Source organism: Danio rerio, chromosome 9, assembly GCF_049306965.1.
Source record: "Danio rerio strain Tuebingen ecotype United States chromosome 9, GRCz12tu, whole genome shotgun sequence".
Classification (NCBI taxonomy): Eukaryota; Metazoa; Chordata; class Actinopteri; order Cypriniformes; family Danionidae; genus Danio; species Danio rerio.
In genome coordinates, this window is record NC_133184.1 from 26,821,613 (window position 1) to 26,893,701 (window position 72,089).

General features: G+C 35.7%; 1 protein-coding gene across 2 annotated transcripts; it reads right to left on the minus strand.

Moving 5' to 3' along the window:
- Nucleotides 1-1,101: 1,101 nt before the first annotated feature.
- htr2aa (5-hydroxytryptamine (serotonin) receptor 2A, genome duplicate a) lies at nt 1,102-59,573 on the minus strand. Of its 2 annotated transcripts, none has more exons than XM_684208.11 (3): nt 58,711-59,573; nt 13,989-14,189; nt 1,102-2,471 (listed from the first exon to the last, which is right to left on the minus strand). In XM_684208.11, exons 1-3 carry the CDS (start codon nt 59,177-59,179, stop codon nt 1,666-1,668), a joined length of 1,476 nt encoding a protein of 491 aa, XP_689300.7. In that variant the 5' UTR covers nt 59,180-59,573; the 3' UTR covers nt 1,102-1,665. The 2 variants fall into 2 exon arrangements, with proteins under 2 accessions (XP_689300.7, XP_068079731.1); XM_068223630.2 differs by lacking the exon at nt 58,711-59,573 and adding an exon at nt 51,895-52,183.
- Between the last annotated feature and the right edge of the window lie 12,516 nt (nt 59,574-72,089).

A 72,089-nucleotide genomic window follows, 5' to 3' on the forward strand; every position in this document is an offset into this window, starting at 1 on the left:
TTCTTAAAAGCATGTTTTCAAAGAATTTGAAACCTGACAAAGTTAAGTGTTGGGTTTGAATCCTGCCACTATCTGAACAGAATGTGCAGCTCCAAAGTGTTTTTGATGGGTTCAAATGACAGTGCACAAGAGTGTACCGAGTTCCCTTTTTTAAAGAACAGATTTGACTTCATGCTGGTTTAGGCTGGTTTGTGCTGGTTGACTTGTCATGCTGTTCTGTTTTCACCTCAGAGCAAAATAAGTTAGATTTGGTCATAATTGAAAAGTTCAGATGCAAAAACCTCTAAATGCCATCTGAAATTTTCTTCCAAAATTGCCATTTTTTGCAAACTCCTGTGTGTATGTCTACTTTTATGGCAAAAGTAGGTTCTTTGCATTGTGTTTAAAATGAAATTAAATTCACGGAAATACTGTAGGCTGAGAAAAATGCTAATTTTAAAAGAAAATTTCAGACGACACGTAGAGGTTTTTGCATCTGAACTCTTCAATTGTGGATTCATGTTACTGCTTTACATAAAAATTGATTTATAGTTTTGTTAAACAGGGATGCATTAAATTGATCAAAGCTGAGAGTAGAATTTACTATTAATAATGCTAAATATTTATATATAAAATAAATGTTGCTTTTTTGAACTTGAAACTCTCAGATTTATCAAAGAAAATTTTCCACAAAAATATTAAGCTGCAGCTGTACTGACACCAAAGACTGGAGTAACGACTGCTGGAAATTTAACTTTTCCATCACAGAAATAAATTATATTTTATTTTTAACATATATTACAAAATAATTTGAACTGTTAAAAAAAATTTCACAATATTATTTTGTATTGTATTTTTGACCAAATAAATGCAGCCATGGTATAAGGAAGCTTTTCACATTAGTGCACACACCTGGATTAGTTTAGATAAAATATTACTATAAATAATAAATATATAAAAATAAAAATTTATAGTTGAGATGAAATATAAATAATTAATATTTTCATAAATTTAGTCAATTTTATAATGAAAATCATATCAATGAATCAAATGATATGCACAAAACTGTTGTGCTCAATACTTTCAATACTCAAAGTGAAAGTGCAGGTCCAAAAATGAAAAGGTAGTTTAACTTTTAATATATCTAGCATTTTCATAATTAGCTTCTGACCTTCAGGAGATGTTTTTGTGTCTGGATTCAGTGAATACAAACGACAAATAATAAACCAGCAGCACAGACATCAGCTTACATGAATGAGGCTACAGCATCTCAATTGCTTGACGCAATACAAAACACTAGTCACAGCACAACTGTTATCCAAAAACCAGACATTGTAAACAGAACGGTTGATCTCCCATGACTTTAGACTTCACTTTCTGCAATATAAAGTGCTACATAAAAAATCAAAACAAGAAGTCTTGACATCAAACCGAAACTTTAACACTTATATACATTTTTTATAGTCATTTTATCACATTGATTCATCGATACTGACGTTAAGGGCAGATCCCGGTCAGTCTTTTGATGTATCAGTACCCTGTGGACATTGATGCAGTTCATTCACAGATACGATTGAGCTTTGAATACTAATACTTTAGACCATTCAGAACCAATCTCTGTAGAGGTAAGAAGGATTTAATGCCAAACAAGAACCCAGAAGAAAATCCTACTTTCGTAGAGTGAATTCACAAGCAGCTGACACTCTCATTTTTGCCGCTTTTGGACAGATGGTGGTTTTTATTAGGAAGGGGTAGAGAGAAATCCCCATTGCCTATTGATCCAGTGAGTGGCAGGTGTGTGGACTGATAGGCCATCGGTGGGATTGTGTTGACCAGAATTAACTGTAACGGTTTCTTTTCTTCATGAAACTGGCATCGGATGTATCTCGCGAAGGCTGAGCGATAAGTCTTGTTGAAGAGTGTGTAAACCAATGGGTTAACGGCGGAGGACAGGTAACCAACCCATACAAAAACATTCAACAGTCTGTTCATTATATTAGCATTGCACGCATTCGGTTCACAAACCACTGCCAAAACATTGGTTATAAAAAAGGGGCACCACATGACCACAAAGAGAAAGAAAACTACCCCCAGAACTTTAGAGGCCTTCTGTTCATTGCTGATAGACTGCATGTTATGCCGTCCAAAAGGAGGTGTGACAACTCCTGAATCTGCTCCTGGCTCCCGGCTCAATGAACGCCTCAGGAAGAGTTTTTTCTCTGACGGCGAAAACGAGGGTCCTGGTAGAAAGTTAAGAGTTAAACCTGTGCTCCATTTGGGCCTGGGCACCAGTTGGTCAAGGCAGAGCGTGGCTTCACTCTGCAGAGCGCTGATAGTCAAAAAGTAGGTCACCACCATAATAGTCAATGGCACAAAGAATGCCACAAAGGACCCAATCAATACAAAAGAGTTGTCAGTCAATAGGCAGCTGCCGTCCTTGAAAACTTTGGTGTGATCACGCAAACCCAGCACTGGGATTGGCATAGAGATGCCTGCAGACAGACAGAGGGAAGAAAGTGTGTTAATAGTATAGGTCTGCAGAATTTAAGACAGGCTAAAAAAAAGGTGGCTGAGAAACCAAACGGAACAAAATAAATGATGACAGTCGGTTATTTCATGCAAAACACAAAGGCGAGGTTGTGTGACCTGCAGTTTGTCAGTGACATACTGTATGCTGCTGTTCTGCTAGTGTTCTTTTCACAGTCCATTTGTACAAGCTGACACGGATGAATAATAGTACATAGAAATAAATATAATAACAGTGCTTTCATACATAACACAACATGTTGATATTATTCTTTTTGGTAATACCTTTTGACTGTAAGACTCACAGTTGTTAGAGTATTTGTAGACGGTCTGCTGTCTGTTATCTTAAAGATTCTGTGTTATTGTCAACTTATTACTAATCATGATTTTGCAGTTGACAAATACTTCATTACAACCCTAATGCTTGCTAGACAGTGTTGGGGAAAGTTACTTTTGAAAATACATTGCAATATTGAGGTACTCCCCCAAAAAGTAAATAGTTGCGTTACTTGGTTATTTTTATGGAAAGTAATGTGTTTTATTACTTTTGAGTTTCATTTCCTTTCCTGGCTGAGGTTTAATCTCTTTCAGAACTTGCAGGTATTTGTTCACCTTTTTTATATTAAATCTGCATTTAATAGCCACCTATTTGACAACTTTCTGAGCCCAGAGCTAGTATACAAATTAATGAAAGCATGTGTTTGCTATTTTTGTATGTTTTGTGTTATTAGTTAAGTAAATTCACTGCCCATTGAGATAAAGACTGCAATAAAGTATCAACATGAAATAATTTATATTAAGGCAAAAACAGATTTGAAACCTAAAATGGTTAATGTTTAATAACAAAATGAACAGTAAGAGGATCCCCAAAACAAAATAAATCTTTGAGCTTTACACATTGAATAAATTGCTTCACGTAGTCCTAGTAAATGTGTAGATCGTTTCCTAAAAGAGGGTGCAGGTGTAGTGCTTTTTTTTTTCGATGTTGTGTTTCTTGCAGTTGTCAAGACTTATACATAATCTACACTTAATGACAATCCACCTCTTTTATTTGATGAGTTAAAAATAACAAAAATCCTGACTGTCTGTATGATGGGCAATTCGAGAATGAATTGTTTGTTTTAACCAGATCTTCTAAGTGAACCAGTCAAACGAGTCCATTAAAGAGTTGTCGTGAAATTTTTTCTGTCCTCAGTACAAACATACCTCTTTGACTCGAGGTAAACCAATATCTTGAGTTATTCAGTTACTAGAACAGTACACTTAAGAAGCATTGCACAATTCTGCCCCGGCTTATGTCAGTGAACTTATTAGGCCTTATACTGCTTGTAGGCCATTAAGATGCCATGATCAGTTTCTTTTGTCTATCTCTCAAACTCTGCAAATCAAAAGGTGATTGAGCTTTCTGTGTTGCGGCCCCAAGGCTCTGGAACAGTCTCCCTTTGAACATCAGGATTTATCCTTCATTGGATGCTTTTAAATTTAACTTAAAGACTTATTTTTACTTTCTTGCCTTTGAGTGACGCATGCATGTTATTTTTTATTTGTTTTTTAGTATTACTTTTATATATTTATATTTCCTCAAATTTTTAATACCAGTTTTTATTTTTATTTTCTAGTTTATTTTATTGTAAAGCACTTTGGATCAACTACAGTTGTGTAAAATTTTGCTCTATAAATAAAGTTTGCCTTGCCTTGCCTTACACTGACTTATTTGCTGTGAAAAAGGAGACCTGATGATGATAATGACTGTGAACCGACTGTTTCTGTTCCCTCACAGCCCGCTCTCTTGTTGAGTAATTCAACCTGACTAAGGTCATTTTTATTTCACAAAATATTTTGTAAAAGCTAATTAAGCAAGGTAAAAAGTAACTCAAATAATATTACTTTATTAAAGTAATGCATTACCTGACTTATTACTTAGGAAAAGTAATATTATTATGTAACACATTACCAGCCTGAGGAAACATAAGTATTTTATGTTTTGTCAGTTCAGTGGCTAATTCCTACGAATTCGTATGAGTCTAGTCGTACAAAAATGTAAGATTTTAAAAAAGAGGCGTGGCACCCAACCCCACCCCTAACCTCAACCGCCATTGGGTGATGAGCAAATCGTACTAAATTGTACAAATTAGATTGTACGAATTCATACGAATTAGCCACTAAATCAAAAAGTCACGAATTGCAATGAGATTATGTGGCATTACTTGTAACATGTTATCCCCAACACTGCTGCTGATGTCAGAGTGGTACAAAGTAACTTATGATCATCAGAATATATAACGAGGATGATCAAAATTATTAAATACTGCAAGATTTTTTTTCTGTTTTAGGATTTTTGTATGTATTAACAACAGTACTATTAAATAATAGGAATTATTCTTACATTTGGTAACATAGCATAAATATATAATGCCTTTTTATGTGTGTGAATGTTTGTGATAAGCATTTAGCAACATTATAATTAATTTCTGTGCATGATTTTTTTTAAAATAAAAGAACCCCTAAACATAATAATAAATAAACTTAAACATAAATAAATAAACAAATAAATAAATAAATAAACAATAAACATAATTTTAACTACATATGCTAATTTATTTATTAGCCTTTTTATAAGCCTTTTTGGCTTAGTCCCTTTATTAATCAGGGGTCGCCAGAGCAGAATAAACCACTAACTGATCTAGCATATGTTTTAAGCAGCGGATGCCTTTTAAATTCACCTATCACGCACGTCTTTGAGCATGCAAACTCCACACAGAAATGCAAGCTGACCCAGCCAAGGCTTGAACCAGCGACCGTCTTGCTGTGCGTCAACAGCGCTTCCCACAGCCCCCCTGCGTCACCCACATATGCTAATATAGTCAAATTTTCCTAGAAATAATAGCGCTGTTATAGATACACAAACATCAGTTAAACAGCATACACTCAGTCTGTTATTTTGCCATATCATCTTGTTTCAATATAGATAATAAGCTCATCTCTCTTAATTACATGTAAACACTTTGCATATTTTTTTCGAGCACTAATATATAATTTATTTACAAATCATTAAACTGTTTCAAACTGAGAGCGCAGGTGGCATATATTTATATATTAAAAACAGGCACACACACAAAGCACGCTGAGCAGCTCAATGGGAAACCCGTGATTGATGGATTTCCTGTTCAAGGACTGGCTTCTACTTGCATGCACACATTGCTTATGCTTAGGCAGCGAAAATGTCCATCTTTGTCACTTACCTTCGGTTTACTTCACACATAATTGATGCTACTTTTTCCCCTCATTGTATATGACATTGTAAAAGCATAACCTCAACAACACAACTATTTACGACCATTAGCTTTGACTTCCCCCTACTGTATATAATGCTGCATATGATATATTTCTCATTTCCGCTAGCATCTTGCAAATGGAAAGCATGTATTGCTCAAGGACAAACTTTCAGCGAAACTGCCATGGTGATAAGACTTCTGCATGGCAACAGTAAATCTCTGCAAATCGTGTCTGATCTCTGGGGTTTGTTAGGGGAAACTGAGCGGGTGGTGCCGAATGGACCTCATGCCTCTGGATGGTGCATCTGGCATTGGCTGTGTAAATATGGATAACCGCGGGCCTCAGATGACTATGATAAGAGCAGCAGAGTGTTCAAATCTGAGAGAAAGATGAGGAGATTAAAAAATATACATCAGTAAGGTTTCCCCTTCAAAAGTGAGTTTAAAGTGGGGTTGTTTTATCTTATTCATCATCCACTTCAGCTGGCATCACATTTCTCATGCTTTCCAGTAGAGCAGAGTAAACAGCCCTTGTCTTCTTGGGTGGATTAAAGTATGCTAGTCAGTTATTGATGACTGATGTCTAAATCTGATATTTAAAAGTGTGAAATGGATGTTAAGTTTGTCCTTGTTACCCTTATCATGATGTTCATCCGATTGAAATGGTTTCTGAAATGAGAAAAAAAATGTAGGGCGGTGCGTGAGTTCATCTTTTGGGTACATATTTGTACATAGATGATTGATGGGCATTGCTAACAAAATGGAGGAAGATTTGAAAGCCAGTTTGCACTCAGTTGTGGTGGATTACTGTCCACTGAAATCATAGTCAGCACCTGCTTTTGCAGAATGTATTCAGATGCGGGATGATGAGAACAAGGAGCTAAATTTTCATATACTCATATTTGAACGACTCCCTCCTGCAAAGGCAGGACAGAAATGGAAAATGCACTGATAACCACACAACTTAAGACATATCCTTTGTGACCAGAAGTGAACAAAAAGTCATTTTGAGGGGGGATAAAAGGCTATGGTAAATTTGATTAAAGGGTAAAACTTTATAATAACAGCACATGAATGATGATGTGTTAATAAGCATAACTTTATTATGAATTGCGCTAATCATGAACAAACTTTAACATGAGCCACATGATTTCATGTGTGAATAATGGCTACCTTAATTACTTTTTAGTACATGATTGTTTGTTAATTAATGTATTAATAACCACATTAGTTTATGCTTAATCATCATGAACTCAGGATATGTTAATGTATAATTATGTCGTGACTACTTAGAGGGGCACATTATCATTAGTCTATTCTCAACTGCACATGAACTTCTTATGCACATCCGCCATTCACACTGAATAACAATACAAAAGTGTTCTGTCAACGTTAACATGAACAGGAGTTCAAGAGTAGTTAAGGATGAGTTAATGGTGATGTAGCCCTCCAAGTAAAATCATGACATAATTATACATTATGCACATTTAAAACATAATTATACATATATGCACTGATTAAAACATTAATTAACATGTATTTACAAGTTATTAAATTAGCTGTTTTTTCACACAAGAACTCTTGTGACTAATGTTGTTAAAATTAGTTCATGATTGCCCTTAACTCATCATTAATTCGTAATAAAGTAATGTTTAGTTTAGCTAAATTAATACATAACATTGTCAGAAATGTGTTAAAAGTGAACACAGAATATTTGGAGTGGAAAAAGTCTTATCCTTTTAATGTTGTGCAGAGAATTTGTAGAAAAAGAGGACGTATGTATGGGTGCGACCAATGGAGGACAGGAGAATGACTGAAGAATGACTGACAAGTGAGGAATTTCACTAAACTCTACCTGTTAATATCAGCTGCCTATAACTTGAAGTTAGGAAATAATACTGTTGTCCACTCCTGAATGTAACTCTTGCATTGCATTGGGGATAACATAATTATGTAAACTGAATTATTCATTGTATACAATAAATTGCTAATATGTTAAACATTAAAGTAAAAACTCTCCTGACCTTTTTTAATGCTATTCATTATAAACTCTACAACAAGAATAATAACTATAAATAAATATATATTTTTGAGTTAGCTCTGTAAAGAATATCATTATCAAAACTGGAAATAGTTGAATAGCTTTAATTAATAGCTTTACTGCAAAGCAATTACTGTGTGCAATTAAATGTGCCACTGTCACTTGGATCCGGTGAATGAGCAGTCAAAAACAAAATAGGGAATCTAAAGATGTTGAAAATTATGCTTTTGAGAATATGATTGTGATTGTGCTCTGATGATGACAGCGATGGTAAGATCATTTGCTCAGGTTAATGAAATATGCTTTCATTTATTATTTTGCAGTTGTTATGATAGGTTTCATATTGAAACAGCTACAAATCTGTATTCAATCTATACTGTAGGTCTGTTTTGCTAATCACCAGCATAATAGTTATTGCAAATTATTTTTAGCTTAGTTAAAACTTTAACCTCAGAATGCAGTTTTAATAACATTAAAATGATTTGATATTCATGAATTTGATTACTTTCTTATATTAACTGGATTATGTGTTCCACCCATGCTTCTCTGATTGTGATATTTGATTGATTTTGTTGTTTCATACTTGACGTGTTGCGACGAGACAAATTGCCTGCCGCTGAAATCTTACTACATCACATTTTGTTAGAACATGGTGTTAAATATGTATCATAAATGTTTTCTTTTCACTCGTCTGAAAAATAACATTATGGAAGCAAAATGCCATCTTAAAACCAGATTAAGTGTCTTGCCTTAAAGCAGATTGAGAGCTGTTTAACATGGAAAGGAAGGGGTAATACTTGAACTGCTCTGATTGCATTGCGAATAGATGAAAAAACACAGCATTTATCAAATGTTCCAGTACAAAGGCAGCTAATTCTGCATGTTTATGCTATCTCAGTGACAAGCGCCTTCTCACTTGATAATTACATAACCACCTTTTTTGTCTTAGGAACCAGACGTGCTGCTTTTTTTGAAAGCTCCTGACTCATGCTCAAAGAGCCTTAATCTATGAAATGTTAGTAGATCTCCTTTGATCCTCAAATGATAGATAATTACCATCTAAAAGTCTTTTTTACTTAAAAGCAACACTATCTCTCTGTTTTTTTAGTATTTTTTTTTTTTGGCCACTCTGAAATTCGAGAGGTTTTTAGACGTTCAGGCAAATGAAGCTCCATCCAAATGTGTAGCGGCACAGTCTAATCGCTTTTTAGTGCAGATATTTTTAGGATAGTTCTGTAGGTCTCTGTTGACTTTGGTTTTATTACTTTGTATTATAAATGTGTTTCATAAACTGTATTGTTTTATTTTTCACATTAAAATTATGTAAATGGCATTGTGGCTTTATTACACTTTATTACATTTTCTGCTCATGTAATATTTCTATTTCGGTCTGTCCTGCACGCAGATCAAACAACAGTTAGTCTAAGGTCAGTTTGAAGAATATCAGTGTGACTAGACTTTTTAAATTTGCCACTCAGAGGTTAATTTTGCAGAGGTCATTTTTTTCTTTAGTTATATGAAAGTCATAGAATCATGGAATCAGACTTTTTCAATGCTTTCATGTTTTGTTTTTTTCTTCGATTTTTATATATTTTATATCATTTTCATAGAACAACACTTTAAAAGGGAAAGTCAATCAATTGTTGAATTAAGGATTATTTTAGCAAATTATTACACCGTTGTTATTAGGTTGTATCAGAAGTTAGTGTACTTTATTTAAGTACTTAATTTTAGTGTATACTTGATTCCAACACAATTTTTAGTGCAAGCTTGAAATTAAAAACCATGCTAAAATGTTATTTGTGTGTATTCATGATCCTTAAGTTAACCAAACAATTTTAATTATTCCTCCAAATTTTTATATCACTGTCAGGAGTAATAGCAGAAAAAAGCTTAATGATATAGAACTTTACACACCTCTACGCATTTTTTAAAGTTGAGGCTGTCATGCATACAATGCGTTATCATTTTAATGCAGAGCGTACATCGCTTAATAAACATCTTGTAGTGAATACAGAGACTGAACTTGAGACCGCAGGTGAACTGATCCGATAAACTTGCATGTCTTCAGCCATCATTCATTCCAACACAAGCGCGCACTAAACGAAAGCGGGAGACGCGTCTCTATAGCAACCTTTCGCGACACCACCTCTCTAACAGTGGGCTTCACGATATTTGCAAACAATTCGTGAATCTTATTTATAAATCATATTTATGACAGTAACGGTGAAACTCCGCCAAATGGAGCAAAGTAAGAGTATAGTTTTTTTCTCTAAAAGTGTATTTAAGAAGTAAAAATTCTCATCTAAATGTACTCAAAAAGTACACATTACCCAATAATTTTACTCAAGTGAATGTAACAAAGTAAATGTAATTTGTTACTGTCCATCTCTGACACCGAGAGACTTGTGCCGAGTTCAGACTGAAAGATTTTTAAAGTAGTCGTGTCACAGATGTTTTCACACTGCATGACTATCTGGGCTAGCATATCTTGGCTGCTGTGTTTACACTGCAAGGTGGATCGGCAACAGGGGGTTTCACACTGCATGACTTTACAATAGGAAGAATCGCTGACAACTTTGTCTCAGTCGGCAAACGTCTCATAACCAAACTTATGTAAAAAGTGACATGGAAACAACAAGTCACATAGTATATCTTTTGTTACTTGTGTTTAGAGTACATGATTCCAAACCAACAGCTTTTTTAGTCCAAGCTTGAAATTAAAAAGCAAGCTGAACATTTTTTAATTAACCTTAGCAAGATGAAGCTATTTATTCAACAAACATATTAAAAATGTATTTCCAACAGAGAATGCGTTTAAACACATGATTTGAGATGTGGTGAAAATTATACTATGCATGGTGGAAATATTCATGACTTCATCATTTAATATCCCAGACCAGTAAAATTCATTAAGTTTTAGCTTTCTATTATGTAATTTTTTCTCTTTCTCAATTCTTTAGTCTGTGTGGTGCTTCATTGACATTATCAGCAGGATACTGATGAAGCTGCAGTCATAACCGAGAGTCTCATTGTCGCCTCTCAACGCCAATCTATAATAAAGCTGAATATTGCTGCAATTTTACTTCTCAATTACAGATATTCAACTTCTGCTGAAAAAGCTCTATCTCTCTTTCTCTCTCTCTCTCTCTCTCTCTCTCTCTCTCTCTCTCTCTCTCTCTCTGTATTCAATATAGGCTTTCTTCTTGTGAATGACCAAAGGCATGGAGGCTTTATTAGCCCCTAATATCTCTATTCCCAAAGCAATTCAGGTTCACATAAACATAAACGGTTAAAGACCTCCTGTGATCTGTTCTTCACTTTAGTTGCATAAAAAGTCATTTCAGACCCTTCCGAGAGCAGAATCAGTGGTTAATAGGTTATGAGCATACAGAATTTGAAGCTACAGTTGCCCAATTCCAGGGTCACTGCCAGGGGGAAAAGCAAAACAGTGTAGAACTGTGGCCCTTCAGAAAATGAGTTTACGACCAATGAGCTCCAGTCAGTAAACTGTGGAAGAGACTGAACCCACATAGCAAAATTTCTCTGGCCCAGCTCTGGCCCACACAATCAGGTTTTGCTTGGCCCACATGCCGCAGTGAATTACGGTACATGACTGGACCAAATCTGGCTTCTAGACAAGGGCCAAACACAGACCATATCTGGGCCAAGTCTCAGCCAAGTAACAAGTTAATAACTCATAGCTGGGCCTGAACTGGGCCAGTAAGGTTGGTGTGTCACGATTGCAATAAAATTGATAAAACCCATGAAGCATTGCGCTTTAGGCACACTATGGGCTTTTTTTTTTTTTTTTGCTCAGTGACCTGATTGGTAGAATTGATGTATTTAATCAAAAATTATTTTAATGTATTTTAAATGTGGGTCAAGACTGGCCAAACTCACGTGGCCCAGAAACAATTTTTTAAATCTGGGCCAAATACTATGTTTTACATCTGGCCCAAATCTTGTGTGCCGCATTATAGACGGTGCCACCTCTGCCAAACCCAGGCCATGGTTGGCCCACATGCTGTATGCCAGTGCCGGATGAATGCCTGCTGTCCCAGCTTAATGCCAAATCTGGGCCAGAATTCTTTGCTACTAGGGAAGAAGAGCTCATCAAGATCACAGCAGAACAGAGTGAGATGTAGAGATACTAGTGAAGTCCAGTGAAACTAGTTATGTCCTGTCAGAGACTAATGATGTCCTCTGAAAGACTATTGAGGCCCAGCAAGCCTAGTTAATCCTGTGAGAGTTTAGTGAAGTCAGGTGAAGCCCTCTGAGAGACTTAGTGATGTCCTTTGAGAGACCAGTGAAGTCCAGTTAAAGTAACTGTGTCCTGTGAGACTAGGTATGTCCTCTGAGAGGCAAGCACAGTCTAGTGAGAGACTATAAAGTACTCTGAGAAACTATTTGTGTCCAGTGAGAAACTAGTAAAGACCTGTGAGAGAGGGATGTCATGTCAGGGACTGTTAGAGTGTAAAGATGGCTAAATCTCTCCATAATATGTAACCCTTAGAACTGTTAGGGAATTTCATGAGACAAGACCAAAAGTACTGCCATGCAATAAAACTATGAACTTTCTAGTCTGAGTAGCAGGTCGGCAAGAAAGCAAGTTCTTCAACTGCCTCAGTTACCATCATGTGCCCTCCTCTCTGCCGCTCCCTTCAGTTCTTCAATCAGAGCTCAGGTCACTGACTTTTCAAACCGAATCTTCACCCTTTTCATATGGTGTATCTTGTGAATCTATAACTTAACTTTTCGTGTTTGGTATCATTTTAAATGTTTCTGTGTGATCTTGCAGTAATCACTTGTATTATGATAATTATTGTGTGAGTTTGGGAAAAGTCTGTCCTACTGAAGTGTGAAATTGTCCGTCAATTACGAACTCTTTGCCCCAGATGTTGATTAGTTTTTAGGTTAACATATGACCAGACAGAGGTCTTGGTGAAGCATTTATTAACTTTAATTTATGTTTTTTTTCCTGAGTTGAGTATTTAAAGAAAATGTGTAAAAACGTCATGGGGATCTGTTTGCCAGGATACCCCGTTGCAGTGTGTGAGTCTCTGAGCTTTTGCATCCGAGACTTGAATGCCGCAACATACTTGATCCATTTCTAACTCTTGGATTTATCTTTAAGTAATTGATGTTGTATTTCTAAATTGACTTTTTATTCGTTGCTTCTGTAATTGGCATGATACACTTTCATCTAGAAAGTAAAGTGTTGATATCCAGTAGATTACGTGGAGCAAGTTGTATGAAAGTGACTAAATGAACTACTCTTTTAGTACGAGTGAGCAGGAGCAAGCGGACTGCAGAGTTTCGAAATAATGTCCAGAGAAGAAATGCAATCCTAGGGTGCAAAACTCTGTGCAGCATTGGGTCCCTAATGAACGTTTAACTGATGAGTATAGGATCAGATACAAATCAAAAACTAAACTGAGTCATAAACATTGAATGTGATCTGTTCTTACAATTAGAAATACAGTCCAAATGTGATTGTCACTTAAAATTGTAGTCAAATTAAATTCAGAGGTGAAAAACAAATATAAATTCAAATAAATAACAGAATTATTTTCAGAAGGGCTATAAAAGGCATTTAACCTTCCGCCATGCTGTTTGTTTCATCATTGGTCTAATAGATGGACTTTATCACTAGTGATGTACTGTAAAATATTAGTGAGTGAGAGACTAGTTGTCCAGTGAGCGACTATTGATATCGCTTGGTTGTCGATGTGTTAAAGTCATTCAAAGCGGGGGAAAAAACTTTTTGACTGCTGTAAACGTCAGAAATTTTAGTTTTTATTGTTATTATTGCTACAAACATTGTATTGTATCATTGTTTTTTTTTTTTTTTTTGTATTTTTAACGGACATGTTATAAACAGAAAACTAAAATCCCCTCAAATCCTAAACAATGAAAATTACACTATTTCTGTAAAACCTAAAACAATGTTCATTCACTCACTGCCTCACTCGCTTTTCTTTAGCTTATTTCCCCTGATTTACAAGGGTTCCCCACAGTGGAATGAACCGCCAGTGTTCATTTACTGTTTTCTAATTTATATCTCCACTTTACATGACTTAATCATGACTCATTGGGCATCTTTTTGTCATCATATCTCTCTACAGCACGGAGTTGTGCTCATGTGTTGATGGCATCAGGTGTACCTGCAGAGATGGTCCAGACTGCCGTAATCTTGGCCCGGGCTCGGGAGCGGGAATTTGACCGATTGTGTCGGATGGGGTTACGAATGGCCACATAGCGGTCAAGAGAAATTGCACACAGGTGCATGATGGAGGCGGTGGAGAAGAGCACATCTAGGTAGATCCACATGGGACACAGTGATGCAGGGAAAGGCCATGAGTAACCTGAAGAGGAGATACACATGCAGAGAATCAGATTGAATGAATAAAACTGACAACAAAAGGCACAGAAACACTGACTTTCTTGCTAATGGACCCAGTGAGATTATTTAACGTGCTTCATCCACAAGTGAGGGATTTCACGGGAAGGCATGAATGTGATGAGCTCTTGAAAACAGAACAAGAGCTTAACAATCACTGACAGTGCACTCATTTAACACACAGGAGAAAAACACTTTCATCATTACACTATTATATGTATCAGCCACTACTATACGTAACTGTCTGTCTGTGTCTCTTCTATTTCTGTCCTTCCACCCGTCTATCTAAGAATAATTTAATCTGACTGTCCTTCATCTATTCATATAATATGTATTTTTTTGGTATTTCCTATACATTCATGCATTCAATTTTTAAATGTCTATTTCAAGAGTTCACCCTTAGCTGATGATTGATAAAAATTTGGCATGCTGTCCCAGGAGAGAGCCCTGAGCTAGACCCTGGCCAGGTAAGGACTTGAAACTGTAAAGTTCTTGCTGTGAGGCAACAGTGCTAACCACTGGGCCATCGTGCCGCCCTGTATAGAAAGGAAGAAAGAGTAGGGGTGGAAGTGGGGATTCTTTAAAACAAAGATACTGAGATAAGAACTTCTGGTTATTTATGGTGAGATAGGAATTGACTGATTGGTGGATCATATATTAGCCAATGCTGAAGCAGCCATGTTCAATCATAAGCATGTGCTCCTCTCGAAATTAGTTTATAAATAAGCTTCACTTATTCATCTATCTATGTATATGAATCCATAATCATTTATCTGTTCATCCATTGATTTCATCAATACGTCCATATCTAAACATTCCATATCTATTTTCTGACTGTTTTCTGTCGAATTCTGTCTCTGTTTATCTCGGTGTCCAAATCTAATCGGTTAGGGTTAAAGTAAATCAATCTCTAAAAGTCAATCAATGCAGTGATATCTGTCCCTCTATCCTATTTATTCATACACCTATACAGTGTGTGTGTGTGTGTGTGTGTGTGTGTGTGTGTGTGTGTGTGTGTGTGTGTGTGTGCGTGTGCTTGTGCGTATATATATACATACACATCTATCCATCCTATCATTTATGTAACCATTCAGTGAACATCCATCCATCTCATCTGTTTCTGTCTTATTAGGCATCTTAATAATCTATCCATATTTAAATGTGTTTATCTCTATGTCTTTATTTAATTGTTAGGATTACATTAGGTTTAGGGTCAATCAAGCTCTAAAAGTCAAACTATCAATAAATCCAGCAATCCAGTGATATCAATCTCTCTATCCTAACCATGTAAACCCCAACAGTCAACTTTATCAAATGAAATGAGTGTAGTTAACTCAAAATTTACTGAAAGTTTATTCTACTTATTTGAAAAGAGTTTTGAACTCAGTGTTGAAGGCATTGAGCTAATTAAATACCTCATTACTTCAACTTAAATGTACTAAGTTCAAAGTATTCATATAGATTAGCTGTTGAACTTAAATGGTTTGGTGCAATCGATTTCCTCACACGGTTTGAACTTTTTGGGTTTTACAGTGTATACATTTACATGTATACTATTCATCAGTTCATATGTTAATGTCCATTCATCCATCCATCCATCCATCCATCTTTTTTCTGTCTTAATAATCATCTTCAAAATCTATCCATATTTAAATGTTTGTTAATTTCTATGTCTAAAATTATTTGGTTAGAGTTAGGATTAACAAACCTCTAGAAGTCAAACTTTTGGTCAATTCAGCAATATTTAAAAATACAAATCTATCAAATAACCAATAATTCAGCATTGATATCTATATAGGTAAGACATATCCTATACATCGATATACCCATACAGTATATCTATTCATCAGTTCATATCTTAATGTTCATCCTTCAATCCATCTGTTTCTGCCTGTTTTTCTGTCTGTATGTGTCTGTCTGTCGATCACTCTGCACAGAAGCTGGTGATGTTGAATTAGTTCATTTCTGTGAGTTCAGTAGAGTTAGTTCAAGCCGCTCTGGGCAGTCAGGCAGAAAATGACCATCCACCAAAGACTCATCAGTGAAACTGTACAGTTCATTTTTAACACTCCTGGCACTTTGTACAGAACACACACAGACACAAAATGTGAATGAGAGAAATATTGAATTAATAATACATTTACACAATTTGCAGTTATTTTCAAGTAGTTTCTTTGATATGCTTCACTATCACTACAGGTTTTTTTGTCATTGACAAAAGATTGAAATAAAGCACAAAGCAAAAGAGCCAACACAAATGAAGTGCCACAAAGAAAACACTCATTCAAGAGAAAAGGAAATGAGGTAGAAAAAATATAAAGGAATGGGTGAGAGGGTAACAGGAGGAGGAGCTGCAGGAAATGGGATGCATGCAGAGAGAGGAAGTGAAAGGGAAGAATGGTCATATGTGGATGAATGAATATACAGAGCGTGTGTGCAAAAAGATGATAAAGACCATCAATCACCACAACAAAGAGCACACAATCACACACACTTGAGTTTTAGAAACAGCTTTGTTCATCAGAACTCACTCGGGTTTGATATTGGATTGTTACCTCAGCAAAGCCACAGAATTACATTAGTTTCCCGGTGTGTTGTGTTTACTGTGTTCTTTCAGAGTGATAGAAAACCTGTGGTTTCCATACAGTTCCAGACAAAGACAGATTCTGCAAATTTTTCTGCAGTAGAAAATATCAGGGTGGACTCAAATTTAGTCTGCAGTGTGATAAACGTAGGCAGCAGCTCAGGAGAAGAACTGTGAGTAAATAACATTATCTTTGCTTTGAAAAGCACCCACGCGAATCTGCCTTCACTATCTACTGGGGTATAAAAAGAAGTTGGGTGACACATTAGCTAAGGATAGATGTGTTTTACATGACACGCAAACCCGGATCATTTCTGCTCTAATATAAACATTTACAGTTTTACTCAACACGGTGGCTCAGTGGTTAGCACTGTCACAGGTTCAGCTCCCACCTGGGCCTGTGGGCATTTCTGTGTGGAGTTTGCATGTACTTTCCGAGTTTGTGTGGGTTTCCTCAGAGTGCTCCGGTTTCCCCCACAGTCCAATGACATGCACTATAGGAGAATTTAATAAACTAAGATGTCTATAGGGTCTGACTGTGTGTGTGTGTGAATAGGTGTGTATGGGTGTTTCCCAATACTGGGTTGCTGCTGGAAAGGCATCCGATGCATGAAACATGATGTGGTGACCTCTAAAATAGAGAGTGTGAGTGCTCTGAATCGAGAGGGTGCTCGCTGCAGAACCATTTGAGGAGAGCTGAGCTCCAGCGAGGGGGAGCATGAGCTGTCGCTCCTCCTCCTGTAAGCTGTTTTAATGCGTACACCAACCCCACCCCTAACCCTACCCCCAGTGACATCACTCGTAGAAGAAGTGCAAAAAAGGTGGAGCTCAAGCTTAAGCTCCCCCTTGCTGGAGCTCAGCTCTCCTCAAATGGCTCTGCAGCGAGCACCATTTGTCTGAATCGGGCTCAGGCATGGTACATTTGGCCAGCCCTGGCTCAGTTGGAAGAGGTGTGACAGAGCGCAGTTCACTTATGCTTTGGCGTTTGGTACGCTTATAGTGTAACTTACTAGTGCAAAGCGTGCCTGAGACCGAAATTGAAGATGAAACTTGACTTTTACAGGATTGTTTCATAGATTTATTAATCATTCTTACTGTTCAATGAATGTAAACTGTCGTAGTTTATTAAAGAAGCAAACCCCTCACAGCACCACAGCTGCACCTTCAGCAAACCTCCTAATTCCTGCAGCACGAGGACTTTGTTCACCCCATCCCAAATGACTAAAACAATATAACTAAAAAAAATCTCTACTGCACTCTAAAAAAAAATTCCGTAAAAAAACGGTAAAATGTACTGGCAGCTCATTACACAAATATTTTACCGTAAATTAAAAACGGAAAACTTCTGTTAATTGACAGTGTGTCCACATTAAAAAAACTAAAAAATATCCGTTTTTTGACGGTTAAACTACTGTAAAATAACGAACCATTTTATAGTAATTTAAGGGTTTTCTATATAAAAAAACGGTTATTTTCTGTGTTTTTAAGGGTATACCAACAGTAAAAAAGCGGAACTATTTTGTGTTTTAATAGTATACCTACTGTAAAAAAACAGACAGATTCTGTGTTTTAATAGTATACCTACTGTAAAAAAACAGACAGATTCTGTGTTTTAATAGTATACCTACTGTAAAAAAACAGACAGATTCTGTGTTTTAATTGTATACCTACTGTAAAAAAACAGACAGATTCTGTGTTTTAATTGTATACCTACTGTAAAAAGAGGACTTTTTTGTTTTTTAATAGTATATATACAGTGAAAAAATGAACAGATTCTTTGTTTTAATGGGATACCTACTGTAAAAAAAATATTATTTTACTAATTTAATGCTCTTCAAGCAGCATAGAAATAGCAGTTGGTAAGGATAAACCTATACATATGGGAAATACACTACTAATGGTTTACCATAGTAAAACAAAACATGTATTCCATACTGTATGTGTAGAGAAGCAGTAAATAGTTTGTTAACTGTGAACTTACAATGATTAGTACAAAAACAACTTTGCAATTAAAACAGATTCTTTAATGAATACAAATCATTTGAATTCCAAATAGCTAGTTATACACACAATAATACATATTGACATGTGAATCACACAGTGAGAGGTCTTGGCAAATAATCTCATAGCAAATTAGTTTTAAATGTTAGCTTTAAGATAATTGAGGACAAGTGGGCAAATTACAAGTACTTTACATTAAGAAACCAGGTTAAACTGCAAGATGGCAGGAAACAGACGATACAACTGGGTCTTCTTCCGCTCCAATACTGATACTTCAATGGCTGTAAAACAAAAACAACAAAAAAAAAACATTACTAATGACATTTCACTTACAACTGGGGTAATTCCTTGCATGTCAATAGTTTACACAAATGAAAGTTTTATCATCATCTTCATGTCTCACTCTTGTCATTTCAAGCCTGTCTGACTGACATACTTCAACAGAACAAAATAGGAGAAATAGGAGCAACATTCTTTAAAATATGATATTTTGTGTTTTGCAGAGGAAACAAAGTCATACAGGTTTAAAATGTCAAGAGAGTAGGTAAATTATGAATGATCAATTATTCAGTTTTGGGTGAGAAATCACTTTAAGATTTTTCAAAATAAAGTGTAGGTACTTTTGACAATATTCGGAACAATAATGCAAGAGAGAAACAGTAATATAAACAAACTATGCTGGTAACACTATAATAACTACGGGCTATGATTCATTTATGAAGCATTAGCAAATAGTGAATTCATTATCTGTTAAGCATTAACTCTACATTAATAGATGTTAGCAGTTGGTTATAAATACAGCTGCAAAATTTGCTACAGTTTAATAATTGTGTTATCAAACTTAACTGATTGATTTTACATTACTATTTATAGATAAAAAAAAAAAAAAAATATATATATATATATATATATATATATATATATATATATATATATATATATATATATATATATATATATATATATATATATATATATATATATATATAATATTATATTTAATATTGCATTATTTACAAAATTTCTTCCAGTTGTGGCCTAATCTAAAGTGAGGATTATTTATGATTTATAAATCCTTATAAATGACAGTTAAACCTTGCTGAATAGCAGGAGTGCCAAAATATAACATAAAACTGGATAAAACAACAATAAAATAATTTAATGATATATTACGATGCAACATTTCAGTGTTATTTAGCTATGTTTAAACTGTACAGTAATTTTATTTTAGATAAGATTTATTTTTCATTTAATACAATAAAATGAATTTCATTTTTAGAATATAACTGAATCTTTAATTGTGATTTATAAGGCGATTTACAAAGCATAAACAATCCTCACTTTAGGCTACAAAACTGGATGAAGTTAACAAAAGCACTTATTAAAATAAGTATTGTATATACTTTATATACTTATTTTTTATACTTTATATACAAGTATAACAATTACTATTCATTCATGTATTTTCCTTCAGCTTAGTGTGTGCTCACACTATGTATAGTTGCCTTGAACCAGGCCGAAGCACTCTTGTCCTCCCTCCCGTCTCCCCTGACGTCCCGCACTCACATTGCATTCGAGCCTGAGCACTCTTACATCATCGATGATGCGCTGTTTAGTTTAGGAAGTGCTCTAAGCACGGAGAATTCTTTAGTTATATTGTTTTAGTCGTTTGGGATGCAGTAACACGCTGTCAAGAATTTCGCCGAACAGATCAGCCACTTTTGATGTTAATAAACAATCATAAACTCCTTGTGCTGCAGGAATAGGAGGTTTGCTAAAGGCGCAGCTGTGGTGAAGTAAGGGGTTTGCGTTCATTGAACAGTAATAGTGGTTAATTTATCCAAATCAAAGTCCCTTGCAAACTGTCATAGATTAAAGACACAAACCCCTCACTGCACAACAGCTGCACCTTTAGCAAACCTCCTAGTACCTGCAGCACGTTGACTTTGATTGTTTATGAGCGTCAAAAGTGGCTGATCTGTTCGGTGAAATATTTGACTGCGTGTCACTGCATATTGAACAACTAAAACGATATAACAATATAAAGAAATCTCCACTGTGCTGAGTGAGAGCACTTGTTAAACTGAACAGTGCGTTATTGATGATGTAAGCATGCTCAGGCTCGAATGCAATGTGAGTGCGGGTCGTCGGGGGAGACAAGCACGCTTCCAGTTTCAAGGCAACTGTGCATAGCATGAGTACGCCCTTGGAAACACCCATACACACATTTACAAACACACTCATACATAACAGCCAATTAAGTTAATCAATTTCCCTATAGCTTATGTCTTTGGACTGTGGGGGAAACCGGAGCACCCGGAGGTCTTCTTGCTGTGAGGCAACAGTGCTAGCCACTGAGCCACTGTGCTGCCCAACTATTACTATATGCCTGAATAATAAGATATATAAATGTTAGTTTAAATAGTTTATTAACCATTTACTTACACATTCTGAATGATTAGAAAAAAAATACACCAACTATTCTTAAATTACTGGTTTGTAAATAATGCTATACTAAATTTAGTAATGAAAAATTAATCATTAACAAAATATAAAAACAAAATCATTAAGCACATTATAGATGTGCTTATAAGTCAAGATTACAGCATTTGCAGCTGTAGTTATAAACTGTATACTAAGGTCTGTTAATGTAGAGTTAAAGCTTAACAGAACTTTTTGCTAATGCTTAATAAATTAATCAATAGTGTTTAGTTATTATAAAGTATTACCGGTTTGCTTAATTACCTTTAAATCTTCCAAGGATTCTGAAAGTCTTTCTGGTCTGACAGGAATCGAAGGAGTTTAGATGGTATGTTTCTGCTTGGTGCACTTTTTTCTGCTATGGACCTACATTCTGGATAGTTACTCAGCATGCTCCTGTTGTAAATACAACAAACATGTATCAACTTACTTGTCTTATAAAAATGAAATAAACTTAAAAATGTAAAACCATACCTTCATATAAACTCCAGAGTCGGGGCTGCTTCCTTAGGCTACATAATGTTTAGCACATAAGAGACTAAACATGTAGCTCACCACAATTAGGGGACAGCTCAATGATCTTGTTATTGTGACTATGGACTCTTCTTCTGAAAAAAAGAAAAGTGAGTTGTGTGTTGGGTCTGGTACACGTCCACATGGAAAGAACCTATATAAACATATGGTTTAATATAGGTTTTGATTTAGGTTTTTGAAATATGTGACAAATATAAAATTGGCTGTTTTCCTATATTACATGTAAATATATGGGTACACATATGCACACCTATATGGTAAATTATTAATATTATTAATAATATTATAAATATTATGTAAAATTATTCAAATACATGTCTGCTACATAATTTAAAAGAAATTAAAAAATATATATTTACTTAATCAAATATTACAAGAAATAATTATAGTGCAAGAACAAAAATAAGGCAAAAAAAAAAAACAATAAAGGAAGATGCCCACATTGAAATTGTCTCTCTCATCATCAAAATGTGTTCATGTAAACACTTAGTAAAAATATAGGTACAAGTAATTGGTTTGCCAAATAATAAAAATAAAAGCATCAATATCAAACAAAAACCCTGACCATTTTACCTCTTAAACTTGGAAGTTTACTGTCATCCCCTGTATTAGGTACAGATGGTCCAGCACAACTGCCTGAGTTCTGAAAGAGCAAACACATTCTTGGTAAAATGACAATAGATGCAATGCTAAATATAAATCATTTTTTATTTTAATTTTTTGTATTATTTATAAAAATGCAGTACTGACCAGTCAGCATCAATTTTTACACCAACACACCTACAACAAAAATAACACTCATTCAGTTTGAAACATGCAGCACATAGTCTACTTTTATACTTTACAAACTTTGTGGATAATAAAAAAAATTGAAAACATTTAAAACCCCAGCTGTATTTTATTTCATTTGTCCATATTAATTCAAATTCAGTTTGGATTGAATGTAAGATTTAAGATTTTTATTTAGATTGCTGTGAAAATGTACCTGTACCTTGTACTTATAACCAAAATTACAGAACCTGGAAATCAACAAAGCAAAATATCAGTGAACCTTATATGTACAAAACACTTAAAACCAAACAGAAAAAACGCTGAACATTTTACCTCTTAAACTTCAAAGTTTACCGTCATCTCCTGTATAAGGTACAGAGGGTCCAGCACAACTGCCGAGTTCTGAAAGAGCAAACACATTCTTGGTAAAATTATAATAGATGCAATGCTAAATATAAATCATTGTTTATTTTTTTGGTTAAAAAATGCAGTACTAACCAGTCAGCATCACTTTTTACACCAACACACCTACAACAAAAATAACACTCATTCAGTTTGAAACATGCAGCACGTAGTCTACTTTTAAACTTTAAAAATAACAAAAAAATGAAAACATTTAAAATCCCAGGTGTATTTTATTTCATTTGTCCATATTAATTCAAATTCAGTTTGGATTGAATGTAAAATTTAAGATTTTAATTTAGATTGCTGTGAAAATGTACCTGTACCTTGTACTTATAACTAAAATGACAACATAAACATAAAGCAAATCTTATATCATATATCAGTGAACCTTATATCTACAAAACACTCAAAATCAAACAGAAAAACCCTGAACATTTTACCTCTTAAACTTGAAAGTTTACAGTCATCTCCTGTATACGGTACAGAGGGTCCAGCACAACTGCCTGAGTTCTGAAAGAGCAAACACATTCTTGGTAAAATGACAATAGATGCAATGCTAAATATAAATCATTATTGTTATGGTTAAAAATGCAGTACTAACCAGTCAGCATCAATTTTTACACCAACACACCTACAACAAAAATAACACTCATTCAGTTTGAGACAGTCTACATTTAGACTTCACAAACGTTGTGAATAATAAAAAAATGAAAACATTTAAAATCCCAGGTGTATTTTATTTCATTTGTCCGTATTAATTCAAATTCAGTTTGGATTGAATCTAAGAATTTACCTGTAACATGTACTTATAACCAAAATGAAAGAACCTGAAAGTCAACAAAGCAAAATATCAGTGAACCTTATTTGTGCAAATAAAACTCACTTAAAATCTACATAAAAAGATTTCATTTGCGATAACACCATGTGTAGTTCACTCTATTATCAAGGTTTCATTAAAATAAAACTCCTGATCTCCTAATAGTAAAGAAAGTATTGTTTGCTATAATGAATCGAACTGACAATTAGTTTGAAGAATTTTAAGACTGTGGAAGAACAACTCATCTTTATATCTTCATATTAGCTGCCCTTGAGGTTCTTAAAAGTGAATAAATAAATATCAATGACAGTTCAACTCGACTACAACAAACATTTAATTGTGTGCTTTAAGGTACACGTTGTATTTGAGGCCGAAAACGCATGACAGTGTAAACACTATAAATACTTTTAAATGTCACACACGTACTGTATCACTCTGTTATCTCTGTACACACAAACACGCGTCGCGAAATGCGGAAGTTTTTTTTTTCGTTCCATTTGGCGAGCGTTGTTAAATTCCATAACATTCTCATCAGTTCTTGCTTCTTATTTGCGTCTATTACCCCAGTTTGTCACGCGGGATGAATGAAATGTTCATGAGTTAAAGTGAAACTGCCGAACTGCAGTTAAAGTCAGGCATCCTGCTGATTTGATTCAGAAGGGCACTTGTTTGTCAGACGGCTCACCGGTCAGGTATACATCCGCGCTAAAATATCAAAGTATGAAAGTCACCCAGCTCCCAACCCAACGTTGAGAATAGATTAACGGCGATATATTTTTTTTACCGCGCGATAAGTCTCGCGTTAACGCAGCACGTTAATGCTGATAACGGCCCACCACTAATAAAAACTTTACGAGTGTGTATTTCCCCTCATACCGAGTTACAAATGCCTCCAATTCACGCGAGTCTAACTTATAACTTACTTAAAAACCAGCAAAGCTGTTCCACTGAAACTCGGTCACACAGCCTTAATACGTCGGTCAAACTAAAGCTAACATTTGATAACGTCAGTAAAAATATGAAATTAGTCATTAATATGCAAACAAACACAGACGGTCAGGTGTTACGAGCGTTTGAAACACGTTAACGTTAGTGTTCATTAAAGGTAACGTATATCAACCAAACTACACAGTGACACAAACTTTGAATGCTATCCCTTGTTCAATTCACTGTACAAAGAAAACATTTATATTTCTATAAAATAATTAACATACCTTTTACACTCTTACAGACAAACTGACGTTTACCGTTAATCCAGTCAGGTGCAGAGGGAGTGAGTGGGTGATTGGACGTCACGCCACTTCCCGCGCACGGCAGTTTAGAAAAATACGGACAAACAACTGTAAATGAACAGATATCATATTTACTGATGAGAAAAACGTATAAAAAGGTAAAAAATCATTAGGTAAATGCTTGTTTAAATTACATTTAACCACTCATAGCTCAGTTTGATCTTAATGAAATAAAGTCTGATCTTATTAACAATATTAAACGTAATTCACTGCTGTACTTTCCATGGGCGCTTCATAAAAGACAAAAATCATTTTAAATAACGATAAAAAGGTAATAAAGCAGTCTTTTAACTAAAATATTGTTATATGTTTTATTAATCGTACTTACCAGGGAAAAAACAGAGGAAGAAATATGTCCCGGTGTCCATCAAACGCTGTCTGAGCTGCGATCCCCTTCCCACAATGCAATTCGAAAATGTATATAAACGGAAAAACACCCGTAATACGTGTATACGGAAAAAAATCTGTTAAAATATACAGTCATTTAACTGTTATTTTACAGATTTTTTTTACAGTGTGTGCTAAGTGAGAGCGCTTCTCTACTGAACAGCGCATCATCGATGGCGTAAGCATGCCCAAGCCCAAATGTAATGTGAGTGCCGGCTGTCGGGGGAGATGGGAGGGGGAACAAGCTTGCTTTGGCCCGGTTCAAGGCAAGTGTACATAGTGTAAGTCGCCCTAAGCCAAAGGATAATGAATGAATGAATGAATCATTTCTAGCACATACTGGCTGTTTCTCAATATGCGTTCTTCAGCGATCTTGCATCCTCTTGTTCTCGTGTAACGTCATCAATAACTGGCAAAGTTAGGTTCCAAAACTCAAAACTGCAAGAACAGAGGGCGCGTGCAAGTTCCCAGATGTGTTTTTGATATCGAGGATGCACCGTTGCAAACTTTGGCTACTTCTCAATTCTAAGAACGCAGAGAACAGACTTGCGTTCTTTTGAAGGCCGGTCTTGCCAGGTCACTTTGGAAGAACAAACTCGAGAGACCGTGAGAACAGAGAAGGCGTCCTGTGAGAAATGAGATTCTGTGTTCTTCCTGATGGGCACATGACATCTCACACGTGTTTAACCGAAAATTATTCCAGCATTACAGCATTCATACAACATTTTATAGCTTTTGCCTTTTCACAATACATGCTATGCATAAAGACTTTATAAATATACATTGCAAAATACAAATAAAACAGATTTTAATACGAATTTCAACAAATAAACTGTAGCTGCGTCCCAAATCGCATACTTATGCACTATTTTACGCCATTTTGTAGTATAAATAGTATAAATAGTGTAAGTAGTGTGTTCACATTGAAAACTCTCAAAATAATAAGTGCACTTTAATTACCCGGATGATGCACTCATTCAGCCACTAAAATGAAGTGTGTAATAATGGACACTTCACACATTCAACGACCGCAGGTTTGCTTGCGTAGCGGAAGGGGCGGAGCGATCGGACGCACATGTTGAATAACTTTATTTATTTTGGATGGTGAAAGCAAAATTCTCCTATGAGAGTGATTATAGCGCCTCCCGATGGTGAATGCAGCAATACTCAAGGCAGGTATTACTTGATAATTCAGTCGTTTATCTCACTGATTTGGCAACAGTCAAACGTCATCAGGGAAACGGTTTGAATTTCCGCTTAGTAAAAATACATAAGTGTGCCATTTGGGACGACACTACATACATATACTATCCTGTTGAGTGTGTAAGTGCATAAGTACATAGTGCATGAGTGCATAGTGTATAGTGTGCCATTTGGGACGCAGCTTGTGTTTACACCTTTATTAAGATTTTCATGTTAATGTTTACTCTCACCATCTCATTTAGGGAACCCCCTGAGATAAATAAGTTATCTCTCTGAACTTATAAATCTATATAAAAAACCAATAAATGTATATAAAATGCTGTGCTTCCCACCTCCAGTTGCAATGACTTCTGGGATCTCTTGAGCGTGTTTGGTGATCAAGTCTGCATCGACACATCCTCAATACTAAGAACACATAGGAATTTTTACGTGTCCTATGTTCTTGCGGTCTTGAGTTTTTTAACTGAACTTTGGCAGTTGATGATGACGTGACACGAGAACACAATAAGCAAAATGGCTGAGGAATGCAAATTGAGAAACAGCCTTGAGCACCTAAAAGTCTCAGAAGTCATTGCGACTGGAGGTGGTAACCGCAGCATTTTATATAGATTTATTACTTAAGTTCAGAGAGATAACTTGTTTATCTCAGGAATTTCCCTAAATGAGACGGTGAAAGTAAACATTAACATGAAAATCTTAATAAAAGTATAAACACATTAAGGGTGTTTATTTACTGAAATTCATATTAAAATTTGTTTTATTTTTATTGTGCAAAGTATATTTGTGAAGTTTTTAATGCATAGTATATATTGTGAAAAGAGAAATACAATAAATCATTGTATGAATGCTGTAATGTTTAAATAATTATCAGTTAAAAATGCATGAAGGTCATGTGACCATCAGGAAGAATCCAGCATCTCATAGCATGTGTTTCATTCTGTGTTCTCGCGGTCTCCCAAGTTCTTTCTTCTGAGATGGCCTGGCAAGACTGGTCTACACAAAAACTCAAGTCCATTTTCTGTGTTCTTGGAATTGAGAAACACCCGAGTTCGTTCTTCCTGGGTAACCTGGCAAGGCCGGTCTCCACAAGAATGCAAGTCCATTCTCTGTGTTCTTGGTATTGAGAAACAGCTGTTGTAATTCATTCATTCATTTATTCATTTTCTTGTCGGCTTAGTCCCTTTATTAATCCGGGGTCGCCACAGCGGAATGAACCGCCAACTTATCCAGCAAGTTTTTTATGCAGCGGATGCCCTTCCAGCCGCAACCCATCTCTGGGAAACATCCACACACACATTCAACACGCACACTTATACACTAGGGACAATCTAGCCTACCCAATTCACCTGTACCACATTTCTTTGGACTGTGGGGGAAACCGGAGCACCCGGAGGAAACCCACGCGAAGGCAGGGAGAACATGCAAACTCCACACAGAAACGCTGTTGTAATTGTATCCACATATAAAAATCACAGTCATATGTTGAAAAGATTTGTCATAGTGGTAAAAATTAATGAAATCGAATAAAATTTTACTTACTATCAATTCATTTTAAAATCATTCATATATTCAGCTAATGGAATATGTATAAAAATTGTTTTGGCCTATTTTTTTAAGTAAACCCAGACAAATTCAGAGCTTGTTGATCAACAATTTCAAAAAGTAATAAGGGCCTCATTTCTATTTACTGAAAAAAAGAAAAAGGCTTTATTTTGTAACCCATTTCGGGGAAAATGCCTACAGCACCAGCTGAAGGAAAGAGAGAGGATCAGGGCTTACGATATGAAGAGATGAAGGTCTTTATAGAGAATATTAAGATGCAGGGCCTGTTTGATGTAGCGGTATGTATCATGGCATAAATAAAAATCAAAGTCTTGATGAAAGAAGCAGAAAAAGGAAAATGCATAAGTAAAAGAATAAAAGGTCAATCGCTGGCAGACAGAGGAGGTGCTTATGAATAGACTACGAGAGATGAAGAACGTCATCTATTCCTCTGCTCTAAGGATTCTGCCAGCTGTGGCTTTATTCAATAAAGCTCAAACAAGAGACGCCGCATCAAAACCAGAGGCTAATTAATAATCCATTAATACAAAACGGCTGTGGATGTGTGCATCTGCGAGCTGCATGCATGTCTGTTTGTGCTTGTGACTGAAAGGGAAATAGAAACAATGAAGGGCAGAAACTCCATTTAAAACCCTCCAGACCGCTTGTCTAATTGGAGTTGCTCATCGGGACAGGCTCAGGGGACACCCTAATTACTAAAGGCGTAATCGCTGCTCGTTTAATACTCAGACCCGACAAAAACCTGACAAATTCCCTCAAATCCGTAGAGTGTTTGGGCCTGTGCCTCAGATGAAAGCCGAACATTATCTGGCCATGCAGGATAATAACCTGATTTGGTTGAAGGACACCTTAGAAAGCAAGTGTGTATGAATTCTATGCTAATTTAAGGACAAATTTGTCCCCGGAAGTGAATTAAATCGCACTTTTTAAAAAATGCTTTTGGGGATAAGCCTACTTTAATAATGTTTTACTTTGATGGCTTCTTTAGACATGTTAACTTTGAAATCATGTCAACCAGCAGTTATTAAAGTATTATGGTGTCTGCTCAATAGCTGTTTCCATCCACCTATTCTTATGCACATTTTGGATTATTGCATAAAAAAGGCTTTATGGAAATGTCAAGATGCGCATAAATTTTGTCTTGAGCGGCTGCTCTCCAAAAGAGTGGTTGGTCTCTTCTGCGTTAAAAGTAATATATTACATTAGAAAAAAGCCCATGGTGGCTTCTACCTCTGCAAGTTCAATTGTTCTTCTTGATATTTGGCGGCTGTTTATTAAAAAAGGTTTCGTTCTCTTTGACACATTGGATAGAAATGTTTCTTTATTCACAAATGTTTTATGCAATATTTTAGTTTTGCACATAAGTCTAATTTGCAATTTGGATGAAATCATATGGCTTATGTCTGCTAACAGTTTATTCAACATATACCTTTTCAAGTACTGTACAAGTCAACTTTGAGTCTACTAACCCAGATGCTATCCTACACTGCTATCAATGACTATGTTTACATGGACATCAGTTATCAAATTATTTGCCTTAATCTGAATGAGACAATAATATGATTAGGTTGGGCTGCACGGTGATGCAATGGGTAGCACGTTCGCTGACAGCAAGAAAGTCGCTGGTTCGAGCCTCGGCTGTGTCAGTTGGCATTTCTGTGTGGAGTTTGCATGTCCTCCCCGTTTTCCTGTGGGTTTACTCCAGGGGCTTCTGTTTTCCCCCACAAGTCCAAAAACATGTGTACAGGTGAATTGGGTAGGCTAAATTGTCCGTAGTCTGTGTGTGTGTGAATGAGTGTGTATGGTTGTTTCCCAGAGATGGGTTGCAGATGGAAGGGCATCTGCTGCGTAAAAACATATGCTGGATAATGTGGTGGTTCATTCCGCTGTAAAGGTACTAAGCCGAAAAGAAAATAATACAGATATCATGGAGAGGGGTCTGGCTGCAGACTTGGTGCAGATGCAATCTGAGCTGCATCCAATGCTTTTTAATGTGCTCACCTCAACTCACCCCACCCCTAACCCTACCCCTCACTGTGACATCCCTAGCTCCATTGAGTGGATTGTATCTGACATTGCATCTCTGTGCGATGAAATCTCAGCTTGCATCATAAAGAGTGCATCCAGATACTATTGGCTCACTGTGCGTGAAACAATCAACCAATAAGAATGATTGTAAACATAAGAAAGCCGATTGGCTGAAAATTTTGTTAAGGGCCAATAGTTTAACAGGACTTTTGCTTTAACTTGCACATGGTGAATACCATCATGTGTGTGCGAGCACGCACAATCCCCATAGTCTTCTCCCTCACACACACACACATACAGTAGGTGTTTATCATGGTAAAGTTAATGCCAGATCCATTAAAATAAATACCAGAATGCAAAACACGAATATCTGACATTTTCCGAAACAGGATCCGGCAAGATCCGGCTCAAATTGAGCATTGTTACAGCACATAATTCAATTAACTTCCCCCGGAGTTAATTTTGGGAGTTTCATTTTTAGCTTATCTGCACTTTGGCACTTTCACTTTGATTCAGGAACATTTTATTCATGTCCCCATGACAAATGAGATATTTGATGCGGGTATGAGCTGCTGGAAGAGTGCTGTGTTAATGGAGTTGTCAAGTGGGTAGGTGCAGAGAATAGTGTCAAACAGTTGTGTGTGTATGAAATATCCTGTCGCGAAACATAGCAAAAATCCTACATAATGGTAATCATTTGATTGTGGTGTTTACATGTCTACTGCACTTCAATAATGTGACTGAAATCAGCATACTCCACATCTTTATCAATTTCTGTTTGGTTTGATTATGACTTTAGTCGGATTAAATTAATCCAAAATCGCCATATACATGGTAGACTCTTAGAGTATTGTTTTAATCACATTAAAATCGGACTATTGATGTCCATGTAAATGAGAACATCAAAATAAAACATAACCTAAAACCAAACACTGTAAATGTAACCTTTTATCCTTTCTGAAAACATTATCTATGAATACATACACAGACACACAGTCCCACTGCCTTAAAATCTTCACCTGTTGACCACCAGCCCAATATTTCAGCAAGCAGAATGACAAATCTAAGCAAAGATTTGACTCTGGAGTCCCAGCACATTTTGAAATGCATTTCACGTAAGCTTTTATTCAAGCCGGATGCCAGTGAAATGACCACTGAGGGCATGATTGCATGCGTCACCGTGTGTCACCATGTCGATAAAAAGAAAAAAAAAGTCTATGATATTTGCCTGAGGCAGGAAGGAATCTCACTGTAATATCATGAGGTGTGTGTGTGTCTGCATGTGCGCCGGTGTCGGTTTATAGATAATTACAATAGCTCTGGCTCACACCGTTTTTCCTGACCCATCCTGAACTCATCCTCTGCCTCGTTAAGCAGGCCTGAATCTATCAGACTAATTAATCACCTCCTCAGTTCATACACACACACACCTCTCTCACCTGCAAACTGCTCAAAATAATGATGAGTTCATACAAAAATGAAAAATCCTTCATTATTGCCAGTTTTCTAGATGCATGCTTTAAATAATGTTGAACAGTGTTGTTTTTTAAGCATGGTAACATCTTAAACTTTTCAGAAATATCAGGGCATGCAGCAACTCAATGTATTTAGACATGAAAAGTTAGAGATTTAAGTGATTTTGAATGTGGCATGACTGCTGGTGCCATACGGGCTGACCTGAGACCTGAAACTGCTGATCTGCTGGAATTGTCACACACAACGATCTCTAGGGTTTTTAAAGAGAAGGGACTGACTGATTCAATCTTATAAAAAGGTAACAATAGCAAAAAAAAAACAACAACTATTAATTATAATTAGAGGTCTCCAGGAGAATCTTTAAACTTTGAACCAGATGAGCTACAGCAGCAAAAGCATACTCAAACTCAAATCCTGGAGGGCCACAGCTCTGCACCGTTTTGCTCCAACCCTAATAAATTTTAAATGATTAAAGACGATGTAATAAATATATTTCAGTTTTTATTAAGTGTTAAGTTGAGTTTTAAAAATGTCCTAAAGTCTGTTGCCTTAAAACTTTAAGTTGAGTCACCTTTTTTTTACAGGTGTTGTTGACATGTAAGAACATTTTTACATAAAAAATCACACAGCAAAGATATTAACTCCACTACAAATGTGAGACTAAAAACATCATCAAAAGAAGATTTTGCTGCATTAGATAAGGCAATGACTAATATCAATATTGGCCATGCCAAATCACATAAGCCTACAGTTTTTATTTTTAGTTCACAGCGGTTTGTTAGGTACCATTAATCTACAAAATAATAATATAATATAATATAACATAACATAACATAACATAACATAACATAACATAACATAACAATATAATATAATATAATATAATATAATATAATATAATATAATATAATATAACATAACATAACATAACATAACATAACATAACATAACATAACATAACAATATAATATAATATAATATAATATAATATAATATAATATAATATAATATAATATAATATGTAAATAATATACAATTTATTATATTGATTTTTATTATATAGGTCAGTGGGATACTTTAATAAAGTAATTTAATGTGTGCGTTAAATATAATAGACATTGGTTGATAGGCGGTACCGAAGCTTCTTCTTGGTCGGTTGCAAATCTTTTTAAATGCATCAAAGGGAAGCACATATCTTAGCCTTACCCTGGAGTTTGTTCAACATGTGCCTATGAGCACACTGTTGACACTTCTTTCGACTGAGGGAAGCAAACTGAGGCTACAATTCACACAAGCTCATCAAAATTAGATTATTTCCCTGGTCTGATGAGTCTCATTTACTGCTGTGAAATTAGGGTCAGAATTTGGAGTGATCAACAAAAATATGCTGCTGCTGGTATAATGCTGGAGAGTTATTTTTTCTTGCCACGTTCATTTTATACAAATAGGAGTGTTTCAACAGCCTGCCTAAGTGTTGTTGCTGAACAGGTCCATCACATTATGACCACGGTGTACTCATTTTGTAATGGCTATTTCCTCCAATCTATCTCCTCATCTAGTTTCTGTCGTTTTTGCCACCATGAATTAGGCAAGATGGGGTCCAACTCGGTGCTATATGGTGTACTAATAATATGATTCATTCATTCATTCATTCATTCATTCATTTTTCTTTTTGGCTGACTCCCTTTATAAATCTGGTGTCACCACAGCGGAATGAACTGCCAACTTATGCAGCATATGTTTTATACACTGGATGCCCTTCCAGCCAGAACCCAACACTGGGAAACACTCTCATTCACACACATACACTACGGACAATTTAGCTCACCCAATTCACCTTTACCACATTTCTTTGGACTTGTGTGGGGGAAACTAGCACCTGGAGGAAACCCACACCAACATGGGGAGACCATGCAAACTCAGAAATGCCAACTGAATGACTTGAATAAGCAACCTACTTGCTGTGAGGCAACAGCACTAGCCACTGCACTACCGCGCCACAAGTTTAATAAGTTATAATATGTATATACGTATATAATAAGTTTTTAGAATTTTGTTGAGTGTTAATTAAAAATCTGAAGCCAAAATCACATTTGGACACTGTAACAATGAGAAAATACATAAAAACCAATGGATACATGTGAAGAAATTTACATTATTGAATGTTTATTTGTTCATTATTTAATCAAACAATACATCATTTAATCCAACTACCAAGGCTCAAAAAACAAGACAGAAAAAGATGACATTACTTTTCTGTCAAATGACAGTTGCAGTGCTTCTTTCACATTACATGACACTTTCCCTTAAGTGCTCTACAAGCTTTTTTTAATCCACAAAGGATAAATGCCAGTCAGTCTTTTTACGATTTTTGCATTAGGTTACATTATTCTCCATGTATCATAGCAAAAACTAAATGTCCAGTGAGTGGCATTAATAATGATTTACCATATTGAAAATAACACCCCATCTATGCTAATGTAAAATAAATGCACTTGCTATGGCAACCCAATCATTTCACTATGCCTGTGCATGACTTTTTGCTTTTTTTTCATGATTTTGGTTTCAATGGATTTGTACCCAACCACCACCACACATTACAAATGCATGCTTTAGAACCAAACAATTTTGCTGTGTCTAAAAAAAGGCTAAAGAAAAAGCTTTTCTTATTTAGATTTTTTTATTTATTTTTTTATCTTGTTTCTAGTACAAATATTTAACAATTCTTAAATCAGGAAGCTTTTTTCTAAGCAAGCAAAAAATGTCTTGTTAAGCAAAATGACCTTATGTCAAAGCAAAAACAAAGATTATTTAGCTTACCCTTTTGGCAGATTATTTTGCTTGTTTTAAGAAAAAATCTTTCAATTTAGACGTATTATTTCTGAAAACAAGACAATGTTTTTTTTGCATGTCTGGATGCTTCTTGATTATTTATATATATATTTAGACTAGAAACAAAGACAAAAAAAAAACAATTAAAATCATTTTTTTGCAGTGCTTACTTGATGATTATGGAGATACAAATGTGATGAGAATATTAAAATGCTGCATTTTACTGCAAAATGTATTGTAGGTACCAGATTTCTTTATATGTTAGTTTGTTGTAATTTGAATCATTTTTGAAATATTAAATTGTGCTGACAGAGACATTTGCATTTTGAGTTTAGTACAACTATCATTCATTTCTTTCATACCTGGATAAGTTTGTAGTTATAATTAGGGCTGTGCAATTTAGGGAAAATATTGAATTGCTATTTTTTTTTTTACATTTTTTAAATTTTTTTAAAACTCAGATTTTAACTTATTTAATTTTTCGATTTAATTTTGTAGTCAAGCTTCAGCTCAATAATCTGTATTGTAGCTTATACTGCTAAACTGCAGTGAGTGTTAGTTAAAAAAGGAACTGAAAAGATATTAACTTATATTATTCAAATTAGTTTTTTAATATTCAGAAATGAAACACAAATTTTTCTCTAGAGCCACAAATAAAATGACCTTACCTTTTTCTAATTGAGTTGAACTCAAATTAGGGAGATAGTTTAGCTTATTATTAAAACAAACAAAAAATAATGATAAAAATGCAGAACATTCAGCAAACTAACTTGGCTGAAACAACTCTGAAATTGTACCTTGCTGTTGCTAGTGTCATTGGCAATACTTTCAGTTGACTTTTTAGCAAGATACTCCTCAGCCGCCTGTGCTGCTCTTTTAGGTGCTGGTTGTTGTATTTCCTCGTGCCGTGTCTGTGACTTTGAAACCAAAATATTCCCATATTATCGATGCCCTGTTTTTTAATATGAATTAGTCTATAAATGCTTCTGAAGCGGTAGCTAGACGCCATCACCCCACTTGTCTGCACTTTCCTGTTTGCTTGTTTTTTAATTCTCATTGGGCAGAACAAAAGTGTGCTCTCTCAATTGGCTAGTAAGACTGTCACACACAGACGGCAGTCACGCATTGGCTCTAAGTGGGGGAAATTAAATAATACAGATAAATTTCATATCACAGCCTTTTGCAATTAGCAGATCGCAATGTTTCAATTCACAATTGAGATTCGATTTTGATTAATCGCACAGCCCTAGTTATAATGCTGTTCTTATTTTCCAGTACTAGGTTGCGGCTGGAAGGGTATCCACTATATAAAACATATGCTGGTATAGTTGGTGGTTCATTCTGCTGTGGTAGCCCCTGATAAATACGAGACTAAGCTGAAAAATGAATGAATGAATGAATAAATGAATGCTGTACTCATTTGAATGTTTTTAATTTGATCAACAATTACTGCTCTTATTAACAATAAAAGACATGCTCTGCTTTTTGTTGTTTTGGTTTAGTTGTTTTCTCCCCAATGCTAATTATAATAAATGTTTTACAATAAACTGTAATCACGTGACTTTACTCATTTGCAGGTGGTCAGTGAATAAAACTCTGGGTTTCTCTCTGAGAACATAAAGAACATGAGAGTTTTTCCGCTCCCATTTAAGCAAGCAATGATGGCTGTCCATAACCATGCAGCGTAAAAATTGCAAGCCAGCCTAGATCCATAATGCAGGTGTATGATCAATAGAGAATAGTTAAGCAGCCATTACAGATGTGCCACAGGTGTCAAGTGGCTGAAGTGGCCACGACCCTAATGAGAATGAAATGAAAGATATATTTCAGTGTCTACGCAGATGCTGGTCATTAGCCCTTCATGCCGCTCATTAAATCACTCCTCTCTTTTTAGTCACTGAGCTCTGTGGCAACGTAGAGACCACCTGTGCCAGAGCACCATCAGTGCTGCATTAACGCCAGCTATTGAGCTATGAGTGTTGTTCGGGAACACTCTATCGTCATGGTGACATGACGTGGCAGCGGATTATGCCAGAGCTCTGCTGCCGAGCCGTTTGGGAGATTGAGAGGTTTAGAGAATCAGGAAGAAATTAGTGTCTTTGTGCATTCTAATCCCATTTATTTTGCATTCCCTAACTGTCACTCCATTCTGGATCTATGGAAAAACAGACAGAAACAAAAGAATACAGACCAATACATTTGTATGTATTTATTCAAACACACACACAAGACTGAAGTGGTGTAGAAATGACGTCAGAACCTGGAGTAATAATTCACAGTGGGTTCCCTCAAGATTTTTCCTGTGGGGTTTTACAATTGGCGCTTTTCAAGTATGACTAAAAGACGACATAAACTGCATAAACATGTATCCCATATGTTTTTCCTGTTGCTCATTAGTAGGCCCAGACATTGTGGAAAATCTGTGGATTTATGCAGAACGATTTTGGGAGTATCATAAATCAAAATGTAACATGAAATTAAAAAATAACACCTTTTTATTATTATTTTTTTTTAATATTTACAATGCAAATCCAATTAGATCCATATATTTGTTAAACAAAGCCAGTCTCTCGTATGATATATCTATTAAAAAAGACAAAAAATATTACTTTACAAACTGTGTTATAAGTAAATCATATGCACATTTTCATATTAGTTAATAATATTACTGAAATTAATTTAAAAACCAAGTAAATATAAATTTACATAACTTTAAACAAGTATATAAATAGACTCAATGACGGGCTAAACATATGAAAAATGAACACTTTCATATTAGTGAATAATTGGGCTAAAAATCTGTGAAAATCTGCGGATTTCTGCGCACACAGATTCTGTGTGGGCATACTTATTAGACACTGTGTGTTTCATAAAATACACACCACAGCTTCAAAATACACAATTTAGATATGTGTGTTTGATCTATGTTAAACAGCAAATGGTAAAGCATCATTAAGTTATTGTTTAATTCAGACCAGATTTCTTTCTCATAAATAGAAAAACTCTATTTTAAAACTCTATAGGAAAAACTTGAGGGAAGCATGGCAAATTATTGTTCAGTCATTCTCATTATTATATCAATTCTAATTACACATGGAGTTCTGACTTTATTACACTGCTCAATTAAATACTTAATCTGTTGATAACAACCATTAAACCTGACTTGGCTATGTCTAGATTCCTCTGTAAATATCTAACACTTTATAAAGATAAACTGTCTATACAGGTATACATGACTCTTCACTTTGGTGTCCTTGGGGCATACTAAACAAAGATTCTTATCTTAGAGTACATGACTTAAGATATAATATGAACAATTAGGATTTTTCTAAAATTAGTATTACAGCAGTAAATATTAACTTGATTCGGGATGTATTTATGTATGTTTTATATTACCTTTGCTTAAAATTACAAAAAGCGAATTATCGCTTGTGTGAGGTGTTTCTAATGCAGCGTCAATGGATCAGGACAGTAAATTTGATGTTATTCTCTTCTCTGGCAGCCGTCCTTAATCTCACACAATTTTTTTCCTTTTTCTGAAAGTCTTTATTACATCATCGGGGAGTTTTTCTTTTATAATTTGAGCAAATAAGATTGTAAAAAAAAATATTTGTTTTATTCTCCCATTCGCTGCACTCAAAGTTTTTCCAACTATGACGACTTCTGCTACCCGGAAAGGTGAAAAGGGTCTATCTCAGGTCTGTTACAAAGCAATCAATGTGAACGTGTAAGGGCTGCTAATGAGTTAGCCTAAACAAAATGGATAAACAAAACCGGCGAGCTTTAAAAATCCCATGAAATTAAAATACATTTTTTTAGATGTTAGTATCAGGATTATACTTTTTTTTTTTAAATCTATAATCTAGTGTCCTCCAAAACAGTGACAAAATTCATTGTTTAGAAAATATAAAACTGATACAAACATGTTAAGCTTGTAGTTTGTCACTTCCACCAAAATGGATCAACGGTTTTATTTACATCACCTCACACTACAGTTTCTCATCACATCATAACCAATAAAATGCTCTGTTTTTTAAAGGGGAGGAGCTACACTATGTCCCACCCACTCTTTGTGTTTAGGTTGAGATTTAGTCAAACATTGAATAAAAATGCAAGACCTTTATGACAAACTGATTTGTGACATTTGCAAAAGTGCACAAGCATATTGTGCTACTTTGCAAAAATGAGCTACTTCACATTAAATATCACCTTTTGCAAAAAATAATGTAAGGCATTAGTCACTATTAACTCACACGTTGTTCTCTGTAATGCTGGTTGCAGTTTGCGTGCTAACTGTAATATCATGTTGTGCGTTAGTCTATCATTACTAATAAGTGTTTTTGTCACTGAAATTTGAAACATCCTCAACCGTCCTCAAAGGGCCGTTCTATCATTAAACATCATAATTCTTCATTTTTGGACAGCTCAATTATAAGCGTTTTCCCTGTAAGCTTTGAATACTATAATTTTGAAGTTAGGACAGCTGTCGGGTTGCCCAAAGTTTTTAGGATTTTCTTTTCTTTTTTTTGTGTGAAATTTCTTTAATACCTTCTTTCTACATACAACGAACTTAGGAAATGACATACAGCGATAACTTGTGTCCTAAATGTTTTCCTAATTGAAATGTCCATGGTCATCAAACAGACAGGATAAGATTTGTGGAGTAAGAGTTGAGTTAACCCTTTAACTTCCACTATGATAAAAAAAGTATATATACTTGGTTAAATTGTGTTCCTTAAACTACTCTAAGCAAATTTAGCTTATTTTGTTTTGTTTTAATAATAACCTAATCTTGAAGAGATTATGCCAATCCTAACAGGATTTGAATTGATGATGCCAACCCTGTGAGGACTTTGAGGACACGCTTAAGCAATGTTCTTATTTACAGTAATGATCAGACAAAGGGGTGGTTCTATTTTTCTCAAAAAGTGGTTCTGGTTATAAGCCTCATTTAGGCTACTATTTATTTATGAGATTTAAATGCGCGTTTTCATGACATTTAAGCACTATTTAGCTGATTTAGATTGTCGGATGGTCATCATAACCAAAAAATACAATGGAAAATTCAAGGGTAATAATAGCCAAGATAGTGTTCAAATTCATTTTAATATTGGTCATTTTTGGTGCTTCACAGCTTTACATTACTTTTCATTTTTTGTTCTAATATTCAGAATAAAAGTTACTTGTAAAAGGTTTTCACTATTTAAAAACAATACAGCAAAAGATGAATTGACGCCATCAGATTGTATGTTTTCTTGCAGCTGGATGTTGAATTGTGTATACTGGCCCAAACTGATTAGCTGAAGTCACACTGAAGCAACAGCCAACAGAGGATTCCACTCGGTCTTAAAACCTGTATCAATTTTTTTTTTTTTTTTTACTATTTATGATGGCATAGCAGTCAAAATGGGACTAATGAACTCATGTATGTGACAAATTCTGGACCTTTGTTAAAGAGGAGTCGTCCTTTGAACCACTCAAACTCCCCCTGGCTACAGGCCTGCAGCAGATATTCACCATATATTGTGTAATTTCAGGTTAACTATGTACATTTAGCCTAAAGCCAAAACCTTAAGTCAAGTAGAATTTTTTGTAATAGGCCTCATGATCACCTTGTGGTTTATTCTGTGTTAACTGAGTGGAAAGACATTATTTCTTAACATGTTGCTTTATTCACTCCAGTCACATTCATCAGAACCAATTAACATCAGCTTTATGTCACATTTATGTGTTTTTTATTATTATTATGAATTGCTTCAAATACAAACACTATTATAATACAATAGGTAGTTGTTTTTTTCTGTTAAGTACTAATTGTTGTTTTTATATTATTAGTCAGCCACATTTAGGACCATTGTTCAAAATTATTTAATCAGATTTTAAACAAATGTGATTAAATGTAACAGTTTATTTTTATTTATTTATTTATTTATTTATTTATTTATTTATTTATTTATTTATTTATTTATTTATTATTGATATTTTAGATGTGCTGGTTCCCTTCATTCTGATTCACACATACTACACTGACACACACACAGCTATTTATACCTTTTCAGATAATAGGTTAGAAGTACACCATGCTATTTATAAAATGTCTCTGATTACCATCGGACTGTGTGCTTTGTCACGGCTCCAGTACGTCAGTGCATTGCTCGTACTCAGTGGGAGTTCCTCTCTGATTTTATCACCCCTGCTGCTTCACATGTGATCCCTCTCAGGGACTTAAAAAAAAACTCTGTCCAATTTGTCAGTTTTTTGCTCTCTCTGTCATCTCCTCATTTCTGAAAGCACTCCAGCCTCTCTGCTCTGCTCCAAGACGAGTGGAACCCGTTTATGTTTACAAGTGATTCGGTGGATGCTTTATGGCAGTTTTACTGATATTCCTTATTGGCTCTAAGAAGAAATTCCCTCAAGCGATATCATGAAGGTGGATAACTCTAGTGATTATGTAAATTATGTCAAATCTGAAAATTACAAACAGCCATGGTACTTGCAGCATGGAAAACACAACTTTGTTTAATTTAAGGGACATGTTTGTATAAAAATTATCATCAAGCAATGAAGAAAATAGCATTATAGTCATCATAGCATATTATGCATCTAGACTGATGCGTTTAAAAAGTGGCATTCAAATGCTGTGATTAGAGAGATGCTGTATTAGATGGAACCATGGTATGAAAATCACATTCAACCCAAATTTTATATTTTCCTTATGTGCCAGATATGGATTTGCATATTTGCTTAAATGAACAACACTATCTGCAGTCACGATTTGTTTTCAGTGAATTCACCCCTTACTGTTATAACCCCTTTTCAATTATTTTTTATGGCTTTAAAAGGTTTTATTGGATAGTAAACTGAAGAAATGACAGGTAACTGCTAGAGATGAATATATAAATATATAATTAAATGACGTGAACTCATTGTCCTCAATGGTGTGATAGTCTAACACCAACCATCATGGGCATTGGCATATATATTCATAGTGGAATCTTGGGTCAGGCTTTTTTATTTGGTTAAAGTGTACAGAGTAACTTTAAACAACCTGACTTTTAATTTATTGTATTGTCATTTTAAACAAATCAATATTGTTTCTCAAAATCCAAAATCGAAACAAAATATCCTCCTTCAAATTCCATTTTATTATGAAATTCATTTGATACAAGGTTTGTCACACTTTGATATGGTTTACTGTAAGAGGGAAGAGGGTGCTGTGATATATATGGTCTTAAAAAAGTATGTGAAAGCCTATATCGAGACATCATTTTTGTGTATTACAGCCCCGTTATTTACATTTTGCCAGTATTAGAGTCTTTGCATTGGCTCCCATTTAGATTTATATTGAATTTGAACATAGTCTAACCACTTTACATCTCTGAACTGTTATATCCATCCATAGACATCCATAGTGTTCACCTAACACACATCTCTGATCTATGGGTGATCAGGCTTTTTCACCTGTCCTCTGTAATTCTCTGCCACCTGAAGGGAGATTCAGAAGCATGATAATTTTATAGTTTACTTAAAGATATGTTGTTTTTTAATCAGTCTAAACAGTCTCTCTGTCATTGTGTAATGTTTTTGCAACTTCCTAGACATATGTTTGCTGCCTTAAAGCATATACTGTATGTCTTGAGGTTGATCTGACTGATGCAATTCTTCTGTGATTGGATAGGAAACAAGAACTGATTTTTCTACTTTAAAAAATAGTGACTGCAAGTTGTGAAAAAAGTGGTGCCGTAAAAATACAGATACAGCACTAAAAGAAAGTAGGAGTACATTTTTTTTTTCGTAAAGTATAATTCCTTAGAAAAGCTACTCAATTACAGTTATTTGAGTATTTGCAATTAATTTCTTTACACTGTCTGCTAATACACCACACTGCAATGTCTACAGTCAGCAGATCACAATTCCATTCACATTACATCACTGTTTTGGATATCATAAAGTTGATTGGCACATTACAGAACGTACAGGCAACATGAAAACCACAAGAATCTCCCTTCTTCTTTTAGATTAATTAGTCTTTTCAGGACTAATTTATCTTCATTTTTTGGAAATAACTTGTAAATGTTACTAATATTGATCCCAAATGAAATGCTTATTATTTATTTGTATATCAAATTGTACTTTTGCTTATGTGTTTTTTTGTGCTTAAGCTTCAGATTGTGGGAAGTGTTTCAGGTGAAGTGTGCTGCTTGTTTGTTTGCTTTGCATATCTTTGTTATTACGTGATGTACTTTGTGACTAACCGCACAGTGTTTGGTGTTTTCTCTTGCCATTCTTCAACATCATTTTATACTTTGGTCATCTTTATGTTACTCCTTTTAATACCCTAGACATATTGCCATCAAGGATCGTAACAACTTAAAAAAATGAGATTTTGAGTGACAAGGAGCTATCCCATTTAATAAATTTAAATTAACCACGATAGATAACTGATAGATAAATTAATCACACAAAAGTGGAATTGTGGGATATTTTCCAAAACGTGATTCACAAGCTTTTATGTAACAATACTAAACCCCTATTTTTCCTAATTTTACTGAACTTTGCCTTTTTAAAGGCATAGTTCACTCCAAACTGAAAATTATGTCAACATTTATTTACTTTGTTTCAAACCTATTTGAAAACAAAATACATTTTTAAAAAACCTTTAACCATTGAATTTTCATAATATTTGTTTTTCTACCATGAAACTCAATGGCTGCAGGTTTTCAGCATTCTTCAAAATATCTTATTCAGTATTCAACAATAGAAAGATTAAATGTAGATAGTGAGTAAATGTTAATTTCTGTGTCAACTATCCCTTTAACCACAAAACCTGTTCTGTGTGTTTGCTGTAAATGCAGTGTCCTTTATGAGAATATCTGTGTTAAAATGTAGCGATCTGAAGCAGCTCATAGTATTATAGTGATTAGCTTCTTTCCTCTGTGTCTGCATGTGGCCTCTGCTGGCACTATACAGAACAGCTGGATGCTGGATCCACTCATTATCAATTCAAAGACAGACTAATTATCATCTGATCAATCAGCGTATTCCCAGCAGTTCAGAGAATTTGTACAGTTTCTGAGAATAATGTAAGTGGTGCTTTACAGTGCAGAATTAGTGTTTGCATTGTGTATGGTTGCTAGGGCATTGTTATGCAGTTGCTAAGGTATATTCTGAGTGGTGGTTCTCATTCTGCTATGTGATTGCTTGAGTGTTTTGGGTGGTTGCTAGGCATTTGCTTATGATAGTCTTTATAATTTTCTTTTTTATAGGTTTTATTAGGTCTATTTAACAAGTGTGGCCCCCTTAAAGGGATAATTCAGCTGATACTGAAAACTCTGTCAGAATTTATTCACTCTTTGCTTGTTCCAAACCTTATTGACTGCCTTTTTTCCATCAAACACAAAAGCAGATATTTTGAAGAGAGCTGAAAACCTTTAACTATTGATTTTCATAGGATTTTTGACTACTACTATAGATCTCGCAGGTTTTCAGCTTCCTTTTATGGAGTATTTTTTAGTGTTTAACAGAAAAAAAAAGAAACTCAAACAGATTTGAACAAGGAAAGAGAGTAAATAGCCAGTAAATTTTGGGTGAACTATCCTATATACAGTAACTATACCCTTTAATAAGCCAGAGGATTCAACTTATAATTTGTGTTTTACTACAAGCTTTCACCTGTTTATATACGACCATAGTAAAAGAGTGTTTAATAACACATTTACCACAGTTCATCTCAAATTAAAACCTGTCAAATAAAAATAAAAGTTAATTGTAAATTTTGTAAAAATAATTTGAAGTGCATAGGCCATATACAAAACTAAAATTCCTGGGTTCCTTCATTCACTTGTCGGCTTAGTGTCTTTATTAATCCAGGGTCGCCACAGCGGAATGAAGCGTCAACTTATCCAGCACATTTTTACGCAGCGGATGCCCTTCCAGCTGCAACACATCTCTGGGAAACATCCATACACTCATTCATGCACACACTCATACACTATGGACAATTTAGCCAACCCAATTCACCTGTACCGCATATCTTTGGACTGTGGGGGAAACCGGAGCACCCGGAGGAAACCCACGCAAATGCAGGGAGAACATGCAAACTCCACACAGAAATGCCAACTGAGCCGAGGCTCAAACCAGCGACCCAGCTACTTTCTTACTGTGAGGCGACAGCACTACCTACTGCGCCACTTTGTCGCCCCAAAATCCTAGGTGTCATAACAAATTTAATTCAATTCATGTTTATTTATATGGTGATTTTACAATTGCGAGTGGCAGCGCGGCGGTGCAGTGGGTAGCACTGCAAAAAGGTCTCTGGTTTAAGCCTCGACAGGGTCAGTTAGTATTTCTGTGTGGAGTTGGCAAGTTCTCCTATGTTCGTGTGGGATATCTCCAGATGCTCCGGTTTCCTCACAGTTCAAACACATGCACTATAGGTAAATTGGGTAAGCTAAATTGTCTGTAGTGTATGTGTGTGAATGAGAGTGTATAGGTGATTCCCTGTAGTGGGTTACAGCGAGTAGGGCATCCACTGCATAAAACATATCTTGGATAAGTTGGCGGTTGATTCTGCTGTGGCGACCCCAAATTAATGAAGGGACTAAGCCAAAAACAAAATGAATAAGTGAATGATAAATGAATTTACAATGTAGATTGTGTCAAAGCAGCTTAACATAGAAGTTCTAGTAAATTGAAACTGTCAGTTCAGTTTTCAGAGTTCAGTTTAGTTCAGTTCAGTGTGGTTAAACTCTTAAAGTGTGATTAAGGGGTTTACGCCTAGATTTTTCCTACCCATATTTAAAAGCTTCCCAAATCGATGTAAATGCAAAGGCTTAATATCATTTAAAAAAAATATTTTGAATTTTCCATAAAATCTGTTGAAAGTGATTAAAATAATTGTTTATACTGTTTGTGTTATGATAAATCCCTCCAAAAAAGAGGCGTTTTATTATTTTTTTATGAGCTCAAATTTGAGTGTACCTTTTAGGTTTTGTGTGGTCTAGGTTGCTGTAGTTAATTTTGGTGGTTCCTGCACATGTCAGTAATCATAGGAAAAAAAGAAAGATGTTTCTATCATAATCTATGCAAAAGTTATTCTATTCAAACTGATGAGAGAACAGAACCACTTATGGGGTATTGGGCCAGTACGAACCTTCAAAATTTTAAAAATGCAGAAGTAAATGATGTCACTGACCCGGTACCATGTCCCAGAGTTTAGGAGGCTAAATTTCACTGCTGAAAGTCCACACACTGAGGAGCAAATCCATCAATAAACAGCTCCACAAGTCCCAACCAAGAAATCCAATGGCCACCGCGGTAAGGTACAAACTTCGCCAATTGACAAAAGTTAAGGAAAAAACCTTAAGAGAAACCAGGCTTGACCCATATTTAACTGAAAAATATATATTCAAATATATTTTACAGTGTATGTATAATGTATTGTTGCATATTAATAAACTATACAATCAATAATTCTTCAAGACAACATCATGTAGTTTTGTTAGCTTAACTTATTAAAATAAATTATAATTATATTGAATTTTATAACATTACACAATGTTTAACTTGATATTTGAAGTAGGTTTAATGTAATATGAGTTGAAATGTCATGTAAAGTTCATTTGAATTAAGGCAGTAACTTTTTTTCACAGTGTGTCATTTCTTTTACACACTGATATTAGAGATTTCTAAATGGAATCTGTTTGGTGCTTTTAAATGTGAAGCCAATTCTTTTTATATTAAAAAGCTTGAAGAACTTTTCCGTGAGATAACATCTATTTAAAAACACAAATCTCAGAGCTGATAGATTTTTTGGGGAAAAAAAGCTTAATATAAGACAGAACTATTTAAATTAAAAATTTATCAAAAATATATACTTACCGGCATTAATCAGAATTGCGTATGCAGTGTTAGGTAAGATTATTGTTCTAAATATATGATCCATTAATAATTTTTCCCATATATTCTTATAATTAAACCCACATACTGGCAGTCCAAATCTTCTGCTTTGTAAAGAATCATAAAAAGGGGAATTAATTCACCAATATTCATAGAAAAACCATGCATTTTTGTGTTTTGAGCATGTGGAGAGAGAGAGAGAGAGAGAGAGAGAGAGAGAGAGAGAGAGAGAGAGAGAGAGAGAGAGAGAGAGAGAGAGAGAGAGAGAGACTTTGACTTTTAATGCTATTTATTTTACATTATATACAATTTAAAAAACAATATATTTCATAAAACCATAAAAAAATTTTTTTTTTTTTTATCTTATTCCCAGTCAAAAAAAATATTGTTGTCTTCCACAAATACAAAACCCTTGCCAATGCACCATTTTCTTTCAAAACTCAATTCGTCATTGTTCATTCGATAATATTCATGTTCTAAACGAATTCTTGATTCTACAAAGGCTTTAAACAAAATTATTTCATTAACTTTCTGATCTTCTAAGTCAGCTCTGTATGCCTTCCAGATAGCTAATTTTGCCTGGCCGATTAGAAAATTGGAAAAAGTACAAATCTCTCTTCTTTTAAAAGAGTACTTGTAACCATAAATAAAAATTGTATTTGTAAAATTAAGTCCTAACCTGCTAAAAATCTTCTTAAACATATTAAAAAATGGCAATAATTTACGACATTCATAAAAAACATGAAAAACATCATCAAGTTTTTTACACACAGGACAGTAAGAAGAATCTGAAAAATTGCATTTAAACAGAAACACTCTTGTTGGCAAAGAACAGTGCAAAATTCGCCATTGTAAATCTCCAGACCTTTTTGGAAGAGGGTTTTTGTATAGTAAACGCCAAGAAGGCGAAATAATTCCAGATTCAGGGAACAAAGATCTCCATTTTGTATCTTTTCTTCCTTTTAACTGTCTAATAAAGAATAACTTTACACAAATATTATATAAAACTCGCTTATTTGTTATAGAAAAAGGAAAACTTTTTACATTTTTAAAAGATAGAAGCAAATTAACATCATCATCATCATTATTATTTTCAAAATTTTCTATTTTTGTCATTACATGCATTTCTGGAAAGGGGACTTCTGTGAAGTTGTTTGACATGGATTCTAATATATAATCTGATAAGGATTGAGGAAAAGAAATTTTCAAATATTTTACAATATTTCCCACTATTCTTTCTGATCTACTTCCAACTTTCCTAGTGATTTCCTGTGCTGAACGCCATTTTTTTTCTGATATATTCAACAGATTTCCGACTTTAGTTATTCCTACGAGAGCAAAGTTGTCAATTTCTTTCTTTGACATGCTGATCTTTTTTTGCAACCATGGATTGTAAAAAAGTGGTTCATTAAGTCCAAAATGTGTCCTTTGTTCTAATTTTAAAAAGCTCCAAGCTTTAAACACAGATCCATAAAACTTTATATTGGTCTTTTCTTTCAAACTATTTTCTGAAATTAAAAACATTTGTTTATCAAACCCCATCATGTTTTTTGTCCGTAAAATTTCAAGAGCAAGACTGACCCATGGTGTTGAGCTTGAAAAATAAAGCAGTTTTTGGGCAGTCTGTAGTCTCATTGCATTAACTTTGGAAGCTAGATGAATTAAACCTTGACCACCTTCATTAACAGGAAGAGAAAGTACTCCGGATGGGAGCCAATGATGTCCATACCAAAAAAAGTCCACAAAAGCTTTTTGAAGTTTTAGCAAGAGATCTTTAGGAGGGTCCAGTACTGTCAATCGATGCCAGAGCATTGAAGCAGCAAGATTGTTCACTACTAAAACTCTGCCTCTATAAGAAAGTTGTGCTTGAATCCATTTCCATCTGTTTAGTTTTCCAGTGATTTTCTCAATAAGTCCTTCCCAATTCTTTTCCATAAATTTTTCAGTACCAAAAAACAGTCCGAGTATTTTGACCCCTTCTTTATTCCAAAGACATTGATGTGGAAGCTTTGGTGGATTGCGATCTATCCAAGAGCCAAGTAACAGGGTATTAGTCTTTCCCCAATTAACCTGTGCAGAAGATGCGTTTTGAAATAAGTTAAGACAAGACAGTAAATTTGTGACGTCCTCTTCTGATCTGATTATCACTGTAATGTCGTCAGCATAGGCTGTCAATTTCACTGTTGGTGTAGACAGAGGGTTCAAGAATGGAAAAGTTAGGCCTTGTAACTTCTCTCTCATCATTTTCAATAATGGTTCAATAGAGATTGCATACAACAGACCAGATAAACTACAGCCTTGTCTTACTCCTCTCTGTACTGGAAAGGGTCTTGTCAAAGTTCCATTGATTTTCAACATGCTGTAGACATCTTTATACAAAAGACTTATCCATGAGATAATCTGTTTTCCAAAGCCAAACCTCTCCAGTGCTGTAAATAAGTATTTGTGGTCCACTTTGTCGAAGGCTTTTTCTTGGTCCAGACATACTAGGCCAAGATCCAGTTTGTGCAGTTCAGTTAAATATAACATATCTCGTACAAGAAAAAGATTGTCAAAAATTGATCGTTTTGGAAGGCAATATGATTGATCTTTGTGAATAATTGATGTTAAAGAGTTCTTAAGACGATTTGTCAACACTTTGGAGAATATTTTATAATCCGTCCCAAGCAGTGAGATTGGCCGCCAGTTTTTTAATAAACCAAGATCTCCTTTCTTGGGTAAAAGAGTTACCATTGCTCTTCTACAACTGAGAGGCAAAGTTCCCAACTTAAAACACTCAAGTAACACAGCATACAAATCTTGTCTAATAATGGGCCAGAAGGCTTTGTAAAACTCGGATGTCAGTCCATCTAATCCTGGTGCTTTTCCTGGAGATTGTTGTTGAACAGCTTTGTCTAATTCCTGGAGGGACAGATTTTTTTCCAGTTCAGCTTTATCATCTTCTCCAAGTTGTGGAAGTCCTTTTAATAACTGATCAACTGCTTCAGGGTTACAAGGTTGTACAGTGTACAAGTCTTCATAAAAACGTAGAACTTGGAGATTTATTTCCTTTTTTTCATGTATTTCTTTTCCATTTGTTATTTTAAGATGCTTTATATCTTTTCTTTCTGAGATTTTCTTTTCCAGAGAGAAAAAGAAAGTTGTTGATGAGTCCATACTATTTAGATGTAAGAATTTTCCTCGTACAGATGTATTATGACTCCTTTCTTCATATAAGTTTTTTAGGATTAGATTGTACTTTTTAAGTATATTTGCAGTCTTGCCATCTTCGTCTGGACCAAAAGAGCTGCTCAACTTAAGTATTTGTTGTTCTAGGAAATTGACTTTATCTTTCATATCAGCGTTTCGATTTCTTGTGTATTGTTGGCAGAAAATCTGAATCTGCGCTTTGCCAATGTCCCACCATTGACTCAAATTTTTATACTGTGATTGTCTCTCTCTCCACTCTTTCCAAAAAATCTTAAAAAATTGTTTAAAAGAAGTGTCTTGCAATAGCCTATTATTAAATCGCCAATAATTGTTCTGGACTGTACTTTGTGTTATAGACATAGTTACTGCAACAAAATAATGATCAGAGAAACATGTAGGTAAAATGTGACTATTAAAAAATCTATTTCTATTTTCCATTTGGACATATATTCTATCAAGTCGTGCACCGGAAATAACATTATTATTTATTTTTAACCATGTATATTGTTTATCATTTGGAAAAGTTTCTCTCCAAAGATCGACTAATTTATGATACAGGACTACGGTTTTGAGAGTCTTTGCTGATAATAAATGAGGCTCAACATGGTTTCTATCCATAGTGTAGTCGAGAGTACAATTAAAATCACCGGCTATAAAAATTATTCTATTGTTTGGAATATCTGAAATAACATCTTGCAACTTTTTAAAAAAAGTCACTCTTCCTGAGCCATCATTTGGAGCATAAACATTAATTAACGAAAAACTTAAATCATATATCTTTATATCTAACATTTGCAATCTGCCAGGTATAATTTCTGTTACTTTATGATCTTGAAATTGCAAATCTGCAGAAATAAGAATGGCTACTCCGGCACTAACATTAGTTCCATGACTAAAGAAGACTTTACCACTCCACTCTTTTAGCCATTGAGCCTGATTTTCCATATCTGTGTGTGTTTCTTGCAGAAAAATTACATTCATTTTTTTCATACTTATAAAATCAATCATTGAAATACTTTTTTCTACACTACGACATCCATTAATATTTAAAGTTCCAAAATTTAGGGATGTCATAGTGCATTCTACAAAAGAAACCTTAGCTGAATACTTTAAGTTTCCTTTGTGCTATTTAATCAAATTTGCTTATTTTTGTCATACTTTTCACTTTAGTCATAATTTTCTTAAGGCGGTATCGTTTTTGTCTACTCAATTCTTCAAAAGTTGCTTTTTCCATTGCCATTTTGCAAGACGCAAAAAAACGCTTCAAATCTGGAAAAAAAGCTTCGATCTGTGGTTTGCGAGCTCCCTTCGTGCTGTCAAGAAAATCACTTATTTGCTTCACTGTGTACAGTTTTGAAGAGGATATTCCTATTCTGTCAGTATTTTCTTCATCTGACAAACTTTCTAGACTCTCCAGATCATTTTCGGAGTCATTATCAGAATAAACACATTCTGAACTCATAGCAGACATTTGAATGAGGTTTTCTTCCACTACCTCGTCATCATTATCATCATCATCCTCATTATTTTCCTTCCTCTCTTGTTCTTGTTCTGATGATGTATCATCTTTTTTTGTTTGTATAAGTTCTTCTTCACCACCAGTTTGTCGATCAGACATATCAGCATTTTCAACATTACTGTTTATATTAGTTTGATCTACAGGTGGTGTTTGAACTTCCTCAGAGTGCTCGTTTACTTGGTTAACGATCTGGTCAGATAATTGTGATTGAAATGGTCTATCATTTTGTTTATTGGGGCATTTTTGCCTGACATGATTCTGTTCCCCGCACAGAAAGCACCGCATGTGATCTGACGTGATAAAGATTGTGTAATCTTTGCCTTCGTTAGTAAGTTTTACGGCCAGATTAAGCGGATCCTGTTGTGCGTTCAATATCATGTACGTGTACCTTCGAAAAGACATAACGTGCTTGATATTTGGGTTTTTCAAGCCTAACGGGATCATTTTGATCGGTGCTGTTAACTTTCCGTATCTTTCGAGTACTTCTTGAATGACTTCATTCTTAATGAACGGAGGAACATTTGATAGTACAATCTTTTTCGCTGGGCTCGAAAGCGGCATTAGCGGTACGAAAGTATCATTGATTGTGATACCACTTTCAATGAGATCATCAACTATTCTGACTTCAGCGAGAAAAACAACAACTGCTTTATTCATTCTAGAAGCTGATTTAATGTTTTGTCCACCAACCTTTTCGCTGACTGCAACCAACACATCCTCCACAGATATGGAATCATCGGCCATACATTTAAATCCATGTTTGAGCGTCAAAAGCGAGAAGTCCTCGCTTGACCCCATTGTCGGAGTTTACCGACCTCGGTCGGCAAAAAAAGCACAGCAACTATGAAGTGATTTTAGACTATGCTATAAACTCTTAGAAAAAACGAAATTACAAAAAAAAAATATATATGTAATAATTAGTAAGTTAGTGAAACAAACTCTCAAAAGCGTGTTCCAAAACCCCTATACTCCTCCCACTACCCACAATCCCGAGAGAGAGAGAGAGAGAGAGAGAGAGAGAGAGAGAGAGCGAACAGAACGTGACTCAAGCCTTAACACAAGGACAAAGACTTTAATCAAGCCCATTAACGGGCGAAAAATAGGTGCATAAAAATGTTCAAGCAACAATAGCATCATTTTTCCTGAATAACAAAACCAAAAAAGCCCAGCCAGCCAGAAGACAAAGATAAATAGCTTCATAACAGTGCAGGTGAAGTGCTGAGTCTCTACAGAATCCAATGCATTTGAATAGCATCAGTCCAGTGTTTACGCAGCAAAAAATAATTAGTCTTTCTCTCCAAAATCTCCCTTCGTGTGAATTCTTTTGTCTGACCGTTTAACAGGCACATTTACTAAGCAGCAGAGGCCATTCTGTGCTCTCTTTCTACCAAACACACACACACACATGCACCTTATAATGTTAACAAGGTTTTAGCTGTAACATGTGACTGTGTCCTGAAACAGTGACATGACATTTATTCACATTCACAGTCTGACTAATAGTACTAATGCTTCCCACAGCAAATACACCAAGGACAGAGAAGAATCACAGAGATGGTGGCAGGTTTTAAATTTGCATATACAGTTGAATTCAGAATTATTAGCCCCCCTGAATTATTAGCCCCGTTTATTTTTCACAATGTCTGTTTAACAGAGAGAAGCTTTTTCATAATAGCTTTAATAACTTATGTCTAATAACTGATTTATTTTGTCTTTGCCATGATGACAGTAAATAATATTTTACTAAATATTTTTCAAGACACTTTTATACAGCTTAAAGTGACATTTAAAAGCTTAGTTAGGTTAATTAGGTTAACTAGGCAGGTTAGGATAATTAGGCAAGTTATTGTATAATGATGGTTTGTTCTGTTGACTAACAAAATAAACATAACTTGAAGGGGCTAATAATTGTGACCTTAAAATTGTTCTTGAGAAATAAAAAACAGTTTTTATTCTAGCTGAAATAAAACAAATAAGACTTTCTCCAGAAGAAAAAAAATATTATCAGACATACTTTGAAAATTTGCTTGCTCTCAAAATCAAAATCAAATCAGTCAATAGTTCTGACTTCAACTGTACATTTAATATATATATATAATTTTATTTTTAAATTGACAATTAGTTGATGATGATTAAATATCATTGTAAAACAACTATAAGTAAATCAATCAGTAAATTTGTGTGTGCGTGTGTGCGGAGTTGAAGTCAAATTTATTAGCTCTGTGAAATTTTCATTATTAAAAAAGTGTTTTTAAACAATAGTTTTATTAGTTTCTTAAAACTTATTGCTTAAAGTGCTATTTAAGGGCTTAGCTACTAGGTAATACATTGGACCACAGTAGTTTGTTCTAAGGCCAATTAAAATATATAATAATTACATTATCAATTCTAACAATTAATTAATTTCATTTTTATCCACTTTTCTGGGGCCGTGTCGCAGGGGCAGCAGTCTCAGGAGAGAACCCCTCTCCCCAGACACTTTCTTCATTTACTCTGGGGGGATCCCGTGGCCAGTGTGTCCCGTGTCTTCCCCGTGGCCTCCTCCCTGTGGGGCATGCCTGGAACATCTATCTAGCTAGGCATCCAGGAGGCATCCGAAACAGATGCCCGGTAAATCAAGAGCTTTGCCTTTCGGCTCAGCTCCTTCTTTACCACAATAGACCGGTACATTGACCGCATTACTGCTGCCGCTGCATCAATCTGCCTGTCAATCTCACGTTCCATCCTTCCCTCACATGTGAACAAAACCCCAAGATACTTGAAATCCTCCCTGAGGCAAATAATATTAACCTTAATATTAGAAGTTTTTAATTGCATTTATTTCTAAATGATTCATTTATTTTATTAATAAGTCTCTCTTCAGAAAAAAAAATAATAGTAAATATTTGAAAAAATATCCTGTCTATAAAAATATAAATATATTTAATCATGAAACAACTCTTCATTTATTGGGATTTACTGTGCTGAAATTGTTTCATTTACTTAAATAGATTAATTTCCCAGTACCCATTAGGATTAGCTTTTAAACTTAAATGGTTTGTTGCAATCAGTTTTACTCATATAAGTTATCATACCTTTTTGGGTTTGACAGTGTCCAGAATAGTACCATATCTAAAAATAGCTACTAAATGGATATATACTGTATGCTTCAAGAGTAATTAAAACGTACAAATTAACATGCCATATTTTACTTTATAAAAACAAAGGTTTTTAAAGTCTTAACAGGCATGCGATTGGAATAATTCATGCCTGAAGATATAGTTTAGTCATTTTCAAGAAAAAAAGTCTGACAAATATGAATACATCTCATAAATGCATATAAGAAAAAAACAGAGAATGGCAGAGATGAAGAAGTGAAGAGGGTGGCATGTTGCTCTCATGCACACTCTTGTGCGATCTTAACCTCTCTGTCTGCGAGTTCTTCAAAGCCTCGACGCACTGACAACAGCCTCAAATACAGTGTGACAATGACATTTCACTGTCAAGCCCCATCAGAAAAACACATTTCTTATTCCCACTTGAACCGGGAGCAGTAAACATCTTCAATCTCTGTCATTAATGATTATATAAAGGCTTTTTTGTGCTAAACCATGCATTTTTCATGTGTGTGGACTCATAGAAGCAATTAAAATAATTAACAATGTCATCCAGCAAGCTCTTTGCATGAAAATACACTCATCAGTGCATACAAGGCCACTAATGATCAATTAACACATCCACTTTAAGTACACAAATAACTGAATAACAGAAAATAACATTTCTCTGACGAATCAGGAGAGACATTGAATGAAAACTAAATTAAGAAAACAATGCAGAATGATCAACATCATTTTGTTTAATTTAGTATATACATTTATATATTGAAATTGGATTAAATATCATTGTGGTGAAAACAATTGATCAGGTAATTAAAACGTGTTTAAAATACTGTTAAATGGCATAAATAGTGCATCATAGAAGTGCATATTAATAAACTATATTTTCTTCATACAGTTTTTTGAGACTAAAAATGTGATTAGAAATGCTGCTGATAAAACAGTTCAATCCTGATAAACTCACAGTGAAGATATTTAGTTTTTTCATTAGAACTAAAATAATAATAAAATAGAAATACCTTTGAAGCAAAACCAACATGCAGGTCTCGTTTATGCAATTTATGTTACTTATATTCACACTGCACTATTTTAGCTCTGATTTTTGCTCTGCGACAGGTCAAAACACCAATAAATGCCTAATATCTGAGGCAAATCATGGATTTGGATCCAAATTTGGATTTAATATCATGCTGTGTGAAAAGATTTCTAACTGAAAAACATACAGTATCAGCAATGACCTGCAGCCAATGAGAGAGCAGGATAGAGTGCAGCAGAGAGTTCCAGCAGGAGTTATAGACTGCAATCTCAGAATAAACAAGCTCCACGATAAAATTAAATAGAAACAAAGAAACATTTGTTAATGCATTTACTAAAATGGTCTAACATTAAACAATACATTTATGTTCATGTTAGTTAACGTTAGTTAATGAAAATACAGTTGTTTATTAGTTGATGTTAACTCACGGTCCATTAACGAATGATAAGCATGAATTTGGGTTTTAATAATGCATTAGTAAATGTTTATTTATGAATAATAAATGCTTTAGAAGCACTGTTCATAGTTAGTTTATGTTAGTAAATACATTGCAAATGAAATCTTACTGTAAAGTGTGACCCAAATTATTTATTCACCTCCAACTCTTTTTTTTGTCCTCTCTCTTTGCAAAAGCACAACCCTTGTGTATTTTTTGTCCTTTTGCTGCAAATCAGTATTCAGCACACAGACCATTTGAAAAAAAATGACAAGTTATTAAAAAAATACTTCTTGCAGGGTACCATTTTCAATAACGCCTGTGATCAGGAGTGATCTTGTCACTTCTCACAAGCCAGAACGAGTTGTCAGTGATTGTTTTGTAGATATGCAGTGTGCATCCTCCTGTCACTGATACATAGTGCAGTGTTATCCCAACTGAACGCTGCCCCAGAGAGTCATGCAGTATGAAAACAATGGCGATCCCACAATTTTGAAAATTATGGAGTGTGAACTCAGCATTAAAGTCCACATGAACCGGAAGTTGCTGAGACTTTTAGTTCAGTATGTTGATTTACTTCCAACTGAAGCGAAATAATGAGTAATGGTGGGGCTTTGTTTTTGCTCATCATTCCCAAATAGCAAAGAAGAAATGCTCTAAATGCAGGATCAAATGAGCAGACTTTAATTGAAAATTACCAAAACAAACATTTCCTTTCAGTGGATTAACCTGCACAGAATAATTGTCTATCTAAAATTAACAATGTGTGTTTGCAAAATAAGTTTTGATTTCTCAATAGAGACTTTAAATAGTTTGGTGAGTATGCAAATATATGATGCGAGATGTGCTTGTAAATGTGTAAGCATTTGTTTTATGTGTCACAGAACAAAAGAGAAGCTCACTCATAAATGATTTACCTAGTAGAAAAAAAAAACCTGTCTCATGTCCTTCACATAAAAAAAAACAGTCTACCGGCTATCATGTATAACAGAAGAGGTCAGAGAAGGTCTCTTTTTAGACCTTCAACAAACATGTTTTCTTCTATAATTAACTTTACACTCTGTTGTCCCCGCTATCATTAATGCCAGACTTTTGAACAGTTATGACGTTTTAAAAATGGACTTACACAAGAAGACTCGTCTTTAGTGTTGCATCATCAATCTGATGACAGTGAGGCGCATTTATATGCAGAGGTGAAATGGCAGCTGGCAAATCAAAAAACATCTCCCATGTATATTTTAATCATGTCTTGTTTTGAAAAGAAGAAATGGATTAAAATGAAGATTCTGTGATCCTGCTGGTTATTTATTCAAATCTTATGACACTGCCAGAATTTTAACAGAGGAAAGATTTGTGATTCTGTACCACAAATCATTTCAGCATAAGTCTTATGTTGCACAAGAATATTTCTGGCAATAGCCAAGTCATAATAATAGATTTTTTTTAATACTAAAAAACATCATAATAGTAAGTTTACTATTGTTAATATATGAAGAGTTCAGATGCAAAAACCTCGAAAAGAAATTTTATTTTTATTTTATTTCATTTTTTAAATCAGGCTCCTGTGTGGAGGTTCAGTAATTTAAATTTTATGGCAAAGAATATTCTTTTAAAAATCTCTAAAATGAAATTACTCAACATAAACATACAGTAGGTGTCAAATGCTCATTTTCGATGGACATTTCATACGGCACATCTGAACTTATATCAAAACTTTTTTTGATTATGAATGATGATCATGAAAAAAAGAAATTGAATAATTATGTGAATTGGTAAGCATTTCAACCACTTTACAGAACCCTCAATTACCACATTTTCAAATAGGTGTTTCTCAGCCAAATATTGTCTAATCCTAACAAAGTATGGAAACCTTATGTATGCAGCTTTCAGGGGTATAAACATGAAAATTAATTGCGCTTATGACTGGTTTGTTGAACAAAGATCACATTTTTGTGATGTCACTGAACATGTCGAACTTTTGATCAAAGAGTAGATTTTGCCAGCTTTAGGCTGTTGTTAAAAAACACATAAGCATTGACTTTATCAGTATTTAGCTTTCAAAACCAAAATACTCTTGCACCTTGCTCATTTCAATGTGTCAAAATTAAATAAAATGATTTTGTTATCAGGTGCAAATATCTATTGTTCAAAATAATGACTTGTTTTTAAAAATGTTACATTATTTTATAGGTATGTAAACATAGCTTTTGTAAAAAAAAAATAAATAAATAAAGGTTTAAAAAAATCTTAAATAATACTTCCATTGTCAACAAGTCATGTCTCGCTCATCCGTATCCAACACACTTTCACATCTTTCAATGATATTGATTTTGTTGGCTGTTGTACAGGGAATTCCTGAATACACCACAGGATGGTGCCACGAATTAGTGAGAAAAGACATAATCACGAAATGCTCGCAGCCAATAAAAAATATAATTATTTATATTATATTTTTAATTAATTATAATTATACAAAAACTTAATTTCATGCTATGCTCCTCAGTTTGCCAGTATTTTTAGCATCATGTCAAATAATGTTTCTCAGAAAAAACGATGTTAAACAAGTGTCGTTCCAGTCATTATTTTCAAACAGGAATTGAAAACAATCCCAAAGTGCATGGTGGGAAAATTCTGTCAGTGCCCTATTAAAATCAGCCACATCTACACTCAAACTTTTCCAGTAGAAACTCATATAGCAATAACTCTTTATAAGCTTTCAATGCGCTCGCTGGAAACTATTTCAGTCTAATACTGTAGATAAAAACCAGTTCCACCCGATATTGACATTACTACAAACATACCACACATTACTGCTATTTAGGATCACATGAATGTTCAACAATGAGTGAAAGGCTCACATCCAGACATCAGTGCCTAAGGAATCAATGACTGACTACAGTGCACACCTATTACCGGTGTCAAAATCGAAGCAGACTCACCATACACAATGGTCACCATGGAGACTGGCATGACCAGAAGTCCCAGAAGCATATCTGCAACCGCAAGTGACATGAGGAAGTAATTGGTGGCGTTCTGCAGTTTTCTTTCCAGATTTACGGCCATGATTACTAAAATGTTCCCAGCCACCGTAACAATGACCACAACCAAAATCAGCAGTGCAGCCCAGTTTTTGCGAACTAACTCCTCTTTGGTCGTCTCGCCGTTGCACCTTTGCGATGACAGCAGTTCTGTCCTTTCGCTGGAGATGCCAATCATGGATAGATTGGGTAAGAGAGATGCTTCTGTGTCAGTCCAGCTTCTGTTACAGCCGATTGAACTGTTATGGACCACATTACCCAGCATTATGTCCGGGCTCGGAGTCCAGGAATCAGGGTCAAAGGGCATCAGGTTTGAAGAGGTCAACACGCTTTTGGGCACCGGTTTTGAAATATTGACATGCAAGTTCATAATTTCCCACACTGAGAGCCTCTCGAAAGCAAAAGTTTGTTACCTCCTGAGTTCACTTAGAGGCGATGCATTCTTCATGGCATCCTTCAAGCAGTCGTTGGCTCCAGAGCTTTGCTTCATTCTGTCCTCTTTGAAAACACTTCCCTCTACTCTTTCTCTGTCACCAAAAAGCCTGAAAAAGCCTGGAAATTGTCAGGTGTAGGGATAAAACGCCGTTCCCTTAATCCGTGCATTTCTGAAAGCGCAGTGTGTCTGTTGAGTGAAGTCTTCTGGCTCCTTTCTGTTGTCGTTGTTAGAACACAACTGATTTTGTGAGCTGGATGACCTGCTAGTTGAGCGCGTGTCTCTCTCACTCCCTCTGTCTGCTCTCTCTGGCTGTGAGCGGAGCTATAGTGGAGTCTGGTCCTCCTCAAGCCAGTGATCATTCTGCTCAATCCAGCTGTGCTGAGAGAGGGAGAGAGAGAGAGAGAGAGAGAGAGAGGGAGAGAGAAGGAGAGAGAGACTGAAGTGTGTGTCAGGGGTGTAGCGAAACTTCCTCAGGTGTTCCCTCTTTCTTCTGCACCTGCGACTGAAACTAGCAAGACAAATCGCGGAGCTTATTTAATGTGACAGGCGACACACATACACACACTTCACTTTGCTGGAGGCCCAAAGAAAAAGTGATTGATGGAAATAGGCGAGATTAGGAAAACATTCAGACTAAGATATAAACACACAAACCTACCAAGAGAAAAGAAATATGGTTTAGACTGGCTGAGTATATCATAACTCATTCATTCGTTTTCTTTTCAGCTTAGTCTCTTTATTAATCTGGGGTCACCACAGCGGAATGAACCGCCAACTTATCCAGCACATGTTTTTTGCACAGCGAATGCTCTCTAGCTGCAACCCATCACTTGGAAAATTTTCATACACACTAATTCACACGCATACACTACAGTCAATTTAGCTTACCCAATTCACCTGTACCGCAGGTCTTTGGACTTGTAGGAGAAACCAGAGCAGCCGGAGGAAACCCATATGAACACAGGGAAAATATGCAAACTCCACACCAAATTGCCAACTGACCCAGCCGAGGCTCGAACCAGCGACTTTCTTTTCTGTGAGGGGATCGTGTTACACACTGTACCACCGAGACACCATCTATTACAACTGCTGGAACAAATATTTCTATCCAAAGTCTTTCTATCTATTTGTCTAAATATTCGTCTGTCTATCTATGAGTTGTATCCATCCATTATCACTCACTCACTTTCCTTCTTTTATAAGAGGTCGCCACAGTAAAATGAACCTCCAATTACTCTGGCATATGTTTTATCATTTCTAAAACCCAGCACTGACAGTATTCCAACGTGTGCGACCCCCATTGCTGGGAAACCCAACCATCATCCATTACGGTCCCCCCCTTTATACACTAATCTATCCATGTTTAGGTCTATCTGCTAATCTATTTATTGTACATATTCATATCCAAACATTTATATAGAACCTAGGCTCATACTGAAAACATAGTCCCGTGGAGGTTTCTGGAGACTGCGAAATATGTAGCCGGAGGTACGTATGGCTGCATTTCATTTTTTAAGCGAACGCTGCAGGGCAGTGTGACGCCATTCCTTTCGGCCCTTGCCGGCTAGCCGCTCACCTCTGTATGGAGGGCTTTCCAGCTGCAACTAGTTTGTCCGGTTAGCTGAAGGCGCAGAGAGGAGCTGACCACGACGACGACCAGGTTCAAGTCCAGGGAAGAGCGGTTCCAGAAATCAGGTAAGAAAACAAAAACAACCCAAAAAATAAAGCAAACAAGTTCATAACAGGGTGAGAATGTGGTCAAAATCCAAAAACGTGGTAAAAATCAGACGAGGGTTTTTTTTTTCTGGACAGCTTTTGTAAATCGTCGTTGGTTGGGTTTAGGAAAAGACGAGGGTGGGTCAGCCGATTGGCCGGTCACACGGCCAATCATTCTGTCATTCAGACAGACAGACAGACAGAAAGATGGAAGGTCGTTTGACATCAGCCTCTAGCGGGTTTTCGTGGATTCGCGAAAACAAATATCTGTTTTTCAGACAGAAATCTGTAGTGTATCAGTATTGAGATGTGTAAAATTAAATTGAAACTAAAAAATAGGCTATGCAAAACTTTGCGCACCTCCTCCTTTGTGTTGATTTCAAAATCTTTAGTCACTTAATGCTGATTGATTAAAACACAAAACTGATTTGAGTGATCCAGTGAACCATAACAACCAGTGCAACCGATCATAAAAAAGGATATTTAAGATAGCGGATAGCTAGTTGTGTTGCTCCTTATTGTGATACTGAAAGTAGCAACATAGGAACCTCAAGAGAACTTTCTAATGACCTAAAAACTAGGATAATTCACCAACATGAATTATAAGATCGAGGCAAAAAGCTATCAAAAGTTTAAAGTCTCTATCTCAACAGTCAGGAATATAGTAAGAAAATGGAAGGCCACAGGAACACTACTTATCAAGAGCTAGACCAAGAAAAATATCAAAAAGGAAAAAGCAAAGAATAGTTAGAATAGTCACAGACAAACAACAGACAACCTCCAAAATGCTCCAGGAACATGTTGCTGTCATTGTACATTATTTTACTCTCCCATCACTCTTCACAAAGAACAGCTCAATGGAAGGTGATGCAGAAGAAGCCTTTTCTGCATTCTGCCAATGAGAAGAGTTATGCAAAGGCTCATCTGGACAAGTCTGAATCATTTTGGAAAAATATACAGTGGACAGATGCCACAACTATAGACGCTCTGCATGGCAGAAAAAGGATGTGTGGCAAGCATAGGTACTGGAAACCTTGTCCTTATTTAAATGTCAGTCCATCAATCCATCCATCCATCCATCTATCCATTTATCTTCCTATTCATCCATCTATCTATTAATTTATTCATTAACTTCTGTCTATCTACCCCATCTAACCATATATCCATTCACCTTTGCACATTTAAATAACTGTCAATCAATCCATCCATCCTTTTTCTATTCATCCCTCTATTTATTCATTTATACATTAACTTCTGTCTAACCATATATCCATTCACCTTTCCATATTTAAATGTCTGCCAGTCCATTAATCCATCCATAATCCATAACTTTCTATTCGTCCCCTTGTCTAGTCATCAACTTCTGTCTGTCTACACAATCTAAGCGTACGTCCATTCACCTTACTATACTTAAATGTCTGTCAGTCCATCCATCCATTCATCTTTCTATTCATCCCTCTATCTATAAATTTATTCATCAACCTTTGTCTATCTACCCCATCAAACTGTATATCCATTCACCTTTCCATCTTTAATTGTCTGTCAGTCTATCCATCTATCCATCCATCAATCCTTCCATCCATTAATTCCTCTTTCTATTCATTTATTCATCAACTTATGTCTATCTACCCAATTAAACCATATATCCATTCACCTTTCCATATTTAAATGTCTGTCAGTCCATCAATCCATCCATCTATCCATCCATCCATCCTTTGATCCATTCATTTCTCTTTCTATCAATTTTTCATCAACTTCTGTCTATCTACCCAATTAAACCATATATCCATTCACCTTTCCATCTTTAAATGTCTGTCAGTCCATCCATCCATCCATGTCCATCCATCTTCTATCTATTCATCCATTCACTGATACATCTTTTCACCCATGTATTTCTTGTATTTGTTCATCCATAGATCCCTCTATGTGTTTTTCCATCTATCCATATTTACAAATCTATCTTTTGATCGATACATCTAATCATTCCTTCATTTTCAATACATTTTTATAAAGTAAATCTGTTTATCTACCCTCTATTTATTCTTCCACCCTTCTTCCCACAAATACACATCAGTCATGTTCTGTATTTCCTTAAGCTCTCTCTCTCTCTCTCTCTCTCTCTCTCTCTCTCTCTCTCTTCTCCCCTATTCTCCTCCTCCCACTCTTATTTTTTACATTTGAACTGTCTCATTACCCCCAGCACTGTACTGCTTATCTTCCTTTTTGTCGTACATCTAACCTGGCAGTTCTGTCCTGTAAAATAAACGTTTGCATGTGAATGTGTGTGTGGTGTGAAAGGGAAGAGCATCATCCCAGACACACGGCCATGTGTGTTTGTGTAGACCATGAAAACAAGACTCTGATAATAAATGAACCTGCCAGATGTTGACTTTTAATAGCTGACTGCCAATTAGATCTCACCTTCTGATGAGCACCCATACGTTCAATCTGTACAGAAGAAACACACATGCAAGCTGATGCTTCAACAAACAAAAGGACGATTGAATTGACCTTTGAATTATTCTCAGTACAAAAGAGGGATGCTAAATGTTGCGTGCATTCAGACACAAACACGGAAAATGACTCTGTTGAAACATTCAGCTCTGATGCACTAATAAGAGTCTATCGTTGGTCATCCAGCACTTAGTTTCAGTCCAGTACCTGAATGTCTAAATGATGGAAATACTTGCAAATAATAATCTCAGCGCTATAACAGAATGCCTTCGGTCTTTATTCGGCTCGGTTCATTAGCAGCACAAATGAAACTTGCTGAGGTGCAGTAATGAATAAGTTATGCAAATATCAAAACCACATTTTCAGCTACATGCTTTTCTTGCCTCATTTCTCAGCTCTAACTGTATTTCGGCTGACATTTTTTGGTACAGTGAAGCTTTTGTCAGAGTGTTCAGACATGCAGATTACTTAATAAATGGCAGCAGGTTGTTGAATTTCTGATTTAAGAGTTGTGTTCCTGTGAGTAATGTATGTTTACATGGCAGCAGTATTCCATTATTTACGCTGATTTAGAATACACCATTAAAACAGACATGTTTTATTATCTTTATCTGGCTAAGGTCATGCTCAAAGTAGTATTGTAGACTTAGACTGATGGCAGAAGGTGTGGAAACTTTGGTAGATTTGAATCGGCCACCCACTATGCAGTGCCATTGATGTGATCCAAGTCCTGTGAAGAGATAATGCCAACCATAGAGGACTTCTAGAGGTCTCCATAACCCTGGACCAGGCCGAATCCTGAGCAGATGTTGTGGTGGTCATGAAAGAGTGGAGAAACTGAACACCCGCCAGTGCCTTACTTAAATCGGCAGCTTCACCTCGATGAACTAGCAGCGTTCTCCAGCCCCTATCGAATAGACTGCAGCTCCTCACAAGAAGTTTGGCCTAAGAAGAAATGGTCGTGTCCAACTGAGCCAGGTTTTTCTCAAGGTTTTTCCTTCACTTTCGTCAACTGGTGAAGTTTTGTTCCTTGCCACAATTGCCACTGGCTTGCTTGGTTTGGGACTTGTACAGCTGTGTATCAATGAATTTGCTTCTCAGTGTTTGGACTTTCAGCACTGAAAAATTAAATCACACTGAACTAAACTTAACAACCCAGGCTCATTCTGATAAAATAGCTCTATATACATTCCTGGACAGAGCAAAATACATTCCAGGAGCTTCGTTTTTTGCAGTTTTTGTTTTTGCGAATCTGCCAAAAGCCGCTGTGTATGCTTTTGAGAACTCAAAAAATTTCTCGCAAGTGCCATTTGCACCTGCTGTTCTCATGTAAATCCACCAGAGGCTGCTGTTGACTAACTCACTGTCTGACTGACCAACCGACTGATCCCCCAACCTCCCCCTTTCCCAAACCCAACCAAATGTATTTTGAAAAGCACCTATTGACCCACCCACCCCCTTCCCTAAACACAACCACAGTGTTTTGAAAAGCAATTCAGAAAAAGAAAAGGCCTTGTCTGATTTTACCACGTTTGCAGGTTTTACCACATTCTCGCTCTGTTATTTACTTGTTCTTTTATTTTTTTTAAATTCTTTTTTTGTCCTACTTGCTTTCTGTAACCGTTCTTCACTGGACTCAAACCCCATCGTCCTGGTTAACTCCACTCTATACCTCAAGTCCGCCGACATACGCGTCGAGCTACTGGACAAACTGGTAACAATGGGAAGGCCGTCCATGCAGGTAATTAGTCAGCTAGTTATTGAGAAAAGGAACAGCGTCATACCGTCTCGTATCATTCATTTGAAAGATAAAATGCAGCCATACATAGCTCTGGCTACATAATTTGCGATCTCCAGAAACATATATAGGGCTACGTTTTCAGAATGGGCCTATGTTGGAACTAAACTGAACTTCAACTATGAAGACTGGGCTGATGCAGTTTCAATTTCAATTTACTAAAACTTCTCTGGGAAGCTGCTTTGACACAATCTACATTGCAAAAAACGCTATAGAAATAAACATGAATTGAATCTATGTCATATGACTGGATAATCAACCAATAACGTTACATTTTGTGCCATGCCATAACTGTGGGCATGGAAATGTCCTCAGAGTAAAGGCTGATTTATACTTCTGCGTCAAACGTACGCTAATGCTACGGCGTTGATGCATAGCCCAACGCCTTGGCCGTCGGCGTCGCTGACGTGCACCTCTCAAAAAATGTAACTACACGTCGCAACGACGCATAGCGCAAGCTCTGTGATTGGTCGACTTGGTAGCGCTGATGAGTGGGCGGGACCGAGAGCCGCGCGAATGGCGTGAGCCCAATGGAGCGATTGTTTACAAGTGTGGAGTCCCGTGAAGGAGCTCCGGATGGAAAGTTTTGTTTTGTGTTTACCTCATAGTTAAAGTTGTTGCATGTCCGCCGGTTCCTGCCTCAAAATGAGCGAGTTCGAGCCACTTGTATATCCCGGAAGTGTTCAGGAAAAGCAAAACACCAGCAAAGAAACTTGACACAGAGGAGCATTAACACCTCACTGCCAACTCGGGTTTCGGAAGTGTTAATGCAGACCAACAGAGACAGCGCGCAGAAGTATGAATGCACAGCTACACGCGTTGCATGCGCCATGGGTTACGCTGGTCACTTGACGGAGAAGTATAAACCAGGCTTAACAGTCCTTTTTTATCTGTTCAGACCTTTTTCCAGGTAGGCTGATTAAGATTGCTACACACTTGATTCCAAGAATTCCTGTATATTTAAACCAATCAGAGGATGACTGTGGGTCTGTTGAAGTGTTTCCAGAAAAGTGTGCCACATGCATCAGACGTTTAGCTAAAGGTTTGTGGGTAGTGCTTGGCTTTACGTCTAAGGCTGAGACTATGCTCAAAGTGAACAAAAATCGAATTAAGATACAGAATGTGGAGTATGCCTGGTTTAATCCCATTATTGAAGTGCAGTATAGGCATGTGCACATTAATCATACTGTTAAAATCGTGTAGGGCTTTTCACCGTATTTTGTGACCGGACACACACATGGCAGTGGTCAACCATTTGACTGCAAACAAAAGAGCATTGTATTCACTGTCTGTGAACTCCATATAAAGCTTTCATAAAATTAAAAATGAAGCACCCAAAACTGTATCTGCTACCACAATGAGGACAACCTGTATGTTCATATGCGAAATTCTGTAGACGAATGTCAGATGGCATGATAATGATGTGTGATATTAATCAATTATGAATTCATTCATTTATTTTCCTTCAGCTTAGTCCCTTATTTATCAGGGGTCATCACAGGGGAATGAACTGCCAACTATTCCAGCATATGTATTACACAATGGATGCCTTTCCAGCTGCAACTCAGTACTGGGAAACACCCACACACTCTCACATTTACACACACTCTCATACACTACGGCCAATTTTGTTTTCACTAATAGCGCATGTGTTTGAACTGTGGGGGAAACCAGAGCACCTGGAGGAAACCCACACGAACAAGGGAAGAACATGAAAACTCCACATAGAAATGCCAACTGGCCCAGTCGGGACTCAAACCAGCTGTGAGGTGACAGTGCTAACCACTGAGCCTCTGATCCACCCCTCTATGTATAACATGCAAAATGTGAACATGTAAGAAATATTCACCTTAATCTGAACATCGTCTCTTTCAGACTAAGGTAAATAATTTGATTGATGGCACCTGTTTAAATGTACCCACCGTTACACCACACTGATGAGAATGTCATCAAGTTCATGCAGAGTACAATGCACAAGTGAGTCATTTAAAGTTGAAGCTATAATCTCGTAATAACAGAGAGCATGAGCTGTTGCGCTGCACACTATCAACACGACTCCAGGTCAGTGGACAGAACATCAGCTCTAGCCCTGCAGCACTGCTTTCCACTCAGATATCAGCAAACTCGCTGCCACTCACAGCCAGTTGTTGCCATGGAAAGGCTTTGTCGCCAACAATGCATTCAATAGGGAATGAGATAACCAAACGATAATCACATTGTTGCTTCTTTTTTGACCTATCACAGGCTCATAACCATGGAGATGCTCAGTGCTCCAGCAGATAAGAACAAAGAGAGCGCAAAAGCCAAGAGGCTGTCTTCAGAAATAGAAAAACAAATTGAAAAATAAAGAATGCAAATGCCATTTAATCTAGAAGATAATAAGCTAATGCGTATTTCTGTGGCTGAAAAACTGTATGAAATATTTAAATATTTTATTGGTGCATAAATACATTTTTCATGCTCTATATAAATAGTTGGCATGAGCTTGGGTACTTTGAAGCTTGTGTAGAAATTATTTAGAAATGATGTATGACTAAGGTCTTAAATAATCCTTTGTTGCCCTTGGCTCTAAAAGTGCTGCAGTCCCACACCACATTCCAAAAACAGAATCTAATTTAAATAACCATTCAAAATGCATTATAAAGGCATCTTCTTAATCTGTGCACTGCATAGCGCAGATTTTTCTGTCATTTGTTTGTGCTATCAATAACACAGGGTGAAAACCAAAGTCTTAAAACTGCTAATCTAATCAAACGTGACCTGAATATTAAAGTTTTGGATGTAGATTCAGCCAAAAAAAGATTTCATTGTGTTTAATTTTAGAGAAAATAAGATATAATAAATTAATAAATATTGTCATCAAATTGTTTTTATGGATTATATGATAAGTCAGTTGGTCATAATTGTTAGATTTTCCTAATTCACTGCTAGTTTTTATTCTTACTTAAAAAAATCATATTGTTTCTTATATGGCAATGAAAAAATGTCATGCAAATTAGTTTTTGGTACATACTTCTTAATTTGCAAAAAAAAAAAAAAAATCTAACAAACCCCTTTGACCTTTAATAAATACTTAAAGTCCCCTTTATTAACTAAGTTCATTTTTAAAGTTGATGTTTGACATGTTGGCTAATGGTCACATTGATAGGTACAAAAACTATAATTTAATTTTTTATTAACAAATCCATCATATTAATAAATGTTCTACCTTTTGTTTTATATGTTTCAAAACCCTGCAGTGCATTTCATGATTTTGAGGAAGGTCATATATTTCTTATGTATATATAAAATGTAATATAAGTGTAATATATAATATGGAATATATTTTATTATATAGTTTTAGCTCAAAGTTTAACCCAAAAGTAATTTAAAAGTAATCCAAAAAGTATTTAACTTTTTTTAAGGTTTACACAATTTTTGCCATTTTTTTATTTATTCACATAAAATCACAATTTAATGCTGTAGGTTTGTTTAATTTTACTTTCTATCTTCCAGTAAAAAAAAAGTGTTAATGTGGAACGCAAACAAAAATTAATCTAATAAACTCAATAATAAACTGTCACAAACTGTCACATTTTTTTTTTTTTCAGTCTTCAGATCTGAATGTACACTTCCAGACAAAACTCTTGTCACCTTTTTTAGGAACAACAAATAATAACTTGACTTCAAGTTGATCATTTGGCATCGGAAGTGGCTTATATGAAAGAAAAGACAACTAGATTATGCTTAATTTACCAAAATAAAATAGGATCATGCCTTGATTTTTAACTATTTAATTAGGACAGTAATTGATGAGACAAAAGTCTTGTCACTTAACAGAAATAATGTACAGTATAGAATATAGAATAGAATAATAGAATAAAGTCATGGTGCAGTGGAAAAAGAATTCATATTGTGTATATGACTCTCATGAGCTTGGACGACTGCATCCATACATCTCTGCAATGGTTCAAATAACTTATTAATAAAATTATCTGGAATGGCAAAGAAAGCGTTCTTGCAGGACTCCTAGAGTTCATAAAGATTATTTGGATTCATTTTTAATGCCCTTTCATTCATTTTACCCCAGACATGCTCAATAATGTTCATGTATAGTGACTGGGCTGGCCAATCCTGGAGCACCTTGACCTTCATTGCTTTCAGGAACTTTGCTGTGGAGGCTGAAGTATGAGAAGGAGCGCTATCCTGCTGAAGAATTTGCCCTCTCCTGTGGTTTGTAATGTAATAGGTAGAAGCAAAAATGTCTTGATACCTCAGGCTGTTAATGTTGCCATCCACTCTGCTAATCTCTCATGCGCCAGCCTCAAACCATGATTTTTCTTTCACTAAACTTGACTGATTTCTGTGAGAACCTTGGCATGTTTAAAGCATGTTCCAATAGGTCTTCTGCAGTATTTGTGATGATCAGGATGCAGATCAACAGATGATTCATTAAAAAAAAACCATATTCTGCCACTTTTCCAAATGATCAACTAGACGTCAAAGAATTATTTTTGCTCTGACAACTGGGATCGATGACAAACCTTTTTATCAAGTAGTGTATATCAGACTGAACAATTGGGAAATCATATAAAAAGTTAACTGACTTCAAACATGTCCCTAAGTAAGTTGCTAAACTAAATCAAACTGTATCTTCACTATAACAGCTTAGATGACAGCAAATGTCAGATTCTTCTTTTTAATTGTTACTCCAAAAATAAAATCGCAATCGCCACAATAGAGATTACATGAACAGTTTGAGTTTTACATAATGCTCATTTCCCGTTTGCCACTCATTCCCTACCACCATCATCATCTGTGAGTGTTTTTATGCTTGTGAATAAATATAAACAGTCAGTCTCAGTCAACACCTCTTGTTGGCGCAATCTGTTCCTTTCCATCCTGTGAATCATCTGTGAACGACTTGAAATCTACTCAATTTGCTTATACTAAGATGTCCAAAAAGCGTAGGTGTACACAGCAATGCCATTCACTGTCATAAACTTAAGTTATGTTAAAAAGTGTATTGTTAAAGGAAAGATTTTCGCCTCAAATAACAAAAGCACTAATGACATTTTCAAAATCCAACTTCAGTGCTTCTGCATGAATGCATTAATGTCACTGCAAGCGTCAAATTGAGATAATTCCACGTCAGATTATTCACTGACATCCCAGACAAATCTCTTCTTTCTGTCATGCATCGTCTTTTCTGCCACATCATTGTTTTTTTTCTTTTTTTTCTTTTCTTTTTTTTTTTTTTTACTTCTGAACCCACTGAAGCATTTGAATTGTTCCTAAAAACTAAAATCAATAGAAACAAGAGAGCCAGCGTGTGATGATGTCCACTCTTGGTATGCTAATTTTTAGCCACCTTTTGTCTGTGTGCAAATAGGACTCACTAAGTCTCCAAGATGCACTGATTGACTCGGGTTGGCAAAACATATATTTTACAAAGTGGATAATACCTCACATTTGTATTCTAGAACTTAAAAGGAAAACCAGCAGGGATGTTATAATGCGGATGTTGTGGCAGGAACAAATCCAAATCCTTTAAAATTGCAGAGGAAATTTGCAAATTACAGAGACAAAAATGTTGTGTGTGTGTGTGTGTGTGTGTGTGTGTGTGTGTGTGTGTGTGTGTGTGTGTGTGTGTGTGTGTGTATACGTGTGTGTACATGTGTGTACATGTGTGTACGTGTTTTTGTGACATATCAGGACACAAATCTGTATAATGACATGGGTATGACACAGGCATTACAAAAAGGAGGTGAAATATGAGGACATTGGTGACGTCCTCATTTCTCAAAATGCTAAGAAATCCTACAGAATGAGTTTAATCAGAGAGTAAAACTGCACACAGTCTCCTGTGATGGTTGGGTTTAGGGGTAGGGTGGGGTGAGGGCAATAAAATATACAGTTTGGACAGTATAAAATGAATGGAAACCTATGTAATGTCCCCACTTTTCACAAAAACAAAATATGTGTGTGTGTGTGTGTGTGTGTGTGTGTGTGTGTGTGTGTGTGTGTGTGTGTGTGTGTGTGTGTGCGCGTGCGCGTGTGCGTGTGCGTGTGTGTGTGTGTGTGTGTGTGTGTGTGTGTGTGTGTGTGTGTGTGTGTGTGTGTGTGTGTGTGTGTGCGCATGTAAGATTGGGTGTATTATCTCTATGCTCTTTCACGGGACAAAACTTCTCTCACTCGTTTCTCAAAGAACATGACTCTTTCACTAGTCTCTCACAGGACATAACTAGTCTCCTGATATTCTCTCATAAAACAAAACCACTGTCAGTAGTCTTTCACAGGACATAACTAGTCTCCTAATAGTCTCCTTTAGCACAAAACTACTCTCAGTAGTCTTTCAAAAGACAAAACAAGTCTCTGACAGGACATAACTAGTCTCCCGGTTATTTCCCACAGGATATAACTACTCTCACTATTTCTATATTTTCTGAGTAGTACTCTCACTAGTAATTCTCCTATCATGCATTTTCCTAACATGAGTGACCATCATTTTAGATGTCTTGAATGGGTTACTAAAACTGTAAAGATGCATTATTCTAAAAATTACAAATTTGGAATGACCAGCTTCTTTTGCTGTGTCTGTACAGGTCTCCTTTTAAATCTTTCATTCATTCATTTTCATGTCGGCTTAGTCCCTTTATTAATCCGGGGTCGCCACAGCGGAATGAACTGCCAACTTATCCAGCAAGTTTTTGCGCAGCGGATGCCCTTCCCGCCGCAACCAATCTCTGGGAAACATCCACACATACATTCACACACACACACACACACACTCATACACTACAGACAATTTAGCCCACCTAATTCACCTGTACTGCATGTCTTTGGACTGTGAGGGAAACCGGAGCATCCAAAGGAAACCCACGCGAACGCAGGGAG

Coding starts and splice junctions, on each gene's coding strand:
- htr2aa (XM_684208.11), bottom strand. CDS start 59,179: ATGAACTTGCATGTCAATATTTCAAAACCGGTGCCCAAAAGCGTGTTG. Junction 14,190..58,710: donor CATGGTGACCATTGTGTATG/GTGAGTCTGCTT, acceptor TCTCCTCTTCAG/GTTACTCATGGCCTTTCCCT. Junction 2,472..13,988: donor AGTCTGGACCATCTCTGCAG/GTACACCTGATG, acceptor GTCTGTCTGCAG/GCATCTCTATGCCAATCCCA.